Source organism: Bombus huntii, chromosome 4 (assembly GCF_024542735.1).
Source record: "Bombus huntii isolate Logan2020A chromosome 4, iyBomHunt1.1, whole genome shotgun sequence".
NCBI lineage: Eukaryota > Metazoa > Arthropoda > Insecta > Hymenoptera > Apidae > Bombus > Bombus huntii.
The window spans coordinates 2,970,861-3,032,845 of NC_066241.1; the positions used below are offsets into that span (position 1 = coordinate 2,970,861).

General features: G+C 37.4%; 6 protein-coding genes across 15 annotated transcripts; 3 read left to right on the plus strand and 3 right to left on the minus strand.

The window, feature by feature from the left end:
- Window positions 1-20,151: 20,151 nt before the first annotated feature.
- On the plus strand, window positions 20,152-22,297 carry LOC126865170 (target of rapamycin complex 2 subunit MAPKAP1). Its single transcript, XM_050617368.1, has 7 exons — window positions 20,152-20,348; window positions 20,415-20,555; window positions 20,702-20,970; window positions 21,046-21,215; window positions 21,305-21,598; window positions 21,660-21,901; window positions 21,984-22,297. Exons 1-7 carry the CDS (start codon window positions 20,276-20,278, stop codon window positions 22,184-22,186), a joined length of 1,392 nt encoding a protein of 463 aa, XP_050473325.1. The 5' UTR covers window positions 20,152-20,275; the 3' UTR covers window positions 22,187-22,297.
- A 70-nt stretch (window positions 22,298-22,367) lies between these two features.
- LOC126865174 (uncharacterized) lies at window positions 22,368-23,535 on the minus strand. The gene is made up of 2 exons (XM_050617373.1): window positions 23,148-23,535; window positions 22,368-22,989 (listed from the first exon to the last, which is right to left on the minus strand). Exons 1-2 carry the CDS (start codon window positions 23,269-23,271, stop codon window positions 22,556-22,558), a joined length of 558 nt encoding a protein of 185 aa, XP_050473330.1. The 5' UTR covers window positions 23,272-23,535; the 3' UTR covers window positions 22,368-22,555.
- Window positions 23,536-23,561: 26 nt separating this feature from the next.
- On the plus strand, window positions 23,562-25,346 carry LOC126865173 (calcyclin-binding protein). The gene is made up of 2 exons (XM_050617372.1): window positions 23,562-24,113; window positions 24,422-25,346. The coding sequence occupies exons 1-2, from the start codon at window positions 24,093-24,095 to the stop codon at window positions 25,085-25,087; spliced, it is 687 nt and encodes a 228-aa protein (XP_050473329.1). The 5' UTR covers window positions 23,562-24,092; the 3' UTR covers window positions 25,088-25,346.
- A 650-nt stretch (window positions 25,347-25,996) lies between these two features.
- Window positions 25,997-41,401, minus strand: LOC126865171 (1-acyl-sn-glycerol-3-phosphate acyltransferase alpha). Of its 3 annotated transcripts, none has more exons than XM_050617370.1 (4): window positions 41,169-41,401; window positions 27,921-28,236; window positions 27,631-27,796; window positions 25,997-27,551 (listed from the first exon to the last, which is right to left on the minus strand). In XM_050617370.1, the coding sequence occupies exons 1-4, from the start codon at window positions 41,258-41,260 to the stop codon at window positions 27,403-27,405; spliced, it is 723 nt and encodes a 240-aa protein (XP_050473327.1). In that variant the 5' UTR covers window positions 41,261-41,401; the 3' UTR covers window positions 25,997-27,402. The 3 variants fall into 3 exon arrangements, with proteins under 3 accessions (XP_050473327.1, XP_050473328.1, XP_050473326.1); XM_050617371.1 differs by lacking the exon at window positions 41,169-41,401 and adding an exon at window positions 39,666-39,751; XM_050617369.1 differs by lacking the exon at window positions 41,169-41,401 and adding an exon at window positions 29,117-29,963.
- Window positions 29,990-41,397, plus strand: LOC126865168 (uncharacterized). Of its 5 annotated transcripts, none has more exons than XM_050617359.1 (11): window positions 29,990-31,083; window positions 31,242-32,488; window positions 32,578-32,780; window positions 32,868-33,006; window positions 33,132-33,353; window positions 33,456-33,557; window positions 38,029-39,475; window positions 39,602-40,030; window positions 40,102-40,297; window positions 40,372-40,546; window positions 40,633-41,397. In XM_050617359.1, the coding sequence occupies exons 2-11, from the start codon at window positions 31,277-31,279 to the stop codon at window positions 40,684-40,686; spliced, it is 4,179 nt and encodes a 1,392-aa protein (XP_050473316.1). In that variant the 5' UTR covers window positions 29,990-31,083; window positions 31,242-31,276; the 3' UTR covers window positions 40,687-41,397. The 5 variants fall into 5 exon arrangements, with proteins under 5 accessions (XP_050473316.1, XP_050473317.1, XP_050473320.1 ...); XM_050617360.1 differs by having other exon boundaries at window positions 38,029-39,439; XM_050617363.1 differs by having other exon boundaries at window positions 38,029-39,439; window positions 39,887-40,030.
- A 325-nt stretch (window positions 41,402-41,726) lies between the features above and the next one.
- Window positions 41,727-60,619, minus strand: LOC126865169 (FMRFamide receptor). Of its 4 annotated transcripts, XM_050617366.1 has the most exons (6): window positions 59,974-60,619; window positions 57,605-58,933; window positions 46,520-47,370; window positions 45,478-45,746; window positions 45,208-45,397; window positions 41,727-44,603 (listed from the first exon to the last, which is right to left on the minus strand). In XM_050617366.1, the coding sequence occupies exons 3-6, from the start codon at window positions 46,862-46,864 to the stop codon at window positions 44,010-44,012; spliced, it is 1,398 nt and encodes a 465-aa protein (XP_050473323.1). In that variant the 5' UTR covers window positions 46,865-47,370; window positions 57,605-58,933; window positions 59,974-60,619; the 3' UTR covers window positions 41,727-44,009. The 4 variants fall into 4 exon arrangements, with proteins under 4 accessions (XP_050473323.1, XP_050473322.1, XP_050473324.1 ...); XM_050617365.1 differs by lacking the exon at window positions 57,605-58,933; XM_050617367.1 differs by having other exon boundaries at window positions 58,136-60,619.
- Window positions 60,620-61,985: the final 1,366 nt, after the last annotated feature.

The following is a 61,985-nucleotide window of genomic DNA, read 5'->3' on the forward strand; positions in this document are numbered from 1 at the left end:
GATGATCGTAAGGGAAAAAATGGGAAACGGGAACACATGGAACAGCTACGTACGGTTTAACGGGAAAATACATATACACGATACGATATCGGCGAAACGCTGGCAAGAAATTCCAAGACAGGAAGATTATTCTTGGAGAAAACTGCAACACGGCAGTGTGTAACGTTATTACTCTTCCACCGAAAACATAAATTTCCTCTCGAGATATCATCGTCCCGGGGAACGTCGCTTTCGGCTTACCGGTCTCTCGGATAGATATTCGATCGCGATCGTTGCGAGTCGGAAGAAACGGATAGACCAGACACGAGACAAGTATCTGCTTCGTAACAAATGTCGGAGAAACGAAAGGATAACGATGAATCACGAGTCGTATAAAATGAATTAATAGAGGCTGTCCAGAGGCGGTGGTATTCGTTTAAATTACAAAGTTTCAACGTACGTACCATATATCGGTATAGCGCGTAATAACACGGAATAGCGAGAACAAGAGGCTGATAAATGACACCATGGTAAATTAACCTTTCAAAGGTCTGCCGAAAATAAAGGTGTAACGCGGCAAGCTATGGGGCGGAAGCTGAACAACCTTTCGAAAGAGACTTCGAGTTGATTAGCGAGCGGGATCCTAATTAAGTAAGTTAACGCAATTACCATGCAGGCAGCCGCAGCGTCCGTAAGTCGGAACCCGGTTCGTTAGCTACTTTTGAAGTAACCCCCGTCTCGGCTCGCCAAATTTACGAATAATGTTCGCTCCGTGTAAATTTTCGGCTCGACCGAATGCAAAATGCCCGACCACCGGCCACACCCTCCGCCTCCCCACTGCCCGCCTCTTCTATCAGCCGCGAGAATTTCCCTCGCGTCTCTGCCGCGTCTAATTCGAACGAATTAAACGCGCACTTTCGTACGCGTTTAAAAAATGCTTCGCCAAAGGTACTTGGAAGGGAGAAATTTCGCGGTTAATTTCAACCACGCTGCTAACGTAACAGAGTTTCTGCGTCGTTACGACGTTCGAAGCGCCGTCGTGACGGCGATCGTTCCTCGACGAAAATATTCCCGTGGTTTTTATCTCGCAACTCGTTCTTTCGCCAATTACCTCCTAAAGATTCCACTTGGTTCGCTCGGCCGATTTTCGTTTTCCGGAACAAGCTTCGAAGTTTCCGTTTCTCCGTATCGGATGATGTCACGATATACGTATAAATTAATTCGCCGAGTGGCAAATCGTCTTTCGATCGTGCGATTAGATTCGGCGAAAAATTAGCCACGACACGACACGACACCTGTTTGATCCAAAGTAAATGAAATGAAACGCGGAAAGCGAGAGGTTTCGCCGATTCGATCCTATCGCGGACTACCGTGACAATGCAAAACGTTTTTCGTCCCTCGACGCTCCAGGCGTTTAATAATCCATAGCGATGTCGAATAAATAGGAACGGTAACTGCGTTATAGTACGCTTTCAAACAAATCGACCGAGTAAATTGTTTTTTATGGTAGCACGGTTGATCCGTCGAAATCGCTTCTCGTGCCACTGCAAAAGGAACCTTCGTTTCGTCATCGTCGATTAACGTTTCCTTCGGTGGAAATACACCAACACCGCTTTCGTCGAGAACGCAACAGCATTTCCATCCGTACAAAAGATTACTATCGCATTCGAACCACGTGTCGCCAATACGAGTAACCGGCTCGCCTTTACATCTTCGAATTGCGATAATTGCTACTAACCTGGGCTCGGCTATACCGATTATTCGACGATGTAACGAACCTTTTTCTTCGCCACCGTTAGCGAAGAAGAAATTGAATTTCTATTTCAACGTTACGCGTACTCGATTGGGTGTTGGATATCGGTGCTCTTCGATCGCGATCGACTGACTCTTTTTTACGCGAATTAGCAAAGATATTCGTGCAACACAGGAACTCGAGGTAGATCGATCTTTTACTTTCATTCGTCAGCAGTTGGATGTTTATCCGTGGCAGTTGGAATCTAGATTAAGCGAGCATCCATGGAAGAACGTCTTTCGATCTCTAAAAACGTTGTCACGCGTGTCAAACAATTTGAAAAAGGACAGACGTCGCTAGAGTAACGGAAACGTTGTCCGATAAAGCAAGAGAACGCTCTCCGGTAAAGCGAGAACCTTCTCCGATAAAACAAAGAACTTTCCAACTTTTTAATGCGAATTCGCGCGAGAGAAGTCGAGGGAGAAATCGAAGAATCCGAGAGGACGTCGGGACCAGGAGGTGGAATGTCAAGCAGGTAGAACAGGGGAAACGCGTTTCGGTAGCAACTCCATCGACGGCGTTGTCTGTCAATGATGTTGACCCACGAGCCACGGTGCGCGAGGGTTATTCGACGTTACGCTATTAGGCAGAGTATTCCGGCACGGAATTGCAAATCCAGCGCGCCACGGGACAGTCAACTTGACGAAATAATCCGCGTATAAGGTGTCGCGAAAAAAGCGAGCTCCGCTGTTCCGTGTTTTTGGACGGACGCCAAGCGCGCTTATTAGTCCCTGGACTCGCTCCGTTTTAATTTCCAAGCTGGTACAACCTGTGAACTTTGAAGTTCGCTTAATAACACGGCCTGTGCTTATTCGTCGCGCTCGCTCGTACATTTGCTAGCGAAATCGCAAACAGAGCCATCAGGCTTATGGATCCGATGATACAACCGATCTATCTGACTAACGTGGCTATTGAAAAATATTTATAACGCTTTCTCTGGATCGATCGATACGACGCAACGATCGTTAAAGACATAGTTAGCCCAATTAACAGCTGACCGCGATAAGCAACTAACGCGCGTAAAACGTAACACGGTTGTAGTTTATTAGACGAGATCGAAACCGATTAGCGTTGGCCCGCGAGCCAAGTTGACAGTATGAAAAGTTCCGATTCGCAAATAGAAAGCAAGAAACAATAGCGTTATCGAGTAACCATCCTCGTCGAACCGGTATTCAGGGATAAAAACCGATCGATCGATCTATGCGCGATCATCGTTCGCGACACTCGTTCGATCGTTTAGCCAACGATTTTACGAGTACGATTGCGAGACGATTGGCAGAGAGGTTCTTTTTATTATTTCTGAACATGTCAACGATCACGTTCGTCGAGGCGAGCGTTTTATTTTAGATGCGAGTCGCCGTACCTCGTCGAGTTCACTTGGACCAATTGCTTACCAATTCGATTCATTTTCCGATGCAATTTCATCTCTCGTTTCCAATGCGCCTACGCTTGTCCTCGATACACGCAACATTCCGACAAGCTACTTTCGTATTGGAAAAACTCGGCTCCACCGAAACTCCAAATCGTCACGAATACGCGCATTTTATAATTGCTCCGTTTAACCAGACTTTGTCGAAATAACGATTATCGATTCTCCAAAGTTGCACGGTAACAAGGACCTTGTACGTACCGACGTTACTAACTCGACAATTTTTTAGAGCCGTTAAAACAAGATAAAAATTCTAGGAAACGTTCGACTAAACGCCAAACACTCGCTCGGGTGACATCGTCGTAAAACAGCGTGCAAATACGATACGATATTTTTTAAGAGTCGAACGTTACGGTTTACTATATATCGATATGTACTATATATCGATTAACTGCGGCTACCAGGACGTAAAATGTATAAAATTATGGAACGTATCGCAGTTGCTGATACGAACAAGCCTGTGCGATCAGAAGGGTGAAAATAATTTGCGTGACTCACCGTTCGCCTAAGGACAGTCCTAATGGTCTCGACTTCTTGTCTCGTCGGCCAACGGGCATAGACCACGCCGCTGAGCAGCAGGACAAAAACGGTGATCCAGATCGTCCATGCCAGGACGTTCCTCGTTCTGGCAAGAAGCTTCTGGGCGGTCCGCGTCGAGATCACTTCTTGCGGGGGGATCTCGAGCTTCTGCGCTTTCCTAAGAATATCCTGGAGTCGTCTCTTAGCCTGCTCTACATCCGGCACCCCCATTTTCTTTATGTTTATCGCGCCTCCACCCTGTTCGTCGATCCGCGCTTCGAGCTTTGACCTCGCAGGATGGTACCCTCCCTCGGTGACACGATTCAGGATGGAGACGTTAAGAAAAGTACGGCTGCAAACGCGTCTCGTACAGGTTCATCCTCGTAGTAACGGCCGGAGCGTCGAATTCCTGGAAAATTTCATTCCGTATTCGCTTCCTCCCTAATTTCCCTTCTACCATAAATTCTTTAAGCGCGCCCTTCAAACTCTACCGGCCATCTGCGTGTCTTTCGAATCGAGTACGATTCGACAGACTGGAGATCATCGTGATGCGAGCAAAGATTTTGACAGTGAGAGCTGAATCGCGTATTTCGACTCGTAGAAACATCGTCTCTCTGATCCCGCGATTCGTCGATTCGTAGCCACGAAGAAAGTATAATGAATTTCGTCTAAAAATGAAGGCAAAGGAATATGTATGCGCGACGCGAGATTATAGTCGATCAGCTTTTTAAATCTGCTCGGAAGTTTGTTTTTTTTTTTTGCGACTAGAACTGTCGTCGATAACGTCCAATTACGTGTGTCGAGAGTTCGCGGTAGCGACTTAAGAACAGGCGGCTGAACGGAAGCGAGATGGAATCGAGGTTGGGCGGTTCGACGCAAAACGAGTGGGCATTTAATTTCAGCCGAGGAAGTTCGCACTAGCGATCCTCCTAACGTTGCCACCCCCTTTCCCACCCCCTTCCTCTTCTCTAATCGATTCTGAAATTATTCCCAGCGCACCACGGTAATTACCTAATAATTCCAGGATCGATCCACCGATGCAGCACAACGATGCAGCGCGAGGGAGAAAGAGCCGGGCAAAGAGAAAGAGAAAGAGAGAAAGTCCGCGAAAGTTCGACCTACTTTCCGGAAGGGGCTGGGATTACAAAAGGTTCGTTCGCGCGACAGACGCGGTAACGTTTCGCGCCGACTAATTATTCTCCGTTGAGTTCGGCAGTCGGATTTTTAATTATCGACGTATCGATAGAACGAAACCGATGCATTCGTTGTTCGACCGAGTCGATCGTAGCAACGTTCGACGACCCGATGTTTCAGCCGGAACGGTGAATCGCGCGAGAACGTTTCGTCATCGAAAAAACGGTCTTTGCCTTTCCATAAAATTATCTCGTTCGCGCCACTAGCCTTCTCTATCTTTGGCGTTCTCTGATTTTCCCTCTTGGTACCAAGCACCGGGTCGATCGTCGGCGTAAATCGCGAAAAGAGAAAAGAAACTCAAGGTGACTGGTGGAGCCGCGAATACTCGTCGAATACGGTGAAACGCGAAAACGTACGCGAACGACGATATTATTATTCTCGGGGAAAAATATCGTTCTTCGATGCCTGTTTCCAAACTTTACAGCTAGCGAATTTCGTTGCGCTAATCGTGTCCGTGTTGCTGGCGGCGAGCACGCGCGCGGTTACATTTGATATTCCATTCGCGCGGAATACCTAGCGGCAGCTAATTCTCGCCGACTTTGGTTTTCGTTACTTTAGAAGCTGTCGAGCAATAATTAATTTTCCGGACAATGCCTTGAAAATTGCCACTGTGCGACGGCCGTGTACATGTACGGCTTAAAATTTCCTCCGTAGAAACTTTACCCGCCCTTCTCTGAATTATATTTCAACATCCAGAGGAAAAAAATCTTTTGTGAATCTTTCACGAAAGTTTCCGCGCCCGACCAAGTTTCCAGCGAAGAACACCGAGGGGGAAGAGCAGTTTATCTTGCCGGAAGAACTTTTCCCTTGTATGCCGAGGAAATACCCTTTCGATCAAGCCGCGCCAACGAACCGCAACACCGTGAGAGCGGCCTTCTCCGTCAAGATTTCCCCTTTTCTCCGATTCTTTCTCCCATTCTTTCTCCTTTATCCTATCTTTATCCGTGCGTTTTCCTCTCCTCCGCCCCTAACACACACGTACGATCAAAATTATACCGATCATAATTTCCTGCTAGATCCAAACGTTTTCGCACGCTGGAAGAAGAGGGTTTGTCTCTCCGTTCCATCGATCCGTTGCATTTTCAACGATCGGTGAAATAAATCGCAGCTTCTTAACAGGTAAAAGGACTGCCCGTTGGATCGCGGCTCGCCGTCTAATCGAACTTGAATTAATTTTCAACGACAGAGATTCTCCTAACCCATTCTACTCGTGAGATTCTCCATCCGGCTGTACGTCATGCTTCGCGCAAACTACACATCCGTTAGGATGAATCGAGCCTCGAATCCGCTTTAATTTGGTCGACCGGAGAAACATTAATCTACGACTCGACGTTGTTTTCCCATTATGTGGATGAAGAATAGACGCGTGTAAATAGGGAATATAGGCGTGTGAAAACTAGATGATCGCGAGTAAAACACGCACGAAACGTCTCTTGCTTTCGAGCGCGGCGGTTAATCGTGCGTCTCCGACTCAAACGCGAAGTAACATTTGCGTTTTATGTCGTGCCGCGTAAAGTGCGCCGATCAAACGCATTTCGACATTTGCTCGTTGCGTTGCATCGCAAAGCTCGATATCTTATCTTTAAATCGGCGGGCCTTTTCTTCCGTTCGGTTCCATGTTGTTCGTTGATCGCGTCCCTAATTTTACCGGCTGCGGTTCGAGCGGAACGAGATCGATAGAACGGATCGATCTATCTTTGAGTACGCGTCGACTATTTGCTATTTATTTGGAAGTTGTACTTCTTCGTGGTCGTTGAGATGTACGCGTGTTCAGCCGAGTAACAAATAAAAGAGAGAAAAAACCAAAAGGAAAAGGAAAAAGAAATATGAAACATCGATCGGGATCGGAAGTAAGCGTCTTAGCGACTTACCTTTGGTATTGCGATTCACGTTCCGTGGACAAAGTGACGGGATGATCTTGAGAGAGCGTGGAGGGGCACGTTCCGTAATCGGTAGCAAAACTCCCAAGAGGCTGATGCCCGCAAAGCTAGTGGAGGAGTAGGTCACGAGACGTTGCGGAGGCGAGATACGTTGTCGCGTGTCTAAGGAATCGTTTGTGTATTAACGGGGTCGTTCATCCTCGTAGATCGTCCTCGAACTCCGAATCGTACCGCCTCTCGTAGCGACACTTTTACCTCTCGATGGTAGAAACGACGAATGGCGCGCAACACAGCCGATGGCACTTCACAGAAAACCGATCACAAAAATCGTTCGTTTTGGTTCGGTGTGGAGGCGATTTGGTGACACGCTAGCCGTTTTGATCTTGTGGAAATCGTGTGGAACGAAAGGAAACACGGAAACAAGGTGGCAAAGCGTACGATCGATCGTAACCCGAGCGAAAACGGGCAAGAACTGACTGGCCTCGTCGAGGGTAGCTGCCCTTATAGATATAAGACAGGAGGGTGGCGCGTGCGCTGTCGATAGTCGCGCATGCACGATTCGCGGTCGTTCCACTGCGCTTTCATGCTGCGGACCGACCTCGACGGGCTCCGACGGAAGAACAGCCTTAAAGATCGAAGCAGATTGGCCGATCGGAAGGAAGAAGATCCGACAAAGACGGAAAGTCGGTCGTTCGGTCAGAAAGTGACAGTGGTAAGGAGTGTGCGTCGGTTAACAACCCGGAGACGCGGCTACGTTCTCAGCCGCTCGTTCCTTCTTTATCACCGACAAACGATGAAAAAGTAATTTACAACCCTCCCTCCCGATCGTTTGATTCCGATGCCACGACCCTCTCGCGATCCTGGTTTTATGCTCGGTCACGTTCACCCTTCCGTTTCGTCGATGTTTATCTATCAGGAGAAATTTTTAACATCGTCGCGCGCCGCGATAATATTCCGCGTTACGGCGCGCTAGACGCGAAGACAGACCGACAGAAATCGCCGACAGATATAACTCGGGAATTATAAATTCCAACGTTAGATTCGTTTCGCCGTGGTGGCCCTTGAACGCGAGGAAATTGAAACACGTGGCACAGAAATCGCGCAAAAGGAATGCTTTTACCGCGCGAATGTGTGTCTGAACACGGTCGGCTGATCTCGCTGTTCGTCCAATTACGGCGCGAAAATAACGAGACACCTTTTGATTTCTCCGGTTCAACTTACTCGGATATCGCACACGCGGAAAGCGCTTTGCCGTGCTTTCGCCCTCGTTCTTTCGATTCGTATTATAGAGACCTGTTGCTGACGAATATTTACGTACTATGCTAGAGTCAAAGTTCCGCCTGCTCGTAGCGCGCCAGCTCGAGCCACGAAATTCCACCGAGTCGGATGTCATTAAGCACAGGTGTGTCCGTCCAAATTGTCGGATAATCGTTTAAAAATCTGTAAAACTGCCAATGTTGCTTTCATCGGCGAAAGGACGCTAACTTTACCGAGTTTAACTATCAGCGATCGCGCAATGAGACGCGTTTTTCTTGCTCCGGACAGCGGCGAGTTTAAACGATTACGTGTTCGAGGAAACGAGGAACGGGGAAGGCGGGGACCATTCGAGCGTCGGAAAAGCGTGGTAGGCGTCGTCGAAACGACGCAGCGTGTCGTCGCGAATAAAAGAACGAGAAGAAACAGAGGTAACGTTCGAAAGTCGTTCCAAAGGCGAACTTGGATAAATTTCGCGAAAATACGTTTTGGTATTTTAGGAAGAGACGAAAGGGAAGCGTTGTCTTGTACGCGGAGGATTTTGCACGATTCCGTTGCAACGTCGCTGATCTGAATTTACGTTCGATCCGTTTACGGATGGGCGACTTGCTCGTTCAAACGCAGAATGAGCGGCAATACGTTCGAAACGTTTCCGCCGGCCGCGCGTCCTTTTCACCCGTCTTCCGTTCCGTGAACGTTTACTCGAAATTCCTGCAGGAGCTTGACGGGAAATCGATGACAGTTAATAAGATTAAAAGACCTGTCGCTGGAACCAAAGAAAATTAAGGAAAGCAATTAGCTCGTAGAATTTAAGCGAGCTTTAATGGCATCGATGACGAAAGACGGAAATATTTTCCGAGAAATCTCGTCGATATGCATTTTCGTTCGAGTTTACGCACGAATCGTTAGAAAGGAAGGGAAAAGAAACAAATTAACGGGAGGACAAATGTATTTCTACGAAAGAAACGAATGACAAAGCGGGGTTAATTTTCATTCTCGCGAGGAATTTACGCTGGCAGCGACACTTTGCCAAGTCGTTAGCCGGTGTCGTTATCGTTCCTTCCGGTTCGCTCAGCGGCTACAATTATTTTTCATCGGCCCCTCGAAGAGGGGCAATCGCGGCGGTAAGTAGTAGAAATCAAACAGGAGGAAAATGGTTCTCCGTAGAGGCGGCGCGTTACGCCAAATTAATGTCGAGTGCTTCGGTCTGTGCAATCGTCCGCGAAGATAACGAGATTGTTAATTAACGGACGAAATTTTCCATCCCGACAAACTCGAACGCTACGTAGCAAAGAAACAAGCGGAGAACACGAGGTGACAAATAAACGAACGGTACCATTTATCCGTACTAGATAAGAAACTTAAACTGGCTCGTAGAGAGGGGAGCGAGGTGAAAAGGAAAGGAGAATGAAAGATAAAAGAATATTTCGTTCGAATATCAAACGTGGAAAATCAGAACGAAAAGAATAAGGAAAGAAGGAAGAATAAAAGGAAATTCTTGGAGAACGAGACAGGGCATTCGAAGAAACGAATTAGTCGGTACGCAAATTTCTAAGAGTCCGAAGATTAGTCGTTGGCTGTGTGTAGCGGCACGAGGCCGTTGTTACGTCCCGGGATCCGCGATAATCCTAAGGAACCGTCATCTTGCTGAAACTACGACTAACGACGAACTCGACGCGTTTCTCGGCCCTGGCACGACGATTCTCTCTCCAGCGGCTTCTTTCGTCCTTATCGTAGTATCGCGAAAAGACCGACGAAATACATACAGCGCTGCTATAAAGCGTAAGCGTCGACGGGCCGAAAGGGTCGAGAAACTTCGATACGCCTTCGGTACGTCAGTCGGTTGTTAGTCATGAGTCGATTTGCGAGGAGTTCGGTAGTCGCGAGCGATCGGTCGAGTCGACGGAGAGTTCGAGGCAACGACCGCTAGTAACATTAACAAACGCGTTGTTAAATTAATACGCCGAGTAGTCCTTTGGAACGCGCTACCCTCGAAAGCTCGAGGGGAAAAACGCTAATACATAGAAATTTCCTGTACGTATGAATCGTTTGAATGGGAATAGAGAGGGAGAAAGAGAATGGCGCGGGTGAAATTTCAGAATCGAAAGGAACAATGTATCCGTTTGATAAAATCGAGACAGTCCGTTCTGCGAGTGGGAATCGAGTTGGGAATCGTCGACCGTTGAAAAAGTTGCTTTTCAATGGAATATTTTGTCGAAGGAGGAAAATGGAATAAGATACGGTACATGGGATCGAGCTTCTCAGCCAGAACGAGAGAAGAACGGGACGATAGTAGCGTATCAAGCGGCAAAAGGGTAGAGGCAATAAGGCAAATCTAGATATCGACGTGCGAATTCTCCGTGGACCATACACACGGGTATTGAGTTAAGTCGCGGAAATCTGTAGAAGGGGATCGGGTATCGAAGGCCGACGAGTATAGAAGGCGAGGTTAGCCTTCGATTTTCGATAGAGGCGAGACAAATTTCAGAACGTAACGTTGGTCGCAAGGCGGTGTAGCGGAGGATACAGGTGAGAGTAAAAAAGAATAGAAAGGGAAGAGTAAAAACGAGGGATTATCGAAAACACGAGGCGCGAAAGCGCGAATGTTTCGATACGAAGAATTCGGTCGGGTAGTTAAAACCGAAGCGGGTTAACGATCGTGTGGGCAAGCCGTAATTAACGAAGCGTCGCTGACCTGGAAAAACTGATGAAAAGGGAAAACAAAGAGGCGACGGAGAGTTTAACGGTGACATTGCTGGCAGCGTAAGTGCGCCGCGATTAAAAGTTTTACCGCGACGAAAGTGAAACGGAGAAAACGCGGTGCGGACGAGAATCTCGACAGAGATCGACATCTGAATACCATGGTCGTTTGTCAGGGCATCGTGGGTCTCCCCATGGGCGCAAACTCGCTCTTTATACCTCCTAGACAAGCCTGAATCACCTAAAGCGATTGCACGCTGGAAAACCTCTGGGACAGTTCGTTGTCGTACGGACGCATTTATCATTCTGAAAAACGTTTAAACGCCTTCCCGTCACCAACGATTTGTAATTTTCTAACGCGAACATCCTCGCCTCGAGTCCACCGCGTTGATACCACGGCTGGTATTCTATTTGCGCGAAACTTCTTTTCGCGACACAGATCGTGTTGGTTAATCGAGGCTACGACACGCCGCGCCGTGCAGCCGGTGTTATCGAACCCGTTGCGTTTTATCGGCCACATATTTAACGTTTAAACCCGCGTAGCCGATCGGCTCGACGGTGAGCTCGGTATCGGCGTCGTTAAACACCGTCGAGGATAATAGCTTTTTCAAACTTGCTGGCTGCCGCGACGCATAACCGAAATTTCGAAGATAACGACACACTTTACAAGCGTTTCTCCGGGACCAGGTGAAATTAGACTCGATAGCGCTACTTACGAAACAGCGGCTAATCGAAAGTACGAACTCGCTCGATATTTTCCAACGTTGTTAACACGTTCGAAACAATTTTTCGCGATATCTTTCAAACTTTGCGGCCACCAATTTCTTCGTCTGCCTGTCGTCGCGCTGCCTAGAATCGCCAACGAGAAGGAAGATATACGATTCTACGGTCACGTGATTGCTGATGGCAATTTAGTGGGTAGGCAGGGTTAACAAAGCGACGCGCGGACGGAAGAATCGCATTCCATCATTGGAAAATTGGCTTAAGGCGGAGACCACGATAGCGATACGTCAGGATTTAATTGCCAGCTCGTCGGACTTGTCGGTGTATTAACCTCCCCGCCGCCTCCTAATTTCAATTATTATCCCATTCGTTATTTCCGTACGGACCGCCTCTTTTCGGCTCGGCGTACGCGCCCAAATAAATCTTCGCTCGCCATTCACCCTCGATTTATTCCTTTTTCCTCTTTCGTATTCTCTGCTCTATGACGCGTTCGTAGACCTGACCCGTAACGACAATTCGGTAACGATACGACTCCCTGCGCGTTTTATCCCTCGCTTCGAGATATGATCGAAATTTACGATTGTTAAGGAAATTCGAGGATTTGGGAATACAAATTATTTACTATATTTCCCACACAACAGTTATACATCTATATTACTCTCCGAAGAACGTCTTGCACGCACGCTGGTCGCCAACCGACTATCCTAGATTCTTCTAACATCTGGCAACAGTCTTTTGTCTCCACTAAGACCTTGACGCCCTCTAACCCTTACACACACACTCTCATGTACAGTGTAAATGTATCACTTCCCTAACAACGATATATCCGATTAAAACGTATGCGAAAAAATCGAACGATCGTACGCGACGACAAAGGTTATTATTATGGAACGCGCGAATAGAAACAGTGCCGGGATGATCGTTGAAGAAGCATCGTTGGCCAGAAAATTACGAATACAAGGGAAAAGGCGACGAAAGTAACGAACCGTTGGACGAACATGATATTCCCAGTGTCAAGTCGCTCTGTGAATGTTTAAAATGCTGTGCGTTGCTGCTAGCATGTCCACGAATCAAAAGAATAATGTACGAGGAGAAGGGATACGCAAACAGCGACGGTAGTGGGTTGAGCAACGCGAAAAGGTTTGTAAGGAACGCGATTGTCTCTTCTAGCGGAGGTCAAAAATCTTTTGCGCGCTAAAACGTACAAAGAAAACCTTTATATTTTATTAGCTCGGTCGAAGGAGATACCGCGAGCCATTATTTTAGAAGCGGAGCGATAGGGGAATGAAACTTAGAGAAAGAAGCAGGAATGAAAACGTGCGAAAGCGAACAAACAAAAGAGAGCGGGGGGAAGGTTGACAAGAGCAAAAAAAAAAAAGAAAAGCGCGTAACGCATCTGCTTTCGAGGTTCGTTCTATTCCTTTTCGTTGGTTTCACTGTTTCTTTCTCCTTTGCCGCTACGAAATAAATCATCCGAACCGCTCGACTCAACCGACGATTTGAGAAATTCCACGCGGACTATATTTTTCATATTCGCTCCAAAGATACGTTGAAAATCGTCGGTGAGCGTAAAAAGACGTTACTTAATGAAAAGTTCCAACGACGTCTCGAAACGCGCGTTACGCGATAACTCGATTCAACGATCGTACAGTTGCTTTGCGACAAATGTAAGTGAAAACTCGCAGAGATAAAAATACGTAAAAGGGGGCCAATAATAATGGCCCGGTTTTTTCACATAACGCGTAATTAACGTGGATTCGTTATGCGCATTTTAATCGCACGCCTCCATTGAATATGTCGGTCGAACGTTTCCCCTAAGCGAGGCAGCTCTTTTTTCTCTCGCGGCGCACCGTCGCGAACAACAAGCAGGAACACTTTGTTCCGCTATAGAAATTTGCTTACCGTCAGAATCGAATACTTGATTTCCAATTTCTCGTGTAATGGCGTCGGATCGGTGAAAGACACACACAGGCGGCACGAGTTAAAGGCGCTTTCGTGTTTTTCAACGGTCCAGTCCCTTCGTTAATTCCCCCTGGGCAATCTCTTTCCATACAGTTCTTTGCATCCACCGTCGATCGAGACGAAACGATTCGCGTAACTGCGTTGCGGGCTATCGAACGTAAGCACGAGGCAAAGGAGATCGATCGAAAGGTCGAAGATCTCGATCGTAAGTAGAGTATAATGTCTTTTACGTGTCATTTACATACTCGGACGAATTTTCCTCTCGATACTCTACAAATCCGAACAGAATTTTTTATCTTTATTCCAGCATAATCTGAAAAATACTATTTTTCGTAAAGAAACGAGTTTTATCGATCGGTCGGGTTACGACGCCCGGAATCAGCTGTCGGAAGACGAGTTCGATTTACCCGATTACCGGAAAATCGACGCTACAACAGATTAACTCGAAACGCGTCTCTCTAACGATACTTAACTATTTTTTTTTCCTCTTATTTTATCTTCTTTTATTTATTTCGTACTTTAACTTAACTTCAACGAGCTTTCGAAAAATAGAAGCGAGGAATAGCAAAGTACGATGCGAACGTATAAATTTTCGCCTTGGTAGGACGAAAACACGTAAAGAACGATCGCGTCCAAGTGTTTGATTCCTAATCCACTTACAGGGAAAAGCGAAGCGAAACGAGAACGATGGCAAGGAAGAGAAATGGAAGGGTAACGCGGTAACTGTTTCGGAGGTTGACGAGATTAGGTGAATTTGAAGGGGGCAGAGGCAAATACAGGATAGGAAAATGCGAGGCAGGGAGCATGGGAAGCGGTAAAACGGTACTCTCAGACACAGACTGCGTCAGAGAGTTTAGGAGGGACAAAATCTTGGCTCTTGCTTCGAGTCGTTAAGATTTAACGGCGTGTTAGCAGCGAATTAAGTCGTGGCTCGCTTATCCTCTTGATTTCTCCTGCACCTATCCTTCGTGACAGTCGGCCCCAATTTATTAACCGGTAACCGGTGAATCCTAAGCTCCTGCTTGGCATACGCTTATTGGAGAAACGAACGAATAAATCACAGAAATCCGTCTCTTTTACTTTGCTTCGCTTTATCGAGCCATACGACAAATCGACGCGCTTTTATTTCCTCGTCTTCTCCTTCCTCTTCTTCTTCCGTCCAGATTTCTTGAAAAGTGCAAAACAACCTATTTAAAGTGCTTTTTCGATGTTTCGGGAAACAGAGACTCGACAAGAAACACGAGGAGAAGACGGAGTTTAGGAAGAGGCTGCGTGACAATGTTGCAACGCGATGGAACAAAGATGGCTCGTTCCGTAACAGAGAAAGAAAGAAAACAGAGAAAAACAAAATCGGTTGAAAAGAACGATCGGAGCAAACGTTCGAAAGAACGAGCATAGGCTTACGAGACGAATACTCGAGAAGAGAAACTAGCTTCTTCTTTCGCAAGCGAAAGCGATCGACGAATGGCGCCTCGCTCGAAAGATTCGCAAAGTTCTTACAATGTTTAATTCCGACGCCACGATGCTCTCGAACCTCGCGTATTTTCGAGTGGCTTGCGCGCGATCTTAACGACGATATCGAGATCGTTATAAAACTTGTATTAGCTTAGCAAAGAAGTACGACAGGCGCATGTAAAAGCTTCCTCTTCTAGGCACTTTCTTTTTTGTTATCCTTTGCAGGATCGGGCAAACTCATCTACCGAGTTAACGAGAGGATCAAAGGGTATTTCGTTTGACGTACGACTTAAACGTGACCGGCTTTGCGAGCGAGAAACCTGGAATTATGCTTTTTTTCTGAAAGGAAAGAACCGTGAGCTCGAAGAAACGGTTAACGAGATCTCGGCGATAGTCCGCGTCCCCAGTTTCTTGGCCGTGCTGAAATTTACGATAGTACACGGAGCGAATTAGCGTTACGAAGCGTGCGAACAAAGGGCAGCTTCTCGGCCTCGAGATCGCCCGGCCAGAAGCCAAGGAGGTGAGAGATAATAAGGAGTAATCGAAAACAGTAGGGGACTCTGATTGCGAGCGATTTGGCTGTCTACCCGAAAACACTTTCCAGGAAACGCTAGCCGGCCGGTGGAGGAGCGCTCGGTCGAAAGTTCCTCGGTAAACTTACCGGAGATTTGCCGTTGGTGGATAAACTTTTTAAGGAGATGGTTCGTATCTGCCTTAACTTTCCTCTTTCTCGCGCCAACGATCTTTCGCCCTATCGCGAGTAGTTGATATTCGAGAGAAGAGCGTTGCTTGCAATCTCGCGAAACAGTATGGTGTCTGGTTCGATGTGACAAAATATTAAACAAGATTGAGATTACTCTTGGAACATTAAATTGCCTGTCAGAGACGATCGTGACAGGAAAGAAGATCGCTTACACATCGTTCGAAGACACGCTTCCTTCCTTTTCTCTGTTTTTCTTCCGCTTTTCCTTTTCTATCGATCACGGTCGTTCGACTTCTCCGCTCTCTCCTCTTACTATTGTCTTCTGTCTGGTGCGTTTCGACATTGGAAATCTCTGGTTTTCGGTAACAAACACCAGGGTGCTAACGATTAAAGTCGATTCTCATCGACGAGGATTTGTTAAGGATAAAGAGCGCAGGAAGGATTCGAGATAGAACGGGCCGGTTGGAGAGCGAGCGATTCGTAGAAGAGGAAGAAGAACAGAAAAAAACAGTGTGTTCGGACGACTCCTTCGTAAGAATTTAACTGGTATTCGATCGGAAAGTTTCCGCGCAAACACGAATTTCATTTACGTTTCTTTCGTCCGGCCGCGACTGGTGGCTTGTCGTTCCAACGCGGAATAATAGATCGACGAAATGCGTTCGTTGGCACTGAAACTTTGAAAACCGCGTTGAAAAACGGGATTTGCCACAAGACAGCGCCGATAAACGATAACGCGGTCGCGACGTCATTCCGAGCAAAGTTCGTAATAAAAGCAACGATGTCGTTAGACCGGGGTAACAAGAGTGGTAGCGTTTTTTCTTTTTTTTTTTTTTGTTTCAAAAACTGATTAAAATCAGAAATAAAATTAAATAGAAGCAAGGACGAACAGTGGTCGCGGTAAAGAAGAAACGCTATGAAATTGATTGAAAAATGATATACACCTGGAGCGTCGTTTCTATTCGAACGAATCAAAAACCGATTGAAATCCGTTTTAAAGGAGCGGTACTCCGAAAAGCCTCGCTCGACACATTTTGCCGCAGCGATCGGAAAAATCGCCGCTTAACGGTTCGAACAGAATAGGCACGCTGCCGATGCTTTAACATTGAACGCTCGTACCGTCAGATCGGAAACGAGAAAATCGATGTCTCGTTCGCTGCGACTTATCGGTTTTACTCGTATCGTCGAACTATAGTCAAAGCAATTAGAATCGCTGTTTGTAATTAGCTAGAAATTCGATGCGCGCCTTAATCTCCTATGTATCACCGGCTGCTGATCCTTCGAAATCGGTCCAAGCTCGTCCTCATCCTTCTTCCCTAAGGTTCCGTTCGGTTAAACTTTCCTCGATTCGTGCAAATTCTCGTTTCTTTTTCTCCTACTCTCTGCTGCCTTTTTTCGTAAAACGACGAAACGCCGCAGCACACAGCTGAGTCCGGGCTAACGATAGAGAAGAATATCAACGAGTAGAAACGAGTGCGAGCGCGCGGAAAAAGAAATTTACTTTGGAAAATCGTCAGGCCTACCGTCGTACCGCGCTCGGCCATTGCTCGCGTTTCGGTAATTTCCCAAGTGCACGTTGAAAATTTAGCAGGGATATACGAAATCGTATCGCGTTATCGAGGATGCTCAATTAAGCGAGCGTGCGCCCGGTTTGTATAAAGGGTGAATCCAGTAGGATCTAACGCTACCGTTTTCGAGGATAATTTATGACCAGCTATTGTACTTTGAATGGGAGTTCCGTTATTACGGAGCGAGCCAGAGGGACAGGAACAGGAACAAACGGCGAAGACAGAAAGAGCAGGACACAGAGGCGCGGAACGCGACGACAAAGAGAGCACACCAGACACGAGGAAAGAAGACGAGACTTACAGAGAGCAAGAAGGATTGATAAACAGAGATCTGTAGGAGAAGGTACAAGTAAAAAGAAGGGAAACAGGGAATGATTCTCTCCGCGAAACGAAGAAGAAGATCAGGTGGCGAAAGGTAGACGGAGACGGACCGGGAACGATAGAGAAAGAGAAAGAACAATTGCAAATAGCCCCGAGGCGTAGTAAACGGGGTGGTGCTCGTAGCTGGCTGGTTTCTCCTGCTAAGTTGGTAGCGTTGCATATTGTTTCCTATTCAACCGTTTTGCAGCCTCTGGCTTTTTCCAGCTTTTCTCCTCCTTCCTCTCCTCCCCCCTCCCCCTTTTCTTTCCTTCCTATTGCTCTTCTCGTTTCTCCTTTTTTCGTTGTACTTATATGCCAGAATGTATGTATATCGTATATAATTTATCTCCGTTGCTTCTTCTCGCTTCTTCCTCCCAGCAATCGTACCTTATACGATAATCATTTTTCGTTATTTTCGAACACATTTTGCCATTCGTCGTAACGCGCATTTGCATTCGCCGCGTTTTCTTCCACGCGCATCGCGAACGGAACTGACTCGAAACTTTTCGAATTAAAAAATGATCATCGTTATTTTATCAAAAAGCTTCGGTCTTAATTTCAACGCCAACGACGATTTCTCGTCTAGGCTGTCTTTTATACTATATTCGTCTAATAGAATAGAATGTATATGTACATATCGATATCCACGAGTTACATAGATATTTGTAAAAGCATCGCGCGATACTCGTACGACACGACACTCGAAAATCGTAATATCGAGATTGCGACGTTCGTACGCGTCGCATCTATATATACATGATGTAAGACGGCCCGTTTTCTTCTGCGCACGTCATCGGACGACTAAGGTACGCGTAACTCCTCCTTTTGCACCGGTTCGTTTTCTTCCATGAAACATGTTCGGGTATTCGCAGCAATGTCGCATTTCGTAGCTTTCCCGCCACTTTAATATTACTCGCGTGGAAAGAGACCGAGTGTTCTATAGTTTTCCGGTTTAAGAAAAGAAATTCTGAAATATCTTGTATCGATTAAATCATCTTACCTATTGTTTCCATCGTCGTTGCGTTCGGACAATTTTCCCTGTTACTTCGAGGCAATTCTCCCTGCCCGTTTTTCTCGAGATACAATAGCGATTAAAAGGAACGGTGCTTGTTCGCGTTTCATCCCTGATCGCGATCAACGAGAAACGCTTTCCCGTAAGCGGCTCTTTCGTTGGTTAGCTAACGTTCAACGAAGAAACGTTCGCGTTGAGAAGGAAACGCAGAAAAAGCAACATTACCGATTCCAGTTTTATACTTCGGTTTCATCGGACTGCTTCAGCGATTATCGATTGCGCTTAAAATTTCGAATCTTATTCCGTCTGCATTTTATCCGCCTCAACGATTACGCTTTATCGCGTAATTGAAATAATTGCAAACGACAAACGTACATATTAACTCTCACTTTCAATTACGCAACTCTCATAGCAAGTATGGAACAAATAATCGATTGCTTTTCTTTATGAATATAACGCACTTTTTCAGCCAATAATTAGCGGCGTCTGGCATCCGGAATCGTATTTCTAGTATTTAACACGACTGACCACCATCCCTCGGAGAGTTATCGCGTTAATCCTCGAGTAATATTTTACTGGAAAATCTCGGTGATATTTTCCGTGGCAGTAACGTAGAGGATGACAAATGACGCTCGCTGCCAGTACGGTTAATTGTCGGCTTTGTACTGCAACATGGTTATTACGTACACACTGCAGTTTCTACGCTCGCGACGTGGAGGATACAGGCGAGAATCGCCACGACGAGGACAACGATTCTTCGCGTTGCTTTAGGACTCCTAAAACCGTGCCACTTGGACATATGTATTTACTTACTTACGTAGTCGATGGCTAGAAACGACCGTTGACGCTTCCACCGTATGTATAGTTCGACATTCGATACGTTTATGCTACTCCACGTAGACGTCTATTGCAAAAGAATGTTCTTTTTAGACGTGGATTAATTTACAAATTTGTTGTATCAAACGAAAGAAGAGAAAACTGAAAGGCTACCAATGGAATATGCGTGGATTGTTTCTTCGTAGATGATATAATGTTCGATCGACGATACAGACGATGATCGTTGGAAATGTTTCGTGATCTTAGAAACACTTATGTCGTTATCGACTATATCCATTTTTTGTCCAGCTTTTCAAGATTTTCAAGTAATCGAACGTTTCGTAGATGAAAAATTTTTCCTCTGGCACATTTCCCTTTATACTTTTTCTAATCGTACCCTTTCTTCCATCTGATATTCTGAATATTTCCTTCTCTATCCTCGGGCTAAACGTTCTATTCTGGTTTCGTGTTCGAAATTAAGACTGTTGCAGTCTTTCTCCTCTTCTATTTCCTACCGCTTTTTTTTTCTTTCTCCGATGTACCTACTCGTGGCGAAATGTAAAAGAAAATAATATAGTAGAAAGAGAAAAGTAGGCTGAATAAGATAATATATAACATTTTTCAAGAATATCGAATACCGTATCTTTGGCAGTTAAGTTTGTACAACATTTACAAATTTAACTGGATAAACCACGCGGTAGCTAATATTTTCTTGCAGTACCTATTCTATTCAATGTTATTTTCAAATATTTTCGTGGCAATCTTTATACTCTTATTCTTATTTATAAAAGAATGTGCTGCCACCTGTCGGCGGTTGCTTAAACAGGCTGTTTACACATACAAAGTGATGGAAGAAGAAATCATTTGGGCAACTGTAAAACGGAATTTTGGAAATAATCTTTTCATGCTTCGAAAGTATCTAAGATAAACAAATGGCGTTCTACGATAACGAACATTGGCTTTTATCACATATTAGAGATAGTTTTTTATCAACCGACAATACAGGTACATAGTAGATTCTATTTAGGTTAAAAATGAACTGTAAACTTCCTTCTGTGATGTTTCTAAAAGGTCAATGTGAAATGGTGATGCTTGGAGAAGATATACCTAAACAACTAAGATCCAATGGAATGTTACAATGTTATCCTGGCATGGAAGAAAGCGACGACGAAGATCTAGATGCTCTCGCAGAATCCTATGACATACAAATGGGTAAATTTAAAAAAGAGAAAAAATAAAAAGTATTTTTTCTATAAAAGATGACGCTACTTGATTTTATAACCAGAAAGCAAAAATATCTGAAATTTGTTTGACATAAATATATATACTTTAGATCTGTGATTTTAATATTGATATAGATATGGAATACAGTCACAGAGAACGCACTAATACCGCGCAAAGATTAGAGAAAATGGATCTTGAAAGGGAAAAGGCTGCTAAAGTCAGTGTAAAGTGGAGAAATGATTCTGTTATACCTGTTACTCAACAAACAGAATTATTTCAAAGGAAGGATTTTCGTAAAAAGACTGGCCAAACTAAAAGATATTCTCTCTTGTCTGAACAACTTGAAAAGTGTCCAAATGTACCACAAAATCCATTTATAGAATACGCCAAGTTTGACGGCAGCGTATGTGTTAATAAATTTTGCAAATTTTAATGAAATTGCTGCTTGACGATACCTCTTATACGAATTTTATTGCAGGCACAAGTAGATATTCCTATAAGAAAGTACAGGATATTTATGTGTATGTTACCTAAAAATCAAAGAACGTATCCCATTCATATACTTGTACTTGCTACGGCAAAAGTGCTAGAATTTATTGGATTAATTTGCTATAAATATGCGAATGAACATCCAGATCACCCTTTAAAGTAATTACACTAATGAATTCTGTAGTAGTTTGTGTTGTTCGGTTTATATTTAACCAATACAAACTACGCTGATTCTTTGATGTTTTCAGGGATGATATCACAAGATATGGCTTATATTTTACTGAAGATGATGGAGAAGTTGACTGGGATTTACCGTGCTTGGATCCTAGGGAAACGATATCTAAATTTGAATTCACAACGTTAGGTCTTGCCGAAATGAAACCCAGCGATAGGGCGCGACACAACGTGTTTAATTGGGTTGAATTAACTAACGAGGAAGATTTTCTAGAAGGTCAAAACGAAGAAGAAGAAGTTGCTGAAGATTTAGCAAAAATGGAAGGACATACGACTGCTATGGAAGCTCCGTTGTATCAGTCGTACAGGTATTTCTTATTTATTAGAATCATAAAATAACTTGCAAGTAATATGTAACATTTTATATAGGGTATACATAATTAATAAAGTCAGGACAAAGACTGAAATATATCTAGGAATATCTGGTGAAAAAATTGAAATCAATCCAATAATAACAGGGAAAGGTGCAGGACGCTTTTGGAATAGGCAAAGAGCTGTTAGTTATCAAATAGACAATATTGCCTGGTGCGAAGTGACAGAAACAAAGGGAACGAAAACAATTTTTACGTTAGTTTATACACCACACACGTCTACTTCCGAAAATATTTTAGGTTGGTCATTAAACATTATATGTAACGTAAACAAATTGCCCAAGAAATGGACATAATGCTAAGAAATATCATCTTTTCACAGTACCCTCTGGACAGTTGCATTCTCTGCATCAATCAGCATCGTTTAAAAACCATGAATTTGAAGCCGATTCGATGACAGCCGAAGAAATTGTCAGAAAAATAAATCATATATTGGAATTACACAATAGCATATCAAGAAAAGAATATCTATCTCAGAAAGAAAGAAAAGCGGCGAGACGGAAAAGTTTTCATTTGCATAGATGACAGCTCTATTGGTTTCTATATTCTATTTTAAATTATTTAAAACATTAATTATGTCAATGTGATAAAACAAATGTTTACTTCAATACACATATGATCCTATTGTCATTTTAATGGTTGCACCATAAATCTCTCGTACCAAGATAAAATTTTTATACTTTGAGTATTTAAGTAGTAAACGATATTCTTATTTGTCCAGTTATTTATTCTTGTTTAGAATGTGAATATATGTACATTTATTTATTTATTTATTTTATGTATCATTGTATTTATTTTAATATCTACCGAGGTAAAAAAATCATACATTTGCATTATGTCAATAATTAATCTTGCGTTAAAAATTATTTACAATATAAGATGGTATTTCTAATGTCATGAGCCTAACATCTCAATAATTTTGTCATTAACTTTACACAGTCTTCTTTCCATTTGCCGAACAAATCTTTGATTTAATTTGTAAGTTAGATTATACAATACTGATGTCTTTGCAACTATATCTGACAGCTTTTTATAATTTCTGTAAATATGTTGATAATTTGGCCGGGCTGTAACAAAGGCTTTCTCATATTCTGCTAAAACATTCAAATCTAAAATTTGTCCTCGATTCTCTGAATATAATTTTTGCTTTGCAAGATTTTTTCGTTGTACTTTCCTTTGCTTTAATGTCTCTATCCATTCTTTTCTTTCATTTCTTAAATTAATTATATATTCTTCTAAATCTATAGGTTTTTCTGGCGATATTTTAGATACGCATTTTATTGCATCTTCAGCATCAACAGTTTTTCCTTCTTCTACACACTGTGTACCTTCAATTGTAAAATATCATTTATTAAAATGCATGGTCGATTAAAAATTAATTTTCCCGATAATTTATTATCGTGTGAAATCTTACTGAAATGATATGTTATTAATATTTTTTAAATATTGTAAAGTTCCGTACAAAAAATAGAATAAATTAACTAACCTTCATATTCGTTAAATGTAATTGTACGACTTTGAAAAATAGAAGATCGTCGTTTATGAACAGTTTTCGTACATTCTGAGTTCGTCTCCGAATGTGATGCATCCACTGGATGAAAATGATCCATTTTATCAATTAAATATAATTCCTATAGAAAAACAGTTTACAGCCCCGACAAAGATTCAGTTGAATTTCAAATGAACCAATCACAACGCAGCATTAGAGATGCATTTAGTAAACCGTATAAGAAATAGCATAAACTTATAATTTCTTATTCTATTATTACAAAATTCTATCAAAATATTTTCATATGATCTCTTCGTGAAATTTAAAAATATCCCCTTCGTAATGCAAGAATTATAATATTTCAAATACAGATTTTAGGTTAAAGGTTAGAAGAAGAATATTAATCGATCATCATTCATCTATTGATAAACTAAATTGATTTAATTTGTGCTTATATGTTAAAAAACAAATAGAAACAAATATCCTATACTTCTTCAAAAATTCTGAATATTAGATATATTATATATTATACTAATTATAAATTTTACTTAACATTGAATCAATATTTTATTAGTAAAAAAATTTTCAGTTTTACTAAAAGGTTCTAAAAAAGTTTAACTATCTTGCTTAAAAACATGTGTTTTTCTTTAAAAAATATCTGTAATATTATTCAAGGTAAAAAGAAATTTTCCTACATATTATAGAAAAGTTTTGAACTCTCCAGAAATTTCTACTGAGTGTACAGTGTGTAGTTTGCAGTCGATTCGTCGATTCTCAACAGTCGAGACAAATTTGTAACGAACGAGGTGTTATAGTCAAGAAACATTGAATTATACGATTTTAACGTCATTATCAATAGGATAATCGAGTGAGTGTTAACTTTCTTTTTTCTTACCATTAAACGTTTAGAAATTCTATTTGTCGCTAATTTTGAAGGAAGAAATGTCGACAAAGGCTGACGAGGTAAGCAATTTTTTAATTTTTCAAATTACTTTTTATATCATCAATGATAAGAAAAATATAATGCTTTTTGTACAACAAAACAATTATCGTATATGTGACTATAGAGAAATACAATTCCGGTATAGTAAAATATTAGAGCGTGCTATCCGCATGTATGTATGTATGTATGTATGTACATCGAAATTATAGTAGAAGTTAATCATGTGAATTTTTTACGAAATTAATAGTGATTGTCCTAAATAGAATTGTTCAAAGGAAATTTTATTGAACATAATCAATACATGGAACAACTGTATTTTGTTTTACAGTTAAAATTGGACATTGAAGAATTTAACAATTTACTTCAAAAAGCTAATCGTCAAAAAAGCAAAGATGTTCTCAGTCTTGAAATTAGGAAGTTGCAAACAGAGTTAGCAAGATTGATAGAAGAAAATCAAATATCTCAGACAAAGCCTGCTGTTGCAGTGTCTAACTCTTCTCAAAAGTGTTATGAAGTTAAACTTAATAACTATGGTTGGGATCAAACAAATACGACAGTAAAATTATACGTCACATTGAAAGATGTGCATCAGTTGGCTAAAGAAGCTGTGACTTGTAACTTTACTGAGAAATCTTTTGATCTCCATATTCTTGGATTGAACAATAAAAATTATAGTTTAACAATTAATAATTTATGCGAAGATATTGATACAGACAAGAGTAGTGTTAGAACCAAGGCTGATATGGTGATAGTATCCCTTATCAAAAAGGTTGCGAAACATTGGTCACATGTAACAAGTGTAGAAAAAAGAATCAAGGAATCAAAGACATCTTCAGCTCCAGATATAAGTGAAGATGGTGACCCCAGCACTAGTTTGATGAATTTAATGAAGAAGATGTATCAAGAAGGAGATGACGAAATAAAAAAGACAATAGCCAAAGCTTGGACAGAAACTCAAGAGAAGAAAGCAGCAGGATTGTCAGACTATTCTTAATTTCATGTCTATAAATACTTAGGTTTATTATTTTTTTAGGTTATTAATGTACAAAATTAAATTGTATTATGTAAAACATTAAAATGTAAAAGTGCTGTAACAATTGTCTGTTTTTTCATTGTTATGTATTGCGACTTCAGATATTCATTGGTTTCATTGCATAACAAGCCTATTGTATAAATGCATAAATATTTCATAAATTTTCAAATTAATGTATTTCGAATCAAATAAAAAGTTTGATTATGTGGATTATTAAGAATTAATGTATTTTGTTTTCTTACAACAATGGTAATAGTATATACCATACATTTCCGAAATATTTCTATTCCTTATTTACACACCGTAAGCCAATTTACTTCTGTATATTATTAATTATATATATTATTAATTCAATAAAAAAGGATTATAAAAAAAAATGTAAATGGTTTCACTAATTCCTTTTACAGTAATTATGATAAATTTATGTAGTGATGCATTTAGAAGTTTCCATTTTTTATAAATGTTGTAATTGATGTTTTTCGCAAACATAACTGTACACCTGAAAAGAATTTTAGAATCCAACTATGTTAATGTTGTATTTTTCAAATAATATTCAATAATACTGTAGGAATAAAGATTCATAAGGATGAGTGATTAGTATATACATTAAGTGTCCAGGAGGTGGCGTTAAAAGGTGTGGTCCCTCTTAGCGCTCAGATTAGACCTGAGGGGTGGCTCCCTCAGCTTGGAAGGGGACACAAGAGTGCTCCGGCAGCAATTCGAAAGGGGTCCGGAGACACTCCTGTTAAACGTTAGATAGGCCACCGTGGGGTTTTAGTCGGTAAGAGTCCGACACCACCCCGCCGCTTCTCCCAGAACAGCAGCGGGGTGTCCATGAGGAATTCCCACGTAAAAAAAAAAGTATATACATTAAGTGAAAGAAAACACATATATTATATGAAATACATAAGTTATATGTAACATGTTGATTTGTACATAGCACATATGTGTACAATTTTTTTCTAAAATAAAATTCAGAAATATTAGTGCTTTTTTAACATGTAAATTATAATACTGTCAACAAATAAAATACCACATGCGCCCTTTATTTATTTATATTTTGAAATAATATTCTTGTTATCTTTTATACATTTATATTTCTAATAATAAAAGGTCACAAGCTTATAAACAAGATTATTATGTAATATTTCCAATCTAAAATTACAAGAATTCAATATAACTAATGTTAAAAAATTCATGTTATGTAATATTGGAACATTGGATTTAATTACTTATAAATTATAGGAATACATAGTAATTTTAAGAGAAAGTTATACAGCTAACGTTAATAGTTTGAATTTCTTTATCAGTGTTAACTAACATTCATTAGTATATTTAATTACAAATAAAAATAATATCACATAGCATGAATATTTTTACCATACTAACAGGAAACGCTTTTCCAGTGACATATTTGTGGTATTGCGTGCTTTCATGATTATCATCTGTTTTTATAATGAACAAAACAGTGTTTTACAAAATTTTATTTAAAAAGGGTATAGAAGTATAAATAAATAATTTTACTTATTCATACACACATACACACACATTGAATCGCTTGCAGCATTGCACATGAATGGATGAAAATATGAAATAGATACTTAAAAATTTCTATAAAATTTTATGAATAAAATATATTTCATGTAATTTTATAAAACGCACGTAAAATTTTAATTTAGTTCTTTTTTCATTTTGTAAATAACTTCTCTATCTAGTTGAACTATCCGGATCATTTACAAAATTAAAATTATATTTTCCACCCAAACATCTCCATCTTTATAGAAACTGTTCTATTATTTTTTTCAAGCAAAAGAAATTAACATCTGTTTTATACATGTATAAAATCTTGTTTAAGAATGCATTACGATTTACATGTATTTATTATATCAAAGACCATTATATAAATGGTTAGGTGATTCATTAAAAATAAAAAAGTTAATAATATAGAATTATTGTAAATATAAATGTATAAATGAAATATATATATATATGTATTTATCAAAATATATATATATATATATATACGATTAGAATTAAAATCTTGGGTTTGTAAAGAAATTTAAAACAGGGAAGTAAAATATGAATTGAAATTAATAATTAATATTATCTGCCCCTATCTAACTGTAGCACACATTCGCTACGTGCAATAAATTCTTGATGAAATCCTTGATAAAAATATTAAAAACAAGTCTTTGGTTTACAAGTTAAGACTAAATTGTAATCAAGATGTGAATAATAAGAAAACTATTAATTTACCATGAAATAATTACTGTACTCTAGGAAGAAATATTTGATTGCACTTCATGACTAGTGGCATGAAAAACTTCCATCATTGCATTTCGTGTCTTTTCTATTAAATCTTCAACATCAGCTGAAGTTAATCCTTCTGTAGATATTGGTGGTAATGTTGTTATAATAACTCGACCTTCATATCATCAATTAGATTATCGCATAATGTTTTGTATTGAAATAAATATAAATATTTATACATAAAAAAGTCTTACCGGCATCGAATCTCTTTTCTTTAGAAGATAGAAAATAATAAGACGAAAATACAACAGGTAATATAGGTAACTGAGCATTGATTGCAACATGAAAGGCACCTTTTTTAAATGAATGAATTTGTCCAGTGTTGCGTCTAGTGCCCTCAGGAAATATCCATAACTTAATCTACATAAAAAGCATGGAAAAATAAGTATCTAGGAAACTGAATATTACCTTTTGCAGAAATTTCTATATAATATATTATATATATATATATATTATATTATATATATTATATAAATCAAATTACCTTGTCTTCCTTGAGATAGACTGCAGCACTATTTAAAATTGAACGGGCTTTATCTGACTGCATTTTATCTATAAATATCAATCCACAAAGCCAAGCAACTAAACCAAATGGCCATGCATAAAAAATCTGTTTTTTTGCTATAACTGTGCACTTTTGCATTATTGGCCATACTTGGTACATTCCCAGTACATCTAAAGAACTTTGATGATTTGATACTATTATACATGCCCTTTCCTTCTCTAAATGTTCAGTCCCCCTTAATTCCCAACGTAGTCCGATAAGGTGAGCACAAATAGAAAACACAGCCGATCCTAATCTAAAATTATATTTCATATATTTTTTTGAATTAATAAAATATTAATAATTTGTATAATTAATGCAAGGTCTATTATGTTAGTAACAAAATTATTGACAAATGGTGGATTAGTTTTTAATTTGTAAAAAATGTAGCATATATATTTGTATATGTACATATATACATATAAACATATATATATATATATACATACGTGTGTGTGTATATATATATATATATATATATATATATATATATATATATATATATATATATATATATATATATATATATATATATATATAAAACTCTCATTTTTATAAATCATTCTAATTATCTTTTTTTATTAGATTGTTCATTACTATATAATATTATATAAATATATGTTAAAGAATCAAATACAAATATAATAAAAATTATGTACAGAATAAATGAGTGATTATAATAAAACTAAAACTTCAATACAATGTTAATTAAAATGTTTACATGTTATTTTATTAAAGAATACATTTCAATAAATAAACTTTACACATATTTTTGCAAATTTAACAATAAAAATAAAAATTTTATTTTATGTTTACAAACGATATTATTATATATTACTTAAAAAAATTAATTTTACAATTCACATTATTTTCCAATCTAAATTTACGCATTTATGTGGCATTTCTGGGGTGAGAATTCCAAGTTATTTAAAAAAACGTCATCGCTGTATCGGGATTGTTATCCATATGCTATATCACCATCGTTCAATAAATTTGTCCTATTAGTTTGAACAAAATTAATCAGAACGAAAATATAAGCAATAGAACATAATTAAATAGAAAAACAAGAGAACGGAACATAGAAATATAACAAGATAGATAACATTCATATTTTCAAAATTGGTGTAATTACTAACAAATAGTTTTTCACGTTCTTCGGTCGAAAGACCACAATCGGGAGGAGGATTAATGAATTCAGCATTGCAATTCCATAATAGAGAAAAAACTTGAGGTAATAACGAAAGGTTCTGCTCACTTCATATAATACAGGTATCAGAAGAAAGAGACCGACTAGGATCACCTCGAAACACGAAGGTGCCATCTTTTATGGCGAGAAAGGGCGAATACTATACCTAATATTTTCTTTATACTACACCAGCGAAATCAGTATTACACTTTTCTGCACTATCTTACGTAGTTCTAAAGATTTTCAACTACTGTAGGATATTATGAGGAAGCCACGCCTTTTATGCATTAATCACAAACACATAGCTTATTTTTTAACAAAGCTACTCTTTTAGCTTTGTACTATCTACAGATTGCGAAAATACAAGGCACACCTACGACTGGCCACGAGCACGAGGTTTGCTACCTACTGCCGAAATTGATTCAGGGCGAACCACGGGCTAACGATTGTCGATTTTTTGGTGAGATAAAACACAAGTGCCTTGCAGCTCGCAACTATGTACAGAGTGCAAACTTTGTTCTCAATATTTAAACCTTATATCAGAGTTTATTTCTCAGATGTTAAATAATTATGTATTTGTTGAAATTCTAAAAAACAAGCAATAAAAAGCTACATGTAGACGAATAATAGCTACTTATATGACTCATTAAGATTGATATAATGAATTTACATTCAATACTCAAACTCAAGCAAAAAATTATGTTGTTTTTTATTTTCACGTCATTCGATGATTATACAATAAACTTATAATTCCTATAGTTGAAATATTTGAGTGATGTAGGTGTTTTATTTATAAATAGAAGAGAGTTCTTTCGATACGTACACTTTCGGTAACAACCAATCATCATGCTGGATTTATAAATATGATTTCAGATTTTTTCACTTATTACAATTTATATGCTTTGAAGAGCTTTTTTGCATTTCATAACCTTCAATCTAACTTTCATATTTTCTTATATGATTGTTTCTTTTTCATTATTCTATTCAATATCCTTTTTCATAATTCATAAATAATTTATCTAGGTTTCAAATATCAATTTACGAATTAATTTATTAAATCTATATATACATGTGTAAACGTGTATTACATATTATTTGTCTGATTCAACATTTTATGAATATCTTTTATAAGAAAATTTAGTGAATTATGTTATGGTTCGGGACTTTATGCGCGAGGTTGTTGTTTGCGGTTTTCGATTATAAGCTTTGTCAAGTATTAATTGATCCCTAATGAAATTACTTTCTATATTGTTAATGGAACGTTTCATAACTATATTATCATTATGGTTATCCTTACATGACTTATGTAAATATTTACGTACCGACGTAAACTTTGAATAGCAATAAAAAAGCAGTATGTGCTTTTCATGTAAATTTGTGTAAAATAATTTACATATTATTTATGTATACCTTGTTGTATCGTATTATTTTGGTAATTTAAAATTATCTTATTTGAATGATATTATATTTATGATATTTAATAATATAACTCGGATTTGATCTTGCAAGCCAGTTTCCAAATAATATAGATCATATATACACATATGATATCAGAATACTTATAATATATAATTTCATGACATATTTCTATTAATTTAAAAATTAAAGATATATATTAGGTTGTAAATTTGGAATTAAAATTATTATTATTTAAGCTAATAATTAATTTAAAATTTCGATTATGATACCGTATCTCTAGGAGTAGCAGATAGGTCGATAGTTCGCGCGGCAAATAAAGAAAGCATAAAGTTTTAAATTTTTCTACTACACCTCCTAATTATATACATGTGTTACAGATAGGTTATTTGTTCGTTGCTCACGTTTAAGATTATACCAATTACCGATAGGTCGAGTGAATTTAAAATTTTTTACGGTATAACTCAAATTTATACTTCGAGATCATAGTAAAGGAACTTGGTACGTTATAAATATTTAAGTCTAAAACAATTATTATATTAAGCAGGTATTATAACTAAAAGAAATCATTTACTGTCCAGTTTGCTTACAATTCTTCGGTTTGCATTAAAAAATTAAAATTATTATATATTCCAATTAATTATTTAATTTATTTGTAGAGAATAATATTTATAGATTAATATTTGATAAAAAAATGCAAGTGGATTTACAAAAGCGTGAAAACACTCAAACTACAATATTAGCATTATTAATTACACGTAAAGGAGGATGTACTTTAAAGCAGCTAAATAATGATTATTATGAGTTAGAGGGTGAACATATACCATGGAAAGATTTAGGATACAACTCTTTATTAAGTTTTCTACATAGTATGTCAAAAACAGTACAAATAGAACATAGAGATAGCACAATTATTATACGTGGTATTGCATCAGAGAAATCCAAACACGTTAGTAAATTAATAGCCGGCCAAAAAACTCAGAAACCTTCAGTTGGAAGAAAAACACATAAACCAAATCACTATTTTCCTACAACTGCTCCTAATAAAATTCGTATACCAGCTGAGATATTAAGCAAGGTAGTCAGTTTAGTTAAAGATAAACCTAATGGCTTAAATAAGGATTATATACTTCAAGAAATTCATTCACGCATGCCTTTTGTGAAAATTACTATGAAAGAAATGGAAGAACAGTTACAAGAATTATCACATAGAATTTTTCAAACAAATAATAAGGTTTATCCAAACCGATCTAAAGTTAAGAATTTTAATAATTTAAAAGGCCGCAATGATATGTCCCACTCTAAATCCAAATTGCCAATTATCACTGCTGCTGGAAATGAAGATTCAGATGACATGTTAGATTGTGAAGATGTCCCTGAGGTTACACATCTCAATCGTACATCTAAACCTGATTACACAAAGTCAGATACAAAGACCACATCTACATCTAGTTTCATAAAGGAAACTAAATACCAAGAAACGCAACATAGTAATGATATTAAAACGAAATTTGATGATGATATAATGAAAGCTAAAGAAAACGTTTTAGATAAGAAAGATATTGAAATACTTATAAATGAAAGAATTAAATTTCGTTTGGAAAAGCTTATTCAAAACCACTCTGACGGGATTTGGTGTGCTGATCTACCAGAAAAATATTTAGAAGAATATAAAGTTTCTTTGAATTATGCAGAACTTGGTTTTAATAGCGTTAGAGAATTTGCATCACAGTTACCTGAAATCTTTCATTGCATTCAACCTGGTGACACAGGAGATTTCATGCTTTATTATGCAAAGAGGGAAATACCTTCAAATAAACTAACAAAGAAACATGAAGCTAATAATGTTGCACAGTTGTATGATATTTATGAATCAAGTAATGAAGAAGCAGTTCCAGCATCAGTGGTAAAGATTCTTTGTTTCAATGATTTAAGAATTTTATTAACTATTTACAAAAATTAAATAACATTAATTTCGTAACATTTTATTCTTAGTCGCTCGATACATGTAAGAAGTTAATACCAGATAATGTAATGAGTATTGGAGACTATGTAGGTTGCATAAACGTTGCAGATTTAGAACAGAATGAAGAACCTTTTATAGAAGTTATTGTTGTAGAAGTCTTCACACCTTCATTCTTTTGGATACAACTTCGTAAAAAACAAAAGACATTTAAAATGTTCATGGATGATTTACAGTATGTATAATTACACTAAACAATTATTATAACTATAGTTAGACAATTATAATTCATAATATTTATATTAATAATCGTGTTCTACAGTAAGTTTTATACAGTGCAATATGAACAATATGCAATTCCACTACTTGTACTAGAAAAAGGTTTGAATTGTGCATGTGTATACAATGGAATATGGCATAGGGGTATAATTAAGGCTGTGAAACCAGATTTTCAAGTGACTGTAAGTATAAGTAGTATGTTCAGTTTAAACATATATCTACTGTTGTTTCTCTATTATTCCTATGATATATTGACATATTATTTGTATTTAATGTAATAACTATTATTTATACTAATTTATTACAGGTAATGTTTTATGACTATGGAACACTGAAAACATATTCTCCCGATGCAGTATATTACTTACATAAAAGGTTTTCCATCCTGCCAGCACAGGCAATACCATGTGGTTTAATTAATACTAGGCCATGTACAGGATCTAAATGGTCCCGTAGTGCTACTCATCATTTTGCACTAAGAACATCTGATATACCTTTAGTTGCAACAATTGCAACAATTAATAAGGAGGTAAAAATATTTAAAAAATTCAAGTATCTATTTTTTGTGATCTATATTTTAATTAAATTTGTTTTAAAATAATTATGAATATCATGGGACTTCTTATTACAGGATAATTCAATGATGGTAAATTTGACTGACACATTAGAAGATGAAGATGTGCACATTAGTGATTGGTTAGTGGAGCAAAAGCTAGCAGAATATGGAAAAATGGTTTGTATTAAAAAACGGAATTTTCCAGTTTGTTATTACTTAGAGTGTCAAGAGCGTTCTAAACGACAAAAATTTAACGACATTTATAAAGTAAAGGAAAAATTGTCCAAAAATTCTGGAAATAAAATAGTACATAATCCAGATTCTGACATAGGCTTATCACACAGTAGTAATTTTAATGAAGTAAATAGTAATAAAGAAGATTCCAATAATAAATTGATTTCACATCGAGGAAAGAGCAAAAGATCAGAATATTTTGAATCGACTAATTCCTCTAAAAATGATTTTTTAATTGAAAAAATGCATGGTTCTGTCACAAATCCCGAAAAGAAACATTCAAGAAAAACAGGATCCTTATACAAAATGTTATTACATCTTAAATTAAAATCTATTGATTCTACCAAAATTAATAATGATAATAGTGTTAGTAGTAATAATCAAATTTGTGAGACCATAGCAAATAAAAAATGTTTAGATTCAAGTTCTGTATTAAATCAACCCATTGAACAAAAATCGTACGAAAAGTCTGTCACATCATGTCATAATAATATAGAACATAATAACACTGCATCTGATACTTCGTCTATTGATCTTTCTGCTAATAACAGAAAAAATAGTAAAACTTTAGATAATGAATGTAATATTTTGAAAGAGCGTACCAATATTCCTGAACAATATGGTTCTGTCACAAATCCTGAAAAGAAACATCCAAGAAAAACGGAATCTTTATACAAAATGTTATTAAATCTTAAATTAAAATCTATTGATTCTACCAGAATTAATAATGATAATAATGATAATAATAATAATCAAATTTGTGAGACTATAGCAAATAAAAAATGTTTAGATTCAAGTTCTGTATTAAATCAACCCATTGAACAAAAATCGTACGAAAAGTCTGTCATATCATGTCATAATAATATGGAACATAATAACACTACATCTGATACTTCGTCTATTAATCTTTCTGCTAATGACAAAAAAAATAGTAAAACTTTAGATAATGAATGTAATATTTTGAAAGAGCATACCAATATTCCTGAACAATATAGTTCTGTCACAAATCCTGAAAAGAAACATCCAAGAAAAACAGAATCTTTATACAAAATGTTATTACATCTTAAATTAAAATCTATTGATTCTACCAAAATTAATAATGATAATAATGATAATGATAATAATCAAATTTGTGAGACTATAGCAAATAAAAAATGTTTAGATTCAAGTTCTGTATTAAATCAACCCATTGAACAAAAATCGTACGAAAAGTCTGTCATATCATGTCATAATAATATGGAACATAATAACACTATATCTGATACTTTGTCTATTGATCTTTTTGCTAATGACAGAAAAAATAGTAAAACTTTAGATAATGAATGTAATATTTTAAAAGAGTGTAACGATATTCCTAAACAATATGCTAATCATTTTGATATTCAAGAATCAGAAGACGAAGTATATATTAGTGAAGCGAAAAATTTTACTGATGCACATGAAGTATGTATAACAAAGAACATAAATTGGTCTATTATTTTGAAAAATGCATTGCAAGAAAAGAACTATATAACACAAAAAAGTGAATCGGAAATATCTCGTGAAACATCTATTAGGAAACAAAGTAATGTACCATTAGCTGAGAATTGTTTCTTGAATGTAGTATATAATAGCTCTTATTCTGCTTTGCATGATAAAGATATACACTGGTCATCAACTGGAAATATTGCTAAAATGTCAAATGTATCTCCATTAATTTTAGAAAATATTGAAAGACGTAAAAAGCGCATAAAAGATAATGTAATAATTGCTATATCACAAAAAATATTAGGGATGTTGACAGACGAAAAATTATATGATGCATCTAGAAATGTAAAAGACACGCAACCTATAAGTTCATCACAGAAAACTAACAACACTAGTATTGAAAACGATACTAGTTTAATTGCTTTAGAAAATTATGAACAAAATGATTACATTTGTACGAAAACCATTACTTCCAAGCAAAAATTATTGGAGAAATTATCATCAATAAAAGATATATCAAATGACAATTCAAGTTTAGATTCGGACGATTTAAGCACATTAACAGAATCTACATCATTTCATTGTAATATTGATGGTAATAATAATAATAATAATAATAATAAATGTAAAAAGTATGAAAGCAATACGAACATTCATGAAAGTACATCAAATGAATCTTGGCGAGAGATTGATGTTGAATGTTCTGTTAAAACAGAAGCAATAAATTCAAACACACAGGAATTCTTTAAACCTACGATCAACAATTCGGAAGTATGTGAGAAAGAAGAAATATCCAAATCTGCAAATTACCTAGAAGATCTGACCCTGGTATCAACATCATCACAGCAATCAACAACAACAGAAAAATCAGATTTGATAGAAAATATTAATTGTACAGAAGAATTATCATTGAATGTAGAAGTAAAAGAATCAGTAGAATCAATGAATATAGAAATAAAAAAATCAGAAGGATCAATGAAAAAATCATTATTGAGTGAGGAAACTAGACAAACAGGAGTGGTATCAGTCGAAGAATTAATACAATCTAACACAGTAATTGAAACGTCTAACATACCAGTTTTTAATGATGTTAATACAGAATCTAACAAAGGAGAACAACAATTGGATGCATATATATCACATGCTGAGCTTTCTAATCTTCCTAAAACTACGTTTAATGAGAGCGCTCAAATTAAATTCTGTGATAATGAATTTGACTCACATTTAAGTACAGCAGAAATAAACGATTCAAATTCAATTGAGGATGGAAATTGTATAGAAACTTATGAAAATACAGAAAGTGATACTCATGAAGTTATATATTCAGATAGAATCAGTAATCAGGAGGATAAAATGGAAGACTTGACAAATAAAAGTATCAAATTTGAAAGTCATATACCCGTAATACATTCTGAAAAAAATTCAGAGAGAAATAATAAATATATGTCTGATCTAAATTATAAATTACAAGGTAAACCGAGAACATTAGTAGAAATGTTAAATAATAAATGTAAAAAGTATGCAAATGATACAAACATTCATGAATGTACATCAAATGGATCTTGGTCAGAAATTGACATTGAATGTAAAAAATATGAAAGCAATACAAACATTCATGAAAGTACATTAAATGAATCTCCGTCAGAGATTGATGTTGAATGTTCTGTTAAAACAGAAGCAATAAATTCAAACTCACAGGAATTCTTTAAACCTACGATCAACAATTCGGAAGTATATGAGAAAGAAGAAATATCCACATTTGCAGATAACCTAGAAAATCTGGCCCTGGTACCAACATCATCACAGCAATCAACAACAACAGAAAAATCAGATTTAATAAAAAATATTAATTGTTCAGAAGAATCATCGTTGAATGTAGAAGTAAAGGAATCAGTAAGATCAATGGGAAAATCATTATTGAGCGAAGAAACTAGACAAACAGAAGTGGTATCAGTCGAAGAATTAATAAAATCTAACACAGTAATTGAAAAGTCCGACATACCGGTTTTTAATGATGTTGATATAGAATGTGATGAAGAAGAAGAACAATGGGATGTACATATACCATATGCTGACCTTTCTAATCTTCTGAAAAGTGTGATTGATGGGAGTACTCAAAATAAATTCAGTGACAATGAATTTGAGTCACGTTTAAGTACAGCAGAAATAAAAGATTCAAATTCAATTGAGGATGGGAATTGTATAAAAACTTATACAAATATAGAAGGTGATACTTATGAAGTTATGTATTCAGATAGAATCAGTAATCAGGAGGATAAAATGGAAGACTTGACAAATAAAAGTATCAAAGTTGAAAGTCATATACCCGTAATACATTCTGAAAACAATTCAGAGAGACGTAATGAATGTATATCTGATCTAAATTATAAATCACAAGGCAAAGCGAGAACATTAATAGAAATGTTAAATAAAGCGAAGTTATTGCAAAAAGATCGTTCATATAAATAACACAAGTACTTAACTTCATGCCCAAAAGAATTAAAAATTTCTGATTTTTACAATTCATGCTCATTTTTAACTTTGTTCTTTTCTCTTAGATATCATGTATAATCAATATATTGTTTTTATTATATAATACTGTTATATATTTGTTTACTGTAATTGCTTAATTACAGTGTATTTTTACATGTTAATCAAAACAAATTGGCTTTTCTGTTTTTTGGGAAAAATACGACCTTTATGTTATTACAAGTCTTGTATCATGTGTTTATTTGTTACTTATGTAATAAAAACTTTTAGACAAAAAATCAACCGTCTACATTTTACTATATACCAATAGTTTTATAATATTCTTATATAATATATAACAATCTCATAAAGTGATAATTTTTCCCAAACTAATCAATTTAAAGAGTATGCACATATTACTAGTTAAATACGTAGGATATAATATTATTTGATATATCTTTTATTCTTTTTTAATTAGGAAAATAGTGTTGATATGAGTAATCTGTTGCTTTATGTGGAAGAGAATTTAATATTTATGCCTGAACAATGTTATGAAAAGGAGACTGACATATATAATGGCAATAACGAAAAATTATCTGAAAATGCTACTGATGTGCCCTTGGTATCGCCACAAAGTGTCTTAAATGATATGTTCATTAAGCCTTCATCAGAATGTACACTATTTGATGAACAAGAGATATTGCTAGCGGAAAAAAACATTCAAGATCAAATTTTTCAGAGCAATTCAACTTTTAATAAAAGCAATACTAATCCATTTTTACAAGCTGAAACTCCTTATGGTCAAGTTAATAATGACAGAAGCTCACAAAAGTTTATGGAATTATGGAATGAAAATTTGCAAATGCAAATACAACACTTAACGCAAATAAACGCAACACTTCGTTTACTTCTTTATGAAGTAATAAAAAGCTCTCTAAAGAATAACAGTTCAACATACGATAAAAGTACACTAAATATGATAAAAAGCGTACTTTTGAATATTAATAAACAAATGCCAATATTTGTAAATCCCTTACATGTAAACACTGAAAGTGCAAATACCGAAAAAAAAACTGCTATAAACGAAAATGTTGACTGCCCCGTGGAATATGTTGCACCTGCTGCTATAAATAAGCAGCCATTAACTAGTAATTTTTATGATAGAATTCATACTCATATTGACTCTTCTCAAAATAATTACATTCAGGATGAAGATAGAAATTTGAATACAGTGAATTATAATTCTTTAATATCTGGAAGTAATGATACTAATGCAATAAATCAATCTTTGCTAAATCAACAGATGTCAGTAACATCATGTGTTTCTCCAGGATTTGGAAAATTTAGTAACAAATGTTTTACAAGTACTGATCTTTCAACACCTATAGAACATTCTATGCATAATGGAACGTCTTTCAAAGAAACAAATCCTTTCAGACTTAGTTTAGCAGGTAAATTACAAATACTTGATTCAGAAGAGGAAAAATGTTCTCATTCTAATGATTTATTATATATTTTAAATAAAAATCATGGCGAACATGATTTGATAACTTTTGAGAATGATAACTCCAATACAAATCGAAATTTGGACGATCTTAAGAATAGATTATTTAATCATCAATATTATGTTTCTGACTTTCTGGAAAACACAAACAATGTTAAAAATAATTTATTTACAGAAAATGTAAAACCTTTTAATCATAACTGGAATGTGGATGATAATATTAACACAACATCCAAAAGCATTATCAGTGGTCAATCTACAGAACGTAGTGCTCACCAGAAAGAAATGGAGAATCAATGTTTTTCGTCATCCAAGAAATCTTTTATTGATGATGATTTACAGTTTGTTAAGGAAATATACAAACAGGAGCCAGTCCAGGCAAATGGTATCTCCAATTTTAATCAACTGTCGTGTGTACAAAGTAATGGTTTTGTTATATCAGAAGAAAATTTGAATTGTAGAAGTATTAACGAAAATGTTATATTTCCTCCAAATTATGATTTCAGTAGTTCTAGATCTTCTAGCTTATTACCTGTTAATATTTCAGAATATTTTCACTTAGCAAATAATACAAATATCGATGAAAAACATTTAACACGTTGTTCACTTACTTCTCATACATTATACAACTCATCTCCAATAATGGAACTTAATGAAGCACACAATGCTCAGAAATCAGTAATAAGTTCGGTAGACGTATGGAGCAAACCGCTGAAAGATACTACTGAATCAAATAATTACAGTAAAATTTGTTGGGTTTCTGAAAATAACGAAGAAGAAGTAATATGTAATAAAGATCAACAAGGAAATAGAATACAAAATTTTATTCCAGATGATACATCAGATTTTGAAGTTGATGCATATAATGCAGGAGCAAAGAACTCATATTTAAAGAAAACTGAGTTTACTGTTGGAAAAGTCATATACGTTCCAAAATGTCTGTCTGCAAATTGTAGAATGTTCTTTCGAGTAGTTGGTATGTTTTATAATAGTTATAAATATGGAAATTCCATACTGATGAAAATAATCTCACAATAATTTTTATAGAACTACCCAAACAAATAATACATATATTTTATTATCAAGAAGAAGGATGGTTGTTAGTAGATGAATTCATTCAAGTACTTACTGAATCAGAGACCACTATAGATATGGCAAAATTATTATATGCATTCAATATATATGTCCAGTTTAAAGAAATTGATAGAACTAAGAATTCAATAGAATTTATAAAAAGTGGCAGGTAATTATCATAAATATTTTATTAAAGATAATATCTGTTATTCATTAAATGCAAAGAGAGAATATCTTTTTTAGTATATTGTCGAAAGCAACATATGATATAATAAATGGTAGTGATAAATTATGCTTAATACCATTGAAATCACTCTTAAAGGTATTATACAAATTGGAAATTATATCATATAAAGATATCAATAATATCTTTGTACATGAACAAATTGTAAATGGTTCAACTAAACATAAGATTTGGGTAAATATTATGATCATACTGCATTAAAACATGTAATATTTTGTATTCGTACATTGCATATAACACTAGTTTTTACTTTGTTTTAGTTAATTATCAATGCTTATGGAGAATTTAAATATTATATCGAAAATAGACAATAGTTAAGTAATGTTAACTAAGTATGTATATTTTATCAATATAACTATAGCGGTATATCATATTACATTAATATAATCTTTACAATATTGGTTATTCGTGCATAAATAATGTAATATAACGAAAGAAAGACAATAGTTTTCATTTTGTATTATTAGTAATTATGCGTGAAGATTAAGTTGGACTGATAAATTTAAGAAGGATATTTTGTTATATTCTACTATTAATTTCTTTTTCTTGTTTATTTTACTTTCAGTTATTAACTTGATTTTTTATTTTGATTATAGGATTTAAATATATATATATATATATATATACATATTTTCTTTTTCTTTAGATATTCTATCTTTTTTAAGCACTTAATAAACATCAGATTTAATTACGATATTACTTTAATACAAAGGTCAAATAGTTTAAGTTTAAAAATATACATAGTTATGAAACATATGAAAATAAACTTTTGAAATATGTAAATAAATATACATACATGTATATAAAAGAATCATGTACACGGTATGTGAGTCTTTTACATATATCATTAGATGTCACGTGCATTGAACACCCTCTAGTGGTGTTCATTTAAACTTTGCTAAGGAGGCAGGAAAGAAGTATTACAGTCTAATTCGAACTGTATCAAAGTGATAATTAACATTTCAATTTGAATTGTGTATTAAGTAAACACGTAGATTTTTTTTTACTGAAACATAATGGCAAGCTCGAACGACGCAGAACACGGGCTTACTGGCTTATCGAAATATTTTAATAGTGTTACCGAACGTGGTCGAGCAAATGTAAGTAACCTCAAAATCTGCTATTTGTTCTATTGACGATATAGAATTTTCTAGTTAATATCTTAAAAGTTGTATCACAACTTAATATGTAGTGACACTATTTTTCTTTTTACAGGTGGCTTTGTCATCAATCGGTGGAATGATTGCTCTAGGCCTATACTTCTATTTAAAACCAAAAAGTAAAAAGACAGACGAAAAATGAATCAATAACAAGATTAAATACAGTAGATATATTATGTAATATTAATTTCTGCGTTACTTTATTCTCATTAGGAATAAAGAATTATTAATTATTAAAACCTCATCATTTATTTTTATTAATATATCGCAATGTATCAAAATTTTTAGAACAAGAATTTTTAATTTTTTATAAATTAAATATATTGTAAGTCTAAAAATAAATTTAACTGTACCTATACTTACTATCTTTGTATGGATGTTTTAATGTTTATAATATTATTTAACTATGATGTAGGACAATCCCATTTAATATAGGGCATTATTAACGAAAGGAACAGTATGAAAAATGTGTTTACGTAATCAATTATAAATTAAAATATCTACAAAGCTGGAATGGTTCTGAATAGCTACAATCGCAAGGAAATAATATCTACAATTAATTTACGATGATATATTTTTATTGCCTATACTATTTATATAATCATAATAATTTCGAATTTAATTACCTGTTAATCGAAACCTTGTGATTAGAATATAATGTATATTTATGTGATTCATACTATTTTTTATCATATAACTATGAGAGCGTTTATTTTCCCTCTATTTGACCCTAAATTTTGATATTACTACTTTAAGAATGACGTACTTTGGTTGCTAAACGTTTTTTTTTAAATTCAAATCAATTAAATTCATCACGAAGTTCTAACTAAATCAGTTCTCGTTTTTTGTATTTATACATATCATTTGTAACATTTTGTGTTGCTTATAAAAGTTTGTACGCTTGATAGAAATAATAGAACAAAATATATTGATAACATGTATATCTCCTTTTACATGAAATATCCTTAACAAAAGTATATCGACGTTCACAGAAGAATTATTGCGACATAATATAAAAGAATCTAAACGATCTACTCATAGTAAATAATTTCAGGTACATGTTTGTATCCAATTCTAAAGTACTAAGGTATAGATCTAAAAAAATAAAAATACAGGCATACTTTTTTAGTTATGAGATAAAAGATTTCAATGAAGTGAATATCGTGCTTATTTTACACGGAGGGAAGACCGTTATATGATAAACTTAAATATTAATTATTACATATATGAATGTTTTTATTTTTTTGATCAGTATAATACACCTTAGCATCTTAGAATAATAAGTGAGCTATAACGAATACAATATTTTTGTGTTTCAATGTTTCGGTTATACACATCCAAGTATTCTATTATAAATGACGTTTCGAAATAACCGAATTGTTTCGCGATCTAAATATTTATTTATTTTTTATCCTTTTCAAGATACAAAATCGAGTGAAATTTTATTCCTATCGAATTTGGATATTATTTACATTCGTTCAAACATTGTAAGCAGTGCTGGAGAAATGTTGATAATACTGTATTTGCGTAAATTTTTGATTCTTGTTTACAAATAAATTCAGCCTCTTTATAAGAATAAGAGTAATGGGGAACGTTGATCTTATTTTAGTCATTTCTCTTTCAATGCCTGTTTTCAGGAAAGATAGTGGACATTATAGATATAACTTATACACCAAAAATAAGTTTCACCTATAAGTCTCTATTTAAACATATCAAAATAGTTTGAGTATATTTACAACTTGCTAAAATTTTTGTGGATTATAACAACGCGAGAATGCCTTTTCGTGCAAGGTAATCACTCCTTTTATAGGTTTTGTAACAAGTAAACACGTACTGATTTATGTTTTGTTTTTTCAACAATATTCTTGTTTCTGAATATCTTTTGTTTGTCTAATAGTCGAAAAATATATTTTTTCAAATATTATTATTTTCTTCCTAATTCGTGCATCAAACTTCGGAGAACGATGACCTTTTACACATATTTAAGTAATGTTTATTCATTACGATGATAAAATGTCTCGTATACAATATGTACATTATGAAGCAGTTGTATGAAATCTGTGACAAAATGCATCGCATTTTTGAAATTTCTGTGATTATTATATGATATTAAAGTCTTTATAAAAATAAGTATGTGTAAATTGTTTTATCGATGGTAACTGTAAAAAAAGAAGAAGAAGAAAGATAACAAGTGTGCGTAAAACTTAAATAAAAATTGAAATAATTCGAGAGATTGAATTATTATTTAATAAAATATGAGAATAAATTTACAATATCTATGCTGTTTTTTGTCCGAAAATTAACTAGCAAGACAGATAAACACCAATATTTTCGAGCTTATCTGATTACATTCAATTTGAATGATTTTTGTACAAAAAGATTTTCTTATTTCATCTTATTTGATGCACAAAAGATATTCATTGTTATTCATGAATGATCGTCGACTTATTGCGATTAGATTAAATATTTAAGATTTATTACAAAGAAGAATTTACATCTTTTTTACTCCACCCATTCTGTGTGCTTGATGTTGCGGACATCTGACTAGGGCTTCTGACAGGACTCCTTGCAGGATAATACACACAAGGTCCTGGACTGGCTGGTCTTGCTGATATTTTCACGCTTTGTCGCATACTGCCGTTCGAGACATTGTTATTTCTGTTGATAGTACTCGATCTGTTTACGTGATAATGTCTGATAGAGTTCCTTAATTCTATATTGGTCATATTGGTAACGATCGATTCGTCGTAAGTTTGAAATTCTGGACTGTCTCTGCCAGGTCGGAATAACTTTGAATTGCAAAACAGCTTCAAAAATATCCTTTTGAATTTCCTACCGAAGATCACGTAGATAATGAAATTGATGCTACTATTGATTGTCACGAGAAGATTGCCTGTCTGCACCAACCAATGTGGCGGATCGCTGAAGAAGGTCTCGTGAATGTTTGAGGCTAGCGGTAGGATGTTACAGATTAGGAAAACGATCACCACGCAAAGTAACATGGTTGCTAGTCCGATTTCGCGTCTTTGATGTCGAGAAAGCTGTTGCAAATCTCTATTTGCTTTTCTCACCTGAAACATCGCATTATAATTTTATAATCAATATCTATTTGTAGTAAGAAGTAACTTATTTTTTAGAGCAGCGTTACCTTCGCTCGATTCGAAATGAAATCAATTTTACACGAATCAGATACAATAAATCAGCTTGTGAAAAAAGAGATGTAATTAATTTTGCGCTCGCTCAGCTATGCAGAATGATTCGAAGAAGTTCGGCAATGATTCATAAAGATTCTGAATAGATATAGAAAATCGAAGAGAAATAAAGTTGAGTAGATAAAAGAGTGACTGCATGTGCAAGAGAAATGAACGAGTTGGAAAATGGAACATGATAAAACCTGTATTCATAGTTGCATTCTGAAGTGTATGCATTTATAAACTTTGCTCCAAATAGGTATGATCGTACGTGTGTACGGTAACATGTTAGAAATTGCAATGTTGCATTTGCATTACAGTTTCTTCTCTTTTACGGTGATACTCTGTATAATAACTTAGAAATAATAAATGGATTTGAAGTACTCTATGTTTTGAAAATAATAATAATCCGCGATATTAAGATATTACCAAAATTTTGCTTTTTTTTTTTTCAAAACGACACGACACGATTTATTTTACTTACCCTTTGGTAAATGGCAGCGTTGAATATCACCAAAGCAAGAAAGGGAAACAGGTAACAAATAAAGAAATACATCCAGTGGACGTAAACGGTGACATACAAGTTGTTGCTTCTCAAGTCTGCCGGATATATGCAGTATATAGTAACATTGTACTTCCAATGAACTTCCGCATAGTAATCTACCTCCCAAAATCTGTAAAAAAGATAAAAAGAATGTATTTTATATTAGCGGTGTAATTCAAGCTTAAATCGGCTGGAAGTGAAATTACTCACTTTGGTAGATTGTAAAGAAAGGAAAATAGCACGATAACCAATACGGCTAGTCGAGCTCGTCCGTATGTACAAAAAGACCTAGCTTGTAAAGGATGACATACTGCGATATATCTCTCTAGAGTCACAGTTAGAGTCAAGTACACCGTTGCTATTTGCGCTATGCATGATAATGGATATAAGAATCGGACTATCTTCGGGTGCACGATGAACTTATAGTCGAACAGCTGGCCAGTATACGTGTAAATAACAGGTAAGCCGTAAATTAATATCTGAAAATATCATAAACTTTCTTTTCACTTAATACTTTATCTTTTCTTTTTTCGCTTATCATTTTAGCGATATAACGAAAGCTGTTTGCAGTTGGATGAAAGCGAATTTTTCATTAACAATTAAAACTTAACTAGAGAGAATCTCTCTCTCTCTCCCTCTAGAGTAATTAATAAATTGGACGGAGTCTCTAAAAACGTCATATTTTCGCGCGTATAAATTGTATTTGAATTATCTGCAGGTATCTTTATCTATCTATTATCTAAAATATCTATTGATACTGATTTCGAAATTATGGCGATTCGCGAAATGTGACGATTTATAGATACGTGTATTTTTACCGAGATTAGAAATTCCAATTAGCAATAATTATTTGCGTTAATAATTAATATAGCATATGTATTATAACTTGTTTACAAACAAAGCATTTGACAAAGAAGAATAAATTAACGAGGTATTCATCGTAATCTGTATCCAAGTAACTTTATTCCAGAGATTGGCCCGTAGTTATAAACTCGCGATGACTGAACGTTCGTATATTCTATCGTGCAAGGAATTATGTATCTCCCGTTTGCTTCGTAGGTGGTTGCGATTTAAGATTCTTCTTTACCTAGTCCTTTTAAACTACTTTCTCGTCTTTAGAAGATAATGGTGGCGTAAATTTTTTAAAGTTTCAACTTGAGCGTTTAGGAACTTCAGTGTCAAATATTTTGTCGACACGATTTAAAAGTGATCGTTCAGTTCTCTAAACGTTCCGACTAACAAACTTACTTACCGAAATGATAATTAAGACGGTGTCGCATCTGGCTAGGCCAATTAACAAGTAATTGATCGACGATTTCATTTGCGGCCTCGAGAGAATGATCATCGAAATCGCGTTGCCGAATATCCCAAAAAGACCGATCAGGTTCATCAGCACGCCATAGATAATGAAATCAAACAGACCGTTCGAATTGATTTCCTGTTTACATTCGAGTGGTTCTCTCGTGGTCTCTTTAATCGATAAATTTTCCAATAATTGTCCAGCATCGTAGTAACTGGTGCTGTTGAAAATTTTGAGGCTTGTTTCCATCGTTTTCAAGTATCTCCGTTTTTTCTTTTCATTCACCCGATTCTTCATCAGTCTTTTTCTTTATTTCCTTTCAATCTCATGCCTCACTGTTCAAAAATATTTCTTGTCTTTATCACTTATATACATATCAGTACCTATGTAATTAGATCGTTTTTTCACTGTAGATTTTTCTTTCAGGAAAAGATTCACTCGGGAATGAATTTGTCTTTGTTACTTTGCTTCGAACGATTTAAGCTTATGTTCGATGCAATCCTTTGGTACGTAATCTTAATACGTTCGTCTTATTATTATTTTAATTCGACTCTCACTACCTTTTGACCTTGTGAGAGCCGAGAACTAATAGTTTTGGTAACATGACGAATATTTTATCGAAATTCCAAAGTGTTATCTAGTTTCGTATCGTTCTCGCGTGTTCTGAAACAGTATCGATTCTAATTCGATTTGCTCGATCTTCATGACAGTTTTGTTAACTTCTTGTGTGTACATCTGCGATATATCGTAATTTCACAGTTTCATATTCGTCTCCCTATTTCCAGTTTTCCATTTCCAGGAATCTGTAATCAAAAAGTATGAAATGTACACTGAAATGTAATTTCTCGTTTATTTTTATTGGCTGCAATATACATAATACACATTCGAGTAAGTATATACGTATATGTATGTATATATATGTATATAATAAATACATATACATAAATATTGTAATATAAATATAAACATCTTAATTTAATTCTTATAACTTGTATTGATATAATAATAAATAAATGTAAAACTATATAATACATAAATGTATATATTCTGCGTAATGGGAATAAAATTCTAATATGCACCGCCAGAGATCGGGATCGTCGCGCCCTGTTTCTTTTTAAAAGACAATACAACGCGTATTGTAACTTATGTAACTTATGCTATGTGTCCTTAATCGCGTAACATTCAAAAACGGTGCGTCAAGCGTTGATCGAATCGACCGAAAGTTTGTCTGCTTCCCCGTCGCAAAAACAATACATATGTTTCTATATAGCGGAAGTGTATTTGTAGGCATTGACATCGACCTTATTCGGTAAACAGTAGCACGGAGAGAAGGTAGTAAACGTAACTGGCGAACTACATCCACTATCTGTGATCCAGTGATTTCGTGAGTTTCGAGCTTCAATGGTTCAACCGATAACAAAGCTTTAAATATCAACGGCGAGACGAAACGAACGAGCGAAATGAACGAATTATAAAAGTACGATGAGAGGGAAAAACGAAGCCGTGTTTTACAACAAAACGAGAGCGTTTGAACGCTTGTCTGCCATTGTATACCGAAAGGGCCGGTCGGATTAAGAAGCTGCGACGCTACTAGAGTGTCTGTAAGTCAAAAATCTTACAAGTTTTTATAAATAATGCACGCGTAGTATATATAGTGTTTGAATACCGATAGAAACTTTGCACGAATAATTTTTAAAAGTCTATTAGCGCTATAACGACACAGGGCCATCATGGTATATCGGTAAAATTTTCAACGAATCTGGAAACGTATATAAAAATTAAAAGATATTTGTTGCAATCATACATGCATTTCAGACCACTATTCTCGCTTTATCATATTTATTTGTATTCGCGATAAATGCCTCTTCTACTTTTCTACATTTTTCGATCGACTTTATGATTTTTTGATTAATTAATTGTAACATTCTTGGAAATCATCTTCAAGAAGTTTCGTATAACTCATACAGTATGTATAGTGAACAATTTTTTGTGCTAACATAAGTGTCAACCTGTGAAAATAGCGAGAACATTCTATACAGAAAAGTTTAGTAAATTTAATAAAATCGACGATTAATCGTCGATGATATTGATTGATAAAGCAAGTTGGTACGACATAGGGGGCAAGGCATCGCTGTTAAATCGATCGAACGATCGGTTCGATACAATCTCCGCCATTTCGAGTATCGATTGGTACGTTTCAACGAATCGTTAATTCGTCCTTTCCTAATGTCGGTGTCGTCGATTTTGCAAACGAACGAGAGTTTCCTTTTTTGATACAACACTGATACAACGCATCGATGTGCCGTTGTTTTCGATAGAAGCTATCAAATGCCGTTTAAACTTGAAAGCGTCGATTCAGATTCGTTTTAGACAGTTTGCGCGCAAATTCGCAGCGGTAGACAGCTTAGTGGGCGAAGTAAAGTAGAAACTATCGATCGTTTATCATCGACAAGCGATTAAACTCGATATCTTCGGTCGCCAAAAAGGAAGAGGAAAAGAAGAGAGAAACGTAAGAAGAAAGAACGGGAAAGAAAAGTTTTCGAAGGAAGAATCGAGGCCATTTAAGAAATTTAACTTTATCGCGTATCTCTCACGAATGTGCTGCACGAGCGAGAGTCTCATTGGCAACGCTTACGTTTTTAATCAAACTTTTGAGGAACCAAGTGCCGTCGTTCACTTTTGTTCTCGCGAAATTCTAGTTTCTTGTTCTGGATAAATTGTCACGAGTAGAGTGGTAAAGGGTGGTAATATGGCGCCCAGTTTTATATTTCTTCCTAAAATCTGATTGATAACTCAAACTGCTTTAAACGTTCGCGTAAAATGTTCGTAAACTAACAAGGTTATCTCTGACGAATGGCAAAAAGAAGAAAATAATTAAAGTTAGAAGAAAAACAATTTAATCGAACGTCACATGCTCTACGAAAAGAAGTCGTTTTTGGGGCTTGTACAAAAGCGAGGGTAATATGGCTCCCTAACAAAGATCATAACAAATTCTTTTTGCTAATATTTTAAGATCAAAAATAAATAAAGCGAATTCTTCTGCTTATATACAAAAATCACACCGCATATTCTTCCTTTTTCGCACGATGTGCATTCGCTATGTGCTCGTTATGAGAAAAGCTAACGACGCTTTAAAATATCTCTTCGATTTCCTTCTTTTAGGCTGTAGAATGTCTACGTGATTATAATATAAATAAAAAATGAAATAACGTTAACATGTTAACGGAGAGCAATATGCTCCCCGGGGGCTATATTACCCTCCGTTATGAGGAGCCAATATATCAACACGCGTAATTTCGAAAACTCTGGCTGTACTCTTGAAAATATCCAAAGATCGAGTGATCGCGCTTGCGTCTAGTTAGAGGATTCGGCCGAATAACGTGCGAAAGTACGAACACCGCGTGATTCCTTGTGGGAAAAGTAAGAAAAAAAAAGTATAGAATAACATGTTTACACACTCGGCCTAGTTTTCGAGAAAATGGTTTTCGTTTGAAAATTTATCAAGTATGCTTGAACGTGGCTAATCGACAGGAAGTTTCGTTTTACATTGTGAAAATAAGTCGAAAATGGAGAATACAATTTTTCCGTTTAAAGCTTCATTTTCAAAAAAATAAAATAGGATTTCAACGCGTTTAGTAAATCGTATTATCTCTCGTGGTACGAATTTGTCGCAGTACGCGCATGTTCTCCGCTCTAATCGGAGAATCACTTTCGCGCAATTTATTCTACAAGTTCGAATCGCTTATTACGTAATCGTAACATTTTAAATAGATTTCTTAAATAGTTGGTCGTTTTTGGCGGCTCGAATACTTATTCAGCGAAAGTGTTTAGAATTCGTTAAGCGATAAAAATTACGTCTGTATCGTGGTATCTTCGTTGAACGTAATAATCGACGTTACGCGACTGAATCGAAACAATTAGAAACATTTTCGAATTGTTTTTCGAACTCGGTAAGTAAATACATCGACTAACCGTGACTAAGCACGAGAATATATTCGGACCATAGTCGTCACGTTTTATCTATTTTATGGAAAATCGTGTTCACTCGTGCGAAATAGTCGCTGCCTCGTTCAACCTGAATTATCTTGAAAATTTTTCACGATGCCGGTGGTCCGTAATGGAATTGCTTGAAATTCACTCGTGAATTAGCTTCCGCGGTATATTGGATTTCGAGGAAGTTAAGTAACTATCGTCGTTTCACCGTGACGCATAGCGAGTTCCTCGCGAGAACATTACGCAGAAATTATCATCATCTTCTATAAATATTCGTTAGACATAGTTTCACCTTCGAAGCAGCCAAATAATAGCTACGCATACGAGCTACGCATCTTTTATAAGGGTTGCGAGTTTGAACCAATTTTTGCCGATATGTCTCTGGTTAATTTCGATTGCGTGCAAATGACACGAAGAGATACTCGGTGACCGAGTACACGGTGCATTAGCCACGTCGCTTTAATCACGATTAAGGCTAACGACTGCGTACATCGTTGCTTGAATTAACGGTTTAATGAAAACGTCTCATCGGGTTGGCCTCTCGTTGCATAAAAATTAATCTGCCGATGTTGCTTCTTTTATCCGTATTCCGACGGTATCCAGATGCTTTCTCGTTGTTTCGTTTTGCGATACAAGTTTCATAAAGTGGTCTATGAATGTTTCATTCAACCTTCGACAGAATTATGCCGTCTTATCGACAATAGCGGAAATGGAGCTCTCTCTTTTATGGGAACGCAAATTACGTTGGTCGAACTTGTACGAATAGTTTTCGTAATATCGTTCGGGAAATAGATATAGAGGAAAGTACGTAATTCTCGCGTGGAATGGTTGGAAGTATGGATGCGGTAACCTCGGTGTAACGATAAGATCAATATCGATATTGGTTTTCAACCGGGACGGCGAACCAAATTATGTTATCATAATTAATGACTGGGTCGTAATTACGGCAAGAAGACTAATAAAGTCGTTAAGACATCTTCGACCTTAAATTATTATTTACGAGCTTGTACTTGTTACGGTTCGTCAAACGACCGCGCGATTCACCGACGGTATCGAAGAACTCGATGAATATTTCTTTTTCGATTCCGAATGTTCTTCGAATCGTTATAATTAATTCTATAAATTGCTATTATATGAAAGGAAAGTTTGATATCGGTGTTACATCGTCAAAATGTTAGATACCATTCGTTGAGGTATTTCGAGCTGCAAAATCCTTTTCGTTTCCACTTTTGCGTAATGGTGTGTGTGGTTGTCGAGAGAATAATTCACGGTTAAAGGCGATATTTATATCGTCGTATCGGCTACGCGTACAAATGCACAACTAGGATATTGATAGATCAGAGTGGAATGGCTGACAAATAATCACTATATGTTTACAAACGGTAGAACAGCGGTGTTTCTCTTGCTCCGTATCACCACACGCTGGCCTTTTATAAGCGTCTCGAGTATCTCCACTGTTTCGTATCAGCAGCGAACACGATTCTTCGAATTTACGTTTTCGTAAACTGCTGACCGCAAAGTCAACGAGACAAAAGTGGCGTTTCATTAAATCGACTTTGGTAAATCGGTCGCGTCGCGTCGTGTCGAGGCTACTGATCTCGTTGCTCTTGCAAAGTGGAGCAGCCAGGAAATGAGACGGTATTACCGTCACTTATAAGTAATAACCTCCAAGTGTGAACAACATCTAACGTGTCTTCTCACTTATACCCAGCTATTAGGAAGCTAGAAATCGTGTCACGAGTTTTAGCACGGTTTTTCCTTGAAAAAGGAAACTCGGTAGCCGTAGGAAAGAAAGTTTCGACTCGGAAGATATCAAGTTCATTCATCGTTCGTGCTTTTTTTCTATTTTTCGAGGAATGTTCTTTTCGATACGCGTGCTTGTTTTCATGTTTTTTCTTTTACGACTGCTGTCGTTCAACTAGAAGCAGATGGCTCGAATCGAGCCTTCGCGATCGCGTCATTGTCAAAAATATAACGGCACACGTTCGTTTAACGAGAAATACGAAAGTGTCAGCCGCTGCTGGATTGTCGTTTGGTTTCATTGGCCACGGAAAGTGGAGTAACCGCGGCACGAGATGGGAATGCGATAAGTGGTAACAGCCGTTTAAGATCAGACGGCGTGTCTCCGGGTTTCCGTTACGTCCTCCTTTTGCACACATCGACGAAACTAAATTCACTGGATCTGCCTGTTACTTTCTTCCTCTTTTTCTTGATAGCATTCGAACACGAAGTAACTGGCGTTAGGTTGGCACGGATTAACGGAAAGAAAATATCGCTGGTATCATTTTTAGACGCGTACCGTTTCTCGCCACTGAGAATTTTATTTTTCAAAAGATCCAGACACGATCGTACGTACAAAAGTGGCACGATGGCATGTGGATTATTTTCGCTACGCTATAGTCATTGTGTTCTACGAAAACCTCGTCGTTCTTACGCACGTCCCATTTCGTAAATGTCACGGCTTTTGGGAAATTTTTCGCCTTTAAGCTTTTGTATCTCCTTCTGTCTTCGAGTATATTTCCTCGACGAGTATCGGGGTCCACGATCGCGAACGTTTACGATACTTGCTTCATTTACGAAACGGAAATTGATTATCGAAAGCGTGGAGAAGTATCAGGCTGGAACTTTTGTAAAAGCTTCGTCGATGTTTGTTCGTACGAACGAACGAACGAGCAACGGAGGAACTGCGAACGCGAATGATTAGTCGATCGTAAACGTCGTGTCGGTGTTTAAAAGTGAAATAGAAAGCTGTGAACATCTGGCGATTAATCGAAAGCGAGGGAGAGCGTTACGGCGATGTCATAGCAGAGTTATACAATCGTTTACAGACAGCGTGCGTATCTGCTAATCGGCAAATTTTCTCGTAAACATGCTGGGTTTCGAGTTTACGAGGCCCGATCCAAATTTCACAATCGCCAAGGCCGTGCAATCTCTCGTACTTCGCGATATTCTATCCGCGTGCACAGTGTTTCGCGTTAAAATTAGATAAGAAGTTCCTATAGTTGACTCAGAGTCGAAGCGAGAAGAGTCGAAGACTGAAGCTACACGTATTTTTAGAGGGTTGGCAATAACGAAAGCGACAGCTGACCATTTTATCGAGTCGACGATAGGCTTTTTCGATATTAATCGCGTCGTCTCGTTTCTTTTTTCCGTTCCGCTTTTCGCGTACGTCTATCGCGCGTGTACGATTTTTTCAGAAGCATCGCGTTATTTACATTGAAAACAAATTCCTGCATCACGAGCGTGTTACACGTCGCTCGACGTTAAAACGAGATCTCGGAATCGAGAAGTAGCGATCTTTTATCTTTCTTTACCATTGTTTAGCCTACTTTTTGTGTTTCTTCTTTCTAAATACGTCCCGGATAAATTTCAAATTTTCCAAGAATATTTCTGGGTAAGCGAGTGGAGATAGTAGGCGATTCTGCCGCAAATACTCCTTGGTTTTCTTATATCTCTGATAGGTGGAAAGAATTTATCATAATATTCCTTAACGTTTCTTCTTTGAAAGCTCCACTTAGGGCGACATATGACGCATCTTCTTCGTCAGATTGAATGGCTCTTTTTTCTCATTCGTCTGTTTCTAGCCGAGCCGGGACATCGATTACAGGGGAACGGTCTAAGTTGTCGACTATAAAGACGTGGATTTGGCAGCGCTTAAGAGAGTCTCTGTTATCTCGATCGTTCGTTCGAGACACGACGCGTACTGTCAGACTCTCGAGGGAGATCAAACATGATTATTTACCTGGCTAATCTTCACCTTTGTCATTCGAACATAGACCTTGCCTCTGCTTGTCTTCCCTCTTCTCGTGTTTCTTTTTTTTATTACAGAAGAAACGCGAGAGAAGTTTGAAAGGCAGACAGGACGTCTAGGGAGACTCGTACCTCTGCTTGCTTTACGTTGCCACAGTTACTCGCTTCTTACTTTACACCTCAAACACGATAAAATTGATGGAACACGGTAAATTACCTTTTATCGTACGTTTCGCCATGGTAAACGGATCTCTCTGATTATCAAAGTACAGCTGCAACATCGAAAATCGATATCCCTTAAGATTTAGGTATAACGAGTTTAGGTTTGTTGGAATTTCCGCGAATCTTTTGTTTTCTTTTCGTTCTATGCTGTTTTATTAACCAAAGGGCGTAATCGTTCGCTTAATAATTTTCTCTTTGTGCTCGTAGATATTAGAGAGATAATTTAAATCCCTTTATCCTTTATGCATTCTTCTCGTTGTAACAGCTTATTTATTATAAAACGGAAATTAATAAAGTGTCTTTCTGTAATCGGGCAAGATAAAATTCCGTCCACTTGGAATTTCTCTCGAAATTCGATGAAGAGGCAATCGGTTCCCTTCCATTCGGTGTTTGATCCCGGCCTCGGGTGATGGTACGATAAACGAGATAAAGAAAATTGCCTGGTGTGTAGCGTCACGTAAATACCTTTAATGCGTATACGTTACCTTCCACGAGAAAACTCGATGAATATGATTTTTCCACTCGCAAGTTTATTGTTATATTATACGAAGGTAATTTTCCGACGTCAGTTGCAACGGTGGCTAGTAAAAAAATGTTATCGAGCGAATACGTGATAAACATTTAATAAATTCTCGATTGATTATCGATCGATGGATAAATTACTCGCAATAGTCGGATAAATACCCAATAGCTATAAATAATTACGGCTACGAATTAAATCGAGCAATGTCTGTCGTTTCCACTTGAGAATTATTTTGTTCGACGGTATCATCGGGTATTAATGTAACTGGAAAAGTCTTCCATCGAAGAGAAACTCCGCCAATCCCTGTTGGACGATAATTAAAAAATCATAGAAGCAAGTGATCAACGTGAGCTAAAGTTTGACGAGATTCTGTGCACCATGTGCACGAGATAGGCAAACGTTTCACGTACGAGATAAAAGCGACGATCGCAAAATTTCTATTAATACGAGAGAGGTATGGTTAACATCCTACATGGCAAGAATTTGACTGAAATTTCCCATAAACGCGCGACGTCGTTTAATGAAACGACGCGAACGATGCGAATAAAATTTTAGAATGCAAGCGTAATATCCATACTCCGACGTAAATTGCGTTTGATAACGATTTTTTCTTCCTATTGTCCCTTTACGAGGATCGTTAAGCTGCTAAAACTTTGAACAAAGTAGCTCTCCTCTTAGGTGAATTTTACCATATCGATTCTTCTTTCATCGTTTCTTCGATGTACTTTGTGGATAATCATTGATGGAACCTGCACGGTATCCGAGGACTTTAATCAAAGGGGTTATTCTAACCCCTCGTGGAAGATACTCGTTTGGAGGAGCAAGTCGGTTACGGGCGTATAAGCATTAACGAATTTTCTGACAAAACACAGCTAGACTTTGATCGTTCCAACGGATTGTCTTAATTCCCAATCATTCGATATAAATAAGCGCTGCTTGAATCAGAGCGATTTTTCGCTCCGTTGGACGCCGAAATCACAATGTATCAGTAGCACACTTTTGCGTTTGCCGTTTCATATTGTTCGTTCCTCCCTGTTTCGTGATAAATGATTCGTTAATTCGTCACGAATACGAGTAATATCGAAGTACGTTGAGCTAAAGATGATTAATCGTAGACTGATGCGATTTATTCTTTTGTCGAAGCTTTCGCTGCTGACAAGATTTATCAGTCTTTCCGAAACTCTGCGACGCAAAGAAATTATTCGCATTTGTCCGACCGAAATACTTGGCTGGTTTCTCTTACGTAGATGTGAAAATTGTTTTCGAACAAAGTTACGTGTATCGAGGAGGCTATGTAAAAAATTAGACTTTCTTACGCGAATAGATGGTCGTTGAAAAAGGAAATTCTGTTAAAAGGAAACGTCAGCCTCGCGCACCCTCTGACTGTATCAACGTTTAATCTTTCCCCAACGGACTAGCCGACTTGGCCGAGTAAAACCGATTGACACCGAAATCTCAGTCGTAAATCGCAAATTTAGGAGCGTTACGGTCATGTTCGCCTCGACGTGGGACCACCTACATCGCGTTTTATTTGCCGCCGCATTATCGAAATGGTCTCTCGGTCTGGCTGTCGTTACGGCTAGCGAAATGTGTTTGAAAGCGCGAAAAAATTATTCTTCGATTGCCGTTGCTGCTGCCTTACGTGTTTCGTTTATATCACGTAGACGACCATCGTGTTCTCACGCGTCACTGTTTCCACAAATCAAACTGTCATGTTCTTCGCTTTAGCGCTGCCGAAACACTTGGAAAAGGCAAGAAAAAGCTTTACGATGGTATTCGCGGATATTTATCGAAATGGTAGAGCGCGAAATATCGAAGGATCGAAGGTCGATTAATTTTCTACGATAGATACGCTGGACACGCTGAAATTCGAAATCACAGAAAATATTTAATCAGCGTTGGTATGCATCGATATGCATATTGGTGTAACGTATTTCTCGCTGTTTGACGATACAGCTATCGAATAGATTCGGGCGACGGAACGCACTCGTTGTTTCCATCACCGAATTCCCGTTAATTATTGTGCAGTCACGAAACAGTCGATCGAATATGTTATTAGTAGACTGCGGATTTTTACGCAAATTCGTACTTTTCAGAATACAACGAAGAAAGCAGAACCTCGGTAGAAAATTGCGTTATCTATCGAGTATAGAGTATCGTAGAAAGCGCCATACTTTCAGTATTTTGTATGTTTTTTCATACTACGCGTACCTTGTGCAATTTTACACTTTCAAATTTCCTGTAGACGCGTAAAAACTCGCATTCCGATTTATCAAAATCAATTCCGAACGTCACGAAATCTCCGAAATACTTGTCTATTTTCGCGAAATTAATCTACGGGGTTAATTATCTGCTGCGCTCAATAAATACACATAATTAATATTAATTGCCCTTCGCGTGTTTCGACAGTTAGGTTTGCCACCACGAATTAGTACGTTCGTCCTTTCAATTACATCGAACATTTCGTTAACATTTAAATCTAACGTGCAATTTCTCGATTACGTTTAAAGATAGGCACAATATCGTTAATGGTAATTCGACGTGCTCACCTGGGTGAATGGCGACGTATCAGCCCGCGCCTCCAGATGCGCGTATTTGCATATCGTGAAACCGTGACATAATTAATCGACTCTCGCGGTGACTAACAATCGTCGCTATCGCGCGTGAGAGCGAATCATAGGACGAATCGCGGGAATGTACGTAAAAGGAATCAGAGTCGCGAGTCGATGCGTGTCCGCGATCACGCGCGTCTCGGAGATTATCGTCAGATGCTGCAGCGTGTCCTTCCTTTCATCGATTTTTGGGGTGTATAGATACATGCATCGCGTTTCCTTCTGGCTCCCGACGTGCCAAGACTCGCGAAATTCTATTCGCTGTACGAGACCGATTAAAATTTGTTAGTGGGAAAAGCGCTGCCGTTAAGCTTAACCAGTACGGGATAAGTCGAGTTCTTTCGATCACAATCGAACAAACAAGACGGTACGTTAAATCGTTCGTTCGAACGAGAACTCGCACACCGTTCTGTACAAAAGTTCTTGCAAACTTTGCTTCTCTATATCTTGTACTTAAAGGAGATCTACCGGTTTACGTAGAAATCGCCGAAACAATGTTTCCATCGAGTATTTGACAACTGCATCGTTCCACTTTGTTAGTTTCGTTAATTAAAATCACCGCTATCTCGGACGTTTCACTCTTACTCTTCGTTCACGTTGCATGTCTGCTCACGAGACGAATTATCATCGCTGGCCCTTTGCACAGAATTAATTCTTCGTTGGATGTACGCGCTCTTCGTCTTCGTAGATAATCGTAAGTTTAATTTCTTTCGATAGACGTTACGCGATTCCCTTGGCGATCGACGACGTCTAAGGGATCTGAAATCGCTTGCTTCGAAAGTCGATCACGATTCTTCCCGTTGAACCCGCACTTTCTCGGGTTCTTTTGTTTGCCTCGAGAAAAAGTGGCAAGCCCAAAAGGGTAGATGGTTGTCGTCCGTTCGTCCCTTATCGCAATATCCTGGTATCGAAGTGGTTTTCTTTCGACGGTCGTTTCGCGTTAACGCGATCGATTGGTCCTCGAGGCTACGATCTCTTTTTGTGTCTCTTCCGTGTGAGATCGTGAGAATGATCGGTGTTCGGCAAGCCGAGATAATCGAGTTTCTCCCTCTGCGATTACTACTAGCCATAGGGACCACGGTATTGCCGAATTCCTTTTACCGTTCTTCTTTGCATCCCGACGCCCCGACTTTGCCGCCTTCTTCCGTGATTTCACCAGACTTCCGACGAATTCGTTCTTCGTTCATCGAACCGTTCTGCTATATGGCGATTCCGGGTTCGTTGAAATTCGACGCGACACGTCGAAATTACCAATTTCTTCGAGAACTGGAAAAAATCAGTCGGAAGTATCTGTCTCGCGGTTCATCGGTCATTCCAAAAGGCGAGACGAACGAGAAAGTACAGCTTCGGTGACGATGATTCTCGCTAAAATGTAATTTCGTGTTCGCTGGTGAAATAGTTCCGCGTCGCGCAATGCCGTGCAATTTGCATTTGATTCGGCCCTTTGTCGAAACAAACTTTGCTCGGCCATTGTTTTGCCTCAATGGAAATCGATTCTTCTATTAATCACCGATCCGGATCCGTCCTGTTTCCGAGTTTGAGCGGCCAACAAAATTCATAAAACTGTAATTAACGCGTCGGTGCTATACCGTATGGAAACATACGGTTTCTTTCTTCCGGTAGTTGCGAGCGATTCTTTTCCCATAGCAAAGATCTTGGAAACGTGACACTTGGTATCTCTCTAGTTTGTCACTCGGCCCGATAAGCTACTCCGCCACAATTAAAACGTCTCCGTGAGAGAAACATCGACTTTTCACGGGACCCGGCGATTTTTATGCGATCGACCGAAGTTACACTCGCCATGACCGCAAAACAAAGTCCGAACGAACAAGCGAAGGAATCGAACGAACTCTAACGAATTCTAACGGAATGAATACTGGTGGAAAAAGATGGTCAAGTGGAACGATATCGAGAAACGTCGACGCTGGTAATTAATTTCTACCGCGATTTCGATCTAGATAGAGGGCAGACCCGGTAATCGAACTAGCATTCGGAGAACCAAAAGGGTCGGCCATCCGTAACGAGGGAAAACGCCTTTTCGGACCAACGGCATGCTAATCGAGCTATAATACTTGGATACTCGATACGTGAACGACGACACTGAGTCTGCTTATACCTACTTAAACACGTCGCGAATCGCATCGTCGGAGGGAGCGAAGATTAATAGAAATGACTGTGGGCGTAGGAGCGTGGGAATAGTTTGGCGTAATGTTAATCGCGAGGAAATTTTGATTGGAAAAGCGGTGGTGATATCGCGACGATCCGATATTTTAAAACAGCCGCGTATCTGTGTTCCATTTTCGCACCTTCGAAAAAGTTTCTTCCTGATATCCCGTATATATTGCTTCGTCGTTGCACCAGCAGCGATATCTTCAAACACAGGCTACACTTTCGAACTTTGCAAGATCCTTCAAGCGCTGTTTTTCACCGGTGATTCGAGAGACGCTTCGCGTCCCTCGCTTCCTCGACGCGATGCAACTTCTAATCGCGCTTACACCTTACTCGTTCGTTCATACGTCTCTCCGTCGTTTCGTTGGCACCTGGAACCGGACGAAAGGTTTCGTTCTAAAATTATCGTCGCACGCTCGTCGATATATCACTTTGCCCCGAATCTTCGTTCAGAATTTTACTCGAGTGCCGCTATCTCGTTTGTTTTCTTTTTTTAGCCGGGCGAATCGCGCAAATTCGATGCCGCCAGCCCGAAGCGGACTTCCGATTCGCTGAAAAACGTCTTACGATCCGTTTCGAGTCTTTGTACAGCGGTGCCGCGTTGAAAAATTCATTTTCACATTTGTAGCTTGCAATTGAAAGGATGAATTTTCGCGAACCCCTCGTTTCTTCATTCGAGGTCGTAAAGTCGACACGCAGTCTCGGAGCGCTTGCAGCGCACTGAGTGCTCCACTAAGAGAATGATCCGAGCACAAGAGCATTCGCGAACGCACGACGAGTGACCCTGGCAGTGGACGCCGCCTGCGCGGTTTCTCCTCCCTCTCTCTCTTACCCCTACCAACGTTACGTCACTCCGTCTTTCTTCTTCTCGCTATCGTCATAGTTTTTCATTTCCATCTTTCCTCGGCTTCTTCCTCGTCCCTTGTTTTTACCCTTTGTTTCTTTCGTCGCATCATTTTTACGCGTCGTTTCCATTCTTTCCTATTGTCTTCTGTTTTTTTATTTTCCGCGTGTCCCTTCCGTCGTCTCTTTTTACGACGTCGTTCCCCCACGAGGATCAACCCTCTGTCTCGCTGTTCTTTCTTCCTTTAATCTCGTTCGATCTGCCAGTCTCCCTCTTCTCCCTCTCTCCGATTTCGTTTCTAGTTCTTGGCTCTGTTTTCTCGCCACCCACTCTCTCGGCCGCGTATTTCTCCACCTATCCTCCCTCGCCCCTTCGCTTCGATTCGTCTCGTTCTCGTTCGACGTCCATCCTTCTCTATCTTTACTTTCATTCATATCGCGACGCGACGTCAGAGCCGGCTCGAAAGATCGATCTACGCGGTGCTCGACCTATCGGCGTTGGCTCTTCGATGGTTAATCGCACCTCTCGTCCGATCTTGTACGTTCCGCCTTCCGATTCTTCCGATTCCGCCGTGGAAAGCGGCTAAGATACAGCGATTAGTATGCAAAGCTTCTTACGAGACTGCTTGAATCCCGAGACTACTCTTTTATTTTTGTCCCTCGAAATCTAGTTAGTACTCGGTACGTACGATAAGCGCGATCTTTCCTCCCTGTCGCCTTAATCTTCTCTTTTCGTTAATATCCCGTTCCTCGAGTAGCGTAAGCGTTTCCTCGACCGCAACAATTTTCGTCCTTCGACCGCACAATCTGCGTAAATATTCGTCTGCCGAGGCTACGTTGCATTCGGCAAATACGAGCGAAGACGAACGACCGGAGATTCCTCGAGCGACCAGCATTTTACCGCGTAACAGACTCGATTAATTACGGTATCACGGACAATCACGATCGCTGGGTGGACGCCTAGAGCTCAACTCGTTTTGGAATTTGGCTATCGACATCGACAACGGAAGCGATCTCTCTACCGCGAAACGACGCACACGTGATACAGCTTGACCTCGAACGTTCATCTGGAATCGACGAAAGTCAGGAATTTCGTTTGGAAGAAACACGCTCGATCCTGTCGAACGTTTCAAATATATAAAGAAAACACGACGTTGGTTTCGGCGAGATTCCGAGTAACTCGTTCGATCTATGATGGTTGTCGTCGTGGATGACAGATAGAGAAGAGCCGGTGGCCGAGCTCGAAAGTCGCCAATGTTCCAAAATTTCGCTACGAAGATAACCGTTTATCGCGAGAAATTGCTCG

Bases quoted from the DNA above. Each gene is read 5' to 3' on its own strand.
- LOC126865171 (XM_050617369.1), bottom strand. From the start codon at position 29,301: ATGGCACCTTCGTGTTTCGAGGTGATCCTAGTCGGTCTCTTTCTTCTG. The intron at 28,237-29,116 runs GTTAGTAATTAC...ATATAATTTTAG, and splicing joins AAGAACGTGAAAAACTATTT to ATTAGGATCGGCTGTGTTTT. The intron at 27,797-27,920 runs GTAATTTGATTT...CTTTTTATGTAG, and splicing joins TCTATCTCAAGGAAGACAAG to ATTAAGTTATGGATATTTCC.
- LOC126865173 (XM_050617372.1), top strand. From the start codon at position 24,093: ATGTCGACAAAGGCTGACGAG. The intron at 24,114-24,421 runs GTAAGCAATTTT...TTTGTTTTACAG, and splicing joins TGTCGACAAAGGCTGACGAG to TTAAAATTGGACATTGAAGA.
- LOC126865174 (XM_050617373.1), bottom strand. From the start codon at position 23,271: ATGGATCATTTTCATCCAGTGGATGCATCACATTCGGAGACGAACTCA. The intron at 22,990-23,147 runs GTTAGTTAATTT...TTACAATTGAAG, and splicing joins TACATTTAACGAATATGAAG to GTACACAGTGTGTAGAAGAA.
- LOC126865169 (XM_050617365.1), bottom strand. From the start codon at position 46,864: ATGAAGAATCGGGTGAATGAAAAGAAAAAACGGAGATACTTGAAAACG. The intron at 45,398-45,477 runs GTGAGTAATTTC...TCTTTTTTACAG, and splicing joins TTTCTTTACAATCTACCAAA to ATTTTGGGAGGTAGATTACT. The intron at 44,604-45,207 runs GTAAGTAAAATA...GCGATGTTTCAG, and splicing joins ACGCTGCCATTTACCAAAGG to GTGAGAAAAGCAAATAGAGA.
- LOC126865168 (XM_050617358.1), top strand. From the start codon at position 31,277: ATGCAAGTGGATTTACAAAAGCGTGAAAACACTCAAACTACAATATTA. The intron at 33,354-33,455 runs GTAAAAATATTT...TTCTTATTACAG, and splicing joins TTGCAACAATTAATAAGGAG to GATAATTCAATGATGGTAAA. The intron at 40,031-40,101 runs GTATGTTTTATA...TAATTTTTATAG, and splicing joins AATGTTCTTTCGAGTAGTTG to AACTACCCAAACAAATAATA.
- LOC126865170 (XM_050617368.1), top strand. From the start codon at position 20,276: ATGGCGTTCTACGATAACGAACATTGGCTTTTATCACATATTAGAGAT. The intron at 20,556-20,701 runs GTAAATTTAAAA...ATATTGATATAG, and splicing joins ATCCTATGACATACAAATGG to ATATGGAATACAGTCACAGA. The intron at 20,971-21,045 runs GTATGTGTTAAT...ATTTTATTGCAG, and splicing joins ACGCCAAGTTTGACGGCAGC to GCACAAGTAGATATTCCTAT.